This window comes from Callithrix jacchus, chromosome 1 (assembly GCF_049354715.1).
Source record: "Callithrix jacchus isolate 240 chromosome 1, calJac240_pri, whole genome shotgun sequence".
Classification (NCBI taxonomy): Eukaryota; Metazoa; Chordata; class Mammalia; order Primates; family Cebidae; genus Callithrix; species Callithrix jacchus.
The window spans coordinates 71457489-71529577 of record NC_133502.1 but is presented as its reverse complement, the minus strand read 5'-3'; the positions used below and the strand labels follow the sequence as shown (position 1 = coordinate 71529577).

The window sequence follows — 72089 nt, the reverse complement described above, 5'->3', positions numbered from 1 at the left end:
ATTTTTATTATTTGAAAATAATGCTAAGATCTTACAACACTTTAATTATCTTGATCTGATATTTAACCTTAATGAATGTTATTTATGTGCCCTTTGTATTTTAAAAAAATTACTTTATCATTGTGAAATATATCAAACAAGGGTAAGCATATGTAATGCATGAGGATGTTTCAAAGAAGAAAAATAAAAGGAACACTCAGGGGAACTTCCTCCCAGATGGCGCAATAGCAACAGCTCTGGTGTGCAGTTCCCAGCAAGAGTGCACCAGATGAGTGATCTCCGCATTTCCAACTGAGGTACCAGGTTTATCTCATTGGGACTGGTTAGACAGTGGGAACAGCCCAAGGTGGGCAAGCCAAAGCAGAGTGGGGCACTGCCTCCCTCACCCAGGAGGCGCAAGGGGCTGGAGACTCTTCGCTCTCAGCCATGGGAAGCCGTTAGGGACTTTTCCCAACATTCCAACAATCGGCTCAGATACTGCACTTTTCCCACTGTCTACACAACCCGCAGACCAGGAGATTCCCTCTGGCGCCTACAACACCAGCGCCCAGGGTTTTTAGCACAAAACTGCGTGCGTGTTTTAGGTAAGTGGCACCTGGAATGCCAGCAAGACAATACCACCCATTCCCCTGAAAAAGTGGGGCAGAAGCCAGGGAACCAAGCGAACTGGATCGGCAGGTCCCACCCTGCACGAAGATGGCAAGCTAAAACACACTGGCTTGAAATTCTGGCAGCCAGCACAGCGGTCTGAGCTCGACCAGGGATGGTCCAGCTTCGTGGGGGGAGGGGCACCTACCATTGCTGAGGCTCCAGTAGGCAGCTTCAACTTTGCCTGTGTAAAGAAAGCCATTGCCTGGGGAAGCTTACTCAGCAGCTGGGCGGAGCCGACCAACCGGAGCATTGCAGCTCAGCAAGGCCTCTGCAGGCAGACTGTCAAGTAGATTCCCTTCTTGCTGAGCAGGGTATCTCAGAACAAAAAAAGCAGCCCCTCAGGGACTTACAAAGCCCCCAGCTTCCTGGGACAGAGCACCTGGGAAAAGAAGGAAGTTGTGGATTCCTTTTCAGCAGACTTAAATGTCCCTGCCCAGCAGCCCTGAAGGGAGCAATGGAGCCCCCAAAACAGTGCTTGAGCTCTGTTAACAGACAGGCTGCCTCCTCACGTGGCTCCTGATCACTTGAGACCACTTGAGACATCCTATCCGGGAGACACGTCGTCATACAGGAGAGCTCTGGCTGACATTTGGCAGGTACCCTTTTGGGATGAAGCTACAAGATGAAGGAACAGGCAGCAATCTTTGCTGTTCTGCAACCCCGCGGGTGATTCCCAGGCAAGTAAACTCCAGCAGACTTGCAGCAGAGGGTCCTGATTATTAAAAGGAAAACTAATAAACAGAAAGAAATAGCTTCAACATCAACAGAAAGCACGCCCACTCAGAAACACCATCCAAAAGTCGCCAACTTCAAAGACAAAAAGTAGATAAATCCACAAAGATGGGAAGGAACCAGCACAAAAAGGCTGAAATCGCCAAAAGCTGGAAGAATGCCTCTTCTCCTCCTAGGGACCACAACCCCTCACCAGCAAGGGAACAAAACTGGATGGAGAATGAGTGTGACAAATTGACAGAAGCAGGCTTCAAAAAGTAGGTAACATCAAACTTCTCCAAGCTAAAGGAACATGTTCTAACCCAATGCAAGGAAACTAAGAACCTTGAAAAAAGGTTAGACAAAATGCTAACGAGAATAACCAGTGTGGAAAAGAACATAAATGACACTATGGAGCTGAAAAACACAGCACAAGAACTCTGTGAAGCATACACAAGTTTCAATAGCCGAATCGATCAAGCAGAAGAAAGAATATCAGAGATTGAAGATCGACTCAATGAAATAAAGCAAGAAGGCAAGATTAGAGAAAAAAGAGTGAAAAGAAATGAACAAAGCCTCCAAGAAATATGGGATTATGTGAAAAGACCAAATCTACATTTTATTGGTGTACCTGAAAGTGACAGGGTGAATGAAACCAAGTTGGAAAACACTCTTCCGGATATTATCCAGGAAAACTTGCCCAAACTAGCAAAGCAGGGCAACATTCAAATACAGAAAATACAGAGAACACCACAAAGATATTCCTCGAGAAGAGCAATCCCAAGGCACATATCGTCAGACTCACCAAGGATGAAATGAAGGAAAAAATGCTAAGGGCAGCCAGAGAGAAAGGTCGGATTACCCACAAAGGGAAGCCCATCAAATTCACAGCAGATCTCTCTGCAGAAACCCTACAAGCCAGAAGAGAGTGGGGGCCAATATTCAACATTCTAAAAGAAAAGAATTTTCAACCTAGAATTTCATATCCAGCCAAACTAAGCTTCATAAGTGAAGGAGAAATAAAATCCTTTACAGACAAGCAACTGCTGAGAGATTTTGTCACCATCAGGCCTGCCCTACAAGAGCTCCTGAAGGAAGCACTTAAAAAGGAAAGGAACAACCAGTACCAGACACCACAAAAACATATCAAACTGTAAAGACCATCAACACTGTGAAGAAACTTCATCAACTAACAGGCAAAACAACCAGCTAGCATCAAAATGGCAGGATCAAATTTCACACACAACAATATTAACCTTAAATGTAAATGTGCTAAATGCCCCAATCAAAAGACACAGACTAGCAAATTAGATAAAAAGTCAAGATCCATCGCGGTGTGCTGTATTCAGGAAACCCATCTCACATGCAAAGACACACATAGGCTCAAAATAAAGGGATAAAGGAAGATTTACCAAGCAAATGGAGAGCAAAAAAAAGCAGGGGTTGCAATCCTAGTTTCTGATGAAACAGACTTTAAACGAACAAAGATCAAGAGAGACAAGAGCATTACATAATGGTAAGGGGATTAATGTAACAAGAAGAGCTAACGATCCTAAATATATATGCATGCAATACAGGAGCACCCAGATACATAAAGCAAGTTCTTAATGACCTGCAAAGAGACTTAGACTCCCACATAATAATAGTGGGAGACTTTAACACCCCACTGTTAATACTAGACAGATCAATGAGACAGAAAATTAACAAGGATATCCAGGACTTGAATTCAGATCTGGACCAAGCAAACCTAATAGACATTTATAGAACTCTCTACCCCAAATCCACAGAATATACATTCTTCTCAGCACCACATCACACTTATTCTAAAATTGACCACATAATTGGAAGTAAAACACTCCTCAGCAAATGCAAAAGAACAGAAATCATAATAACCAGTCTCTCAGACCACAGTGCAATCAAATTAGAACTCAGCATTAAGAAACTCACTCAAAACCGCACAACTACATGGAAACTAAACAACCTACTCCTGATTGACTACTGGATAAATAATGAAATGAAGGCAGAAATAAAGACGTTGGTCAAAACCAATGAGAACAAAGACACAATGTATCAGAATCTCTGGGACACATTTAAAGCAGTATCTAGAGGGAAATTTATAGCACTAAATGTCCACATGAGAAGTGAGGAAAGATCTAAAATCAACACCCTAACATCACATTAAAATAACTAGAGAAGCAAGATCAAATAAATTTAAAAGCTACCAGAAGACAAAAAATAACTAAGATTAGAGCAGAACCGAAGGAGATAGAGACACACACAAAAAAAGATCAACAAAATAGATAGACCACTAGCCAGACTAATAAAAAAGAAAAGAGAGAAGATTCAAATAGATGCAATAAAAAGTGATAAAAGGGATATCACCACTGATCCCACAGAAATACAAACTATCACGCATGAAAAGTGATAAAGGGGATATCGCCACTGATCCCACAAAAATACAAACTACCATCAGAAATTACCACAAACACCTCTATGCAGATAAACCAGTAAATCTAGAAGAAATGGGTAAATTCCCAGACACTTACACCTTCCCAAGACTAAACCAGGAAGAAGTTGAATTTCTGAATAGACCAATAACAAGGTCTGAAGTTGAGGCAGCAATTAATAGCCTACCAACCAAAAAACGTCCAGGACCAGACGGGTTCACAGCCAAATTCTACCAGACATACAAAGAGGAGCTGGTACCATGCCTTCTGAAACTATTCCAAACAATACAAAAAGAGGGAATCCTCCCTAACTCATTTTATGAGACCAACATCATCCTGATACCAAAACCTGGCAGAGACACAACTAAAAAAAAAATTTCAGGCCAACATCTATGATGAACATTGATGCAAAAATCTTCAATAAAATACTGGAAAACCAAATCCAACAGCACATCAAAAAGCTTATCCATCACCATCAAGTTGGCTTCATCCCAGGGATGCAAGGCTGGTTCAACATCCACAAATCTATAAACGTAATCCATTACATAAACAGAACAAAAGACAAAAACCACATGATTATCTCAATAGATGCAGAGAAGGCCTTTGACAAAATTCAACAGTCCTTTATGCTAAAAACTCTCAATAAACTAGGCATCGATGGATCATATCTCAAAATAATAAGAGCTATATATGACAAACCCACAGCCAAAATGAGCAAAAACTGGAAGCATTCCCTTTGAAAACTGGCACAAGACAAAGATGCCCTCTCTCACCACTCCTATTCAACATAGTATTAGAAGTACTAGCTAAGGCCATCAAGCAAGAGAAAGAAAGGTCAAATAGGAAGAGAGGACATCAGGAGAACGATCCAAGATGGCCGATCGCTAACATCCCGGGATTGCAGCTCTCAGTGAAGGCTCAGAGAACTAGAGGACGCCACACTTTCAGACAAATTCTGGTTGCTCACGGAGCAGAAGATCCCCAGTGGAGGAAACACACGGGTCGCCAGCCCAGCGTGACTCTCGTGGCTGGCGCAGCGGTTCCGCCGGCACCTCGGTGCGGCAGCTCTCGGAGCAGAGTAAACAGGTTTGGAGGACCCACATGGGTCCCCAACACAACACCAGAGCCCCGCACAGCGGCTGTGACGGCACCTTGGTGCGGCAGTGCTCGGCGCAGAGTAAATGGGACCGGTTCCCCTTCTGACCGAGGTTTGGAGCCCCGGGAAGGCAGAGTCGCCTACTAGGGAAACAAGAAGGAAGCCCGACAGGAGAATCCTGGGAAGAAAAGCACCATCAGTTTTGACGCCGCTTCTCTGGCCCTGGGAACTAACAACCTGGACACCCACTCAAGAGACCTAATCTGAAAGTTGGTAAATTCAAAGCTGGCAGGAGGATACATTTACAATGACGGGAAGAAGCCAGCGTAAAAAAGCTGAGAATACTCAAAGTAAAAAAGCTGAGAATACTCAAAGTCAGAACGCCTCTCCTTCTAAAGATGGTCACAGTTCCACATCGACAATGGAACCAGGCTTGATGGAGAACGAGCGCATCCTGATGACAGAATCACTCTTCAAGGACTGGATAATAACAAACTTCGGTGAGTTAAAAGAACATGTTGCAGCCCAATGTAAAGAAACTAGGAACTTTGAAAAAAGGTTTGATGAAACCCTATTGAGAATAGACAACTTAGAGAGGAGTATGAGTGAATTAATGGAACTGAAGAATACAATACAGGAACTCCGAGAAGTATGCACAGGTTTAAACACTCGAATTGTTCAAGCAGAAGACGGGATATCAGAGGTCAAAGTCCAACTTAATGAAATAAAACGTGAAGAAAAGATTAGAGAAAAAAGGATAAAAAGGAATGAGCAAAGTCTCCAAGAAATGTGGGACTATGTGAAAAGACCAAATTTACATTTGATAGGTGTACCTGAATGCGACGGAGAGAATGAACCCAACCTGGAAAATACCCTTCAGGATATTATCCAGGAAAATTTTCCTAAACTAGCAAAGCAGGTCAATATTCAACCCCAGGTAATACAGAGAACACCACAAAGATATTCCTCAAGAAGAGCAACCCCAAGGCACATAATCGTTAGATTCACCAGGGTTGAAACGAAGGAGAAAATATTAAGGGCAGCCAGAGAGAAAGGTCAGGTTACCCACAAAGGCAAGCCTATCAGACTTACAGCAGATCTCTCAGCAGAAACTCTACAAGCCAGAAGAGAGTGGGGGCCAATATTCAACATCCTCAAAGAACAGAACCTTCAGCCCAGAATTTCATATCCAGCCAAACTAAACTTCACAACTGAAGGAAAAATAAAATCTTTTATGAACAAGCAAGAACTCAGAGATTTTATTACCACCAGGCCTGCTTTACAAGAGCTTCTGAAAGAAGCATTACACACAGAAAGAAACAACCAGTATTAGCCTTTCTAAAAATATACCAAAAAGTAAGGAGCACCAACATAAAGAAGAATTTACACCAACAAATGGATCAAACAGCCAGTTAACATCAAATGGCAGTAACCCTAAGTTTAAATCGACTAAATCCCCCAATCAAAAGACACAGCCAAAACCCAATGGCATGTTACATCCAGACCTGTTTCACATGCAAGGATACACAAAGACTCAAAACAAAGGGATGGAGAAAGACTTACCAACCAAATGGAGAGCAAAAATAAATAATAAATAAATAAAAAGCAGGAGTTGCAAATCTCGTATCTGATAAAATAGATTTTAAAGCAACAAAATACAGTGGTAAAAGGATCAATGCAACAACAAGAGCTAACGATCCCAACACCCAGATACATAAAGACTTAGACTCAATGAGACAGAAAATTAATAAGGATATCAAGGACTCGAACTCAGATCCGGAACAAGTAAACTTAATAAATATTTATAGAGCTCCCCACTTCAAATACACAAAATATACATTCTTGTCAATACTACATCACACCTACTCATAAGTTTAAATGAAACATTCATTGGCCATTATTAATACCCAATTTTTTTCAGAATAAAGCAATATTTCCATTTACTCTCCCTCTTTCTCTTCCTCTTTCTTCCTCTCCTTTACTTATTATTATTTTTTTTTTCTTTCCTTCTCTCAAAAAAAGAAATCAACTTGTAAACCTCTAGATCTAGGTCGGCAATGTCTCTCTCATTGCTTGATTTCCTTCCTTCCCTTCCCTCCCTCCCTCCCTCCCTCCCCCTTCTTCCCTTCCTTCCTTCATCCCTTCCTTAAAAAAAAAAAAAAAGGAAGAGAGGACATCAAATTGTTGCTGTTTGCAGATGACATGATTGTATATTTAGAAAACCCCATTGTCTCAGCCCAAAATCTCCTTAGGCTGATAAGCAACTTCAGCAAAGTCTCAGGATACAAAGTCAATGTGCAAAAATCACAAGCATTCCTATACACCAGTAAGAGACAAACAGAGAATCAAATCATGAGTAAACTCTGATTCACAATGGCTGCAAAGAGAATAAAATATCTAGGAATACAACTAACAAGGGATGTGAAGGACCTCTTCAAGGAGAACTACAAACCACTGCTCAAGGAAATAAGAGAGGACACAAACAAATGGAAAAACATCCCATGTTCATGGTTAGGAAGAATCAATATCATGAAAATAGCCATGCCCAAAGTAATTTATACATTCAATGCTATCCTCATCTAGCTACCACTGACTTTCTTTTCAGAATTGGAAAAAAACACCTTAAACTTCATATGGAACCAAAAAAGAGCCCACATAGCCAAGACAATCTGAAGGGGGAAGAAAAAACACAAAAAAAGCTGGAGGCATCATGCTACTTCACTTCAAACTATCATACAAGGCTACAGTAATCAAAACAGTATGGTACTGGTACCAAAATAGAGATATAGGCCAATGGAACAGAACAGAGGCCTCAGAAAGAACATCACACAACTACAACCAACTGCTCTTTGACAAACGTGACAAAAACAAGCAATGGGGAAAGGATTCCCTATTTGATAAATGGTGCTGGAAAAACTGGCTAGTCATATGCAGAAAGCTGAAACTGGATCTCTTCCTTATACCTTATACAAAAATTAACTCCAGATGTATTAAAGATTTAAACATGAGGCCTAATGCCATAAAAATTCTAGAAAAAACCTAGGTAATACCATTCAGGACATAGGCATGGGCAAGGACTTCATGACTAAAACACCAAAAGCAATGGCAACAAAAACCACAATAGACAAATGGGATCTAATTAAACTAAAAAGCTTCTGCACAACAAAAGAAACTCTCATTAGAGTGCACTGGCAACCAACAGAATGGGAAAAAATTTTTGCACTCTACCCATCTGACAAAGGGCTAATATCCAGAATCTGTAGAGAACTTAAATTTACAAGAAAAACATACAAACCCCCATCAAAAAGTGGGCAAAGGATATAAACAGACACTTCTCAAAAGAAGACATTTATGCAGCCAACAAACATATGAAGAAAAGCTCATCATCACTGGTCATTAGAGAAATGCAAATCAAAACCACAATGAGATACTGTCTCATGCCAGTTAGAATGGTGATCATTAAAAAATCAGGAAACAACAGATGCTGGAGAGGGTGTGGAGAAATAGGAACACTTTTACACTGTTGGTGGGAGTGTAAATTAATTCAACCATTGTGGAAGACAGTGTGGCAATTCCTCAAGGATCTAGAACTAGAAATACCATTTGACCTGGCAATCCCATTACTGGGTATATACCCAAAGGATTATAAATCATTCTGTTATAAAGACACATGCATATGTATGTTTATTGAGGCACTATTCACAATAGCAAAGACTTGGAACCAACCCAAATGTTCATCAATTATAGACTGGATAAAGAAAATGTGGCACATAGACACCATGGAATACTATACAGCCATAAAGAAGGATGAGTTCATGTCCATTTCAGGGACATGGATGAAGCTGGAAACCATCATTCTCAGCAAAGTGACAGAACAGAAAACCAAACACTGCATGTTCTCACCCATAAGTGAGTATTGAACAATGAGAACACTTGGACACAGGGAGGGGAACAACACACACTGAGGCCTGGGTGTGGGGGGCTAGTAAAGGAATAGCAGGGGGAGGGGGTATTAGAGAGAGACAGCATTAGGAGAAATGTCTAATGTAGATGCCGGAGCAATGGATGCAGCAAACCACCACCATGGTACTTGTATACCTATGTAACAGTCCTGCAAGATTTGCACATGTACCCCAGAACTTAAGTATAATAAAAACTAAATAAATAAAGGAACACTCAAACATCCCTAAGCCCACAAAATACAGCTTTAAAAACCTGACAAACCCACCCTCACCATGACATGAGGGGTACAGATTCAGGATCAGAGGTTTAGGAGGTCGGAGAGCGCATGGGAGATGCTCCTGGGAAGTGACCTTTAGAAGGCAGGAGTGAGGCCACAGGACTCCCCCGCCCTGCCCCATCCCAGTGCCCACTGGGCACGGGTGGGGGGCTCAAGGGAGCTTCCAGAGAGGAGCATGGAACTTCTGCTAACACTCCCCCGGAGGGCTGGGTTCTGGGCTGGGGCCGTCAGAAAATCTCTTTCAGGCTCACGAAAGTGAATGCTGAAGGAAACTGGCCTTTTACATTACTTTGCTGGAATTTTCAATGTTCTTGTTATTTGAGTAACAGGAGAGCCTGCTGAGGCCTGTGGATCCATTCCTGGGGCACCTCTGGGGCCTGGTGCCAACAGGTGAGGCCAGGGGCCCATGAGGGTTTTGCTCTCTGAATCTCAGAACCCAGCAAGTGGAGAGTGTCTCCTTGGAAGGGCATGGGCACCTCAGGGACAGGAGTGTCCCTTGGAAGGGCCTGGGCCCCCACGGCTGCACTGTGTCCCTGCACCCTGCAGCTCCCCTGTCTGCATTCCCTCCCATTCCCACCCAGTGTTAGGTTCTCAGCTCAGGGACACTGTCCCACCAGAGCAGGGCAGGGCAGGTAAAACCCAACCCTAGGAGCCCGGTCAGGTGGGGGTGGAGAGTGACTCAAGAAAATAAGCAAAGTATTTGCAGTGAAGCAAAACTGCAGGGCCCTGGACCCACATGAGGCCCCTCTAAGAAGGTTACATTCAGCTGTGAGGAAGGGGTCGGAGGTAGGGTCTTGGGGATGTTGTGGGGCTGGTTTCTCTCTGAGATGGCCATGGAGGGTCTAATCCGAGGAGGGATGTCAGGCTTGGGTGGCCACTGTGGGGACAAGCTGTGTGGGTGAGGAGAGCCAGGCCCTGGGAGGTGGCGGCTGTCACTGTCCAGGATGAGGCTGAGGGCTTGACTGGTAGAACTGCAGAGTCTGAGGCCAGGTGGGCAATGGTGAGTAGGGAAGGGACCAGATACCCGAGGCCTGTGGCCTGGAAGGGTGGGGCTGACATGCCTGAGATGGACCAGACAGGTTTCTGGGGAAGATGGACTTTTAACACAGTCCTCTAACACTTCCCCTCCCCAGAAAGCCTTCCACTTTCTGGAAGCCTTCTGTCTGTCCACCTGTAGTCCCTGCAGAGATGCCTGGGGATAGGAAGCCCACCAGCAGCCTCAGCAAGGAAGGCCCAGATCCGGGCAGGTGAGATGGCTGGGTCCTGCCATCGCCTGCTCACGGCCTGCCTCTAGCAGTGTTGCCCTTTCTGCGCCTTGCCCTCCTCTTGGCCTAGCAGATCACGGCATTCACTCCTCTGTGGCGTGAGGGCCATGCAGACAGCGAGAGGGTTTCCTTCCCTCTGCCTGTGTGTGCATGATTCCTCTGCGTGGAATGCTGTTCTCACCACCTCCATGTGGCCAGTTCCTATCGCTCCTCCCAGAATTTGCTCAAATGTCACCACCTCCACACAGCCTGCCCTGACTTCTCCCACCCCCACCTAAAGACCATGAGTCTTCTTGTGAGTCCTCCAAAGGCTCTGTTCATCCTCCAGTGCTGCAATCCCCCACCCCTAGGTGAATACCCCCTGAGTCCCTAGAGCAGAAAAGGAGGAAGGAGGTGGAGGCAGACTCTTTGCAGGGCATGTGTAAGAGGTGGTTGGAGAGACAGATGAGAGAGAGATGAAGAGACAGAGAGAATCAGTCAGACAAGGAGAGACAGAGAATCGCACAGGAAGGGAAATACAGAGAAAATCAGAGAGCAGCACACACACCAGCAACTGAGGCCAAGATGGCAAAGTAAAAGAATCACAAGCAGGTCCAGAGAGTGAAAGACAAAGAAAAAAGAGGGAAAGAAGAGATGCAGGGTGAGACAAAGGGAGACGGAGCAGAAGAAAGGGGTAGGGAGAGGGGAGAGAGGGAGAGAAGCGGGTGAGAAGGTGGAGGAGGGGGAGGGGCGAGGGGAGGAGGAGGAGTGGGGGAAGGGGCCCTGCCGGGCTGGGTGTCTCCTGGGGACGCTGACCCCACCGCAGGCGGCCCAGCCCACTCACCTCCCAGCTGAGCTCAGATTTCAGGGCTTGGAGCCCACGCAGATTCAGTAACAAATGCATGTGTAACGCATTATGAAGAAAGCCTTAAAAAGCCCTCGTTTATCGCTGTTTACGTTATGTGATTGAGGGGAGAATTTGCCAAGACCAAAGGTTACTGCTGGTGTTTCTGTGACGAGTATTACCTCAAACTAAAGCAATTAGCTTCAAGGAACCGCGCATTGTCTTCGGGAGGGTTTTCAAGAGCGAACCCCATAATGTGCCCTGATGGATTTCAACGCTACCAATGTCTCCACGCGGCGCACAACCTACACAATGCACAATCTGCTGTTTTGCTCACAGACTTTCCGTGGGAGCTGGGCCGGGCCACGTGGCCTCCATGCGCCTCAGCTTCCCTTTCTATAGAACAGGGAGGGGTCCAGACTGGACCCAGCCGCTCCGGGCTCCCCGTGGCCTGTGTGGTCTGTTTCCAGTGGTTTCTGCTCACTCTGCATGCCTTTGGCTTTCCTCCCCGAGGCTGTTTCTGGTCACAGCTTGGCCGACCAAATTTTTTTTTGAGATAATTATGGAAATTGCCTGAATGGTAATTAGTGAATGGTAATTAGTGAATGTTCTCCTTTCTTCCAAAGACAGGCCTAAGAAATCTGTCCCTGGGCCCCTCTTCTCCCTAGCTTCCCAGGCTAAGAGGCAGGGCCTTATGCACTCTCAAACCTGACTGGGTGCCCGCCTTCTTATCTGTAAGTACAATGATGATGGCGCCTACATTTCGGGGAGCTGTGACAGAGGGTGCCAAGAGTTTCTAGCAGTTCCCAGGACACAGGTGAGTCATTGCTACCTCAGCCAGACTTCCCAGGGATAGGGGATCTGAGAAGGCCAATGAACCCCTCTGCTCCCTGGGCCCAGCACCTGCTGCCTGCTCCTTACTTCCTAACCCAGGCACTTTGCAAACCAATCAGCTAAAGTCACGAAGGTGTGGCATCACACCACACCCCTTTCTCCCCCCATTGCAGGCACATCTTTCGCCTCGCAGGAAGCTGAGTCTCTGGCATGGCGTGGGTTGGAGATACCAGGCCCCAGGCATGCTAAGAGCTAGACTAGCTTCAGAGGGTAGCCAGGCAGGAGTCCACCCCTGCAACTCCTCTTACTTTCTGCTGGCACTGAGCAGGTCTCTTTGCTCTCTGGGCTCCTCATTGGAAAACAGAAGCAACAGTATCCCTCCCTCATAAGGTTATGGAAAGGGGTGGTGGATTTTACAGCAGGACATCCAGAAACAGGCACAGAGCAGGCTGTGCACGGCGAGGCCCATGAGTACTCCCTAAACCCCAGGGCCTGGGGGATCAGGATAGGCCCAGAGGACCCTACAGGAAGGACAAAGCCACCAGGGGATGCATCCTGGTTGGGGGAAAGCCCACTCAAAGGAATGGCACTATTACTGCAAGATCTGGAAACAGCCTTAGATACCAGGGTCCAGGCCTCTGGATTTGGGGAGAGGTCTGGCTGCCTGCCCTCCTACCTCCAGGAGGGGCTGGTGGGCTCCTCCCTGCAGAGGCCCCAGGACAGCCTCACAGCCACATTCCTTCTTTAAACCTCTTCTGAGCCAACTGCAGAGCCTGGAGCTTCAGTTTGTCCCCAAAGGAAGAGGCAAGACAGTTTTCAGGTAACACAGTGGGCCCAAATCACAGCTAGGAGCAAGGGACAGAAGCCACTCAGGAAAGGGGCCCTGAAAAGGCTCTGTCCCCTCTGTGCCCTTCATAGGAAACTATCTGTCCGGCAGGTGGTAGAGGGAGGAGCCGAACATGCCGGGATGGCCAAGTTCTGCAGCCAGTAATGGGCAGATGCCACAGGTCCTGGGCAAGACAGGAGACATTACAGATCCCCAACCCCATATCCTTCACTTCCTCTCCCGCAATTACCCCATTTTATAGATGGGGAAACCAAGGCTCAGGGTGGATGTAACCATGCATTCAAGGCTCCAATAGACTTTGGCCAAGTTGCTGAGTGTTTGTCTTACTTGTTTGGGTTCAGAGTCCCCAGCACCAAGTGCACAGCTGGGCAGCTCCTGGAAGCCCAGTGAACACCTTCTTGGCATCTCCACCTCTGGGTCTCAAAGGCACCTCAAGCTCCTTCAGTCCCAAGCCAGTGCAGGGCTCACTCCCTGTTGGCACACCCTAACCTCTCCTCTGGGACATTTTCTGATCCTGGATGGCAGCCTCCGGAGCCAGTCCCCAGGCTGCCCGCAGTCTCTTGAGAGCCCCACGGTGCCCCAGGAACTTTCTGAGGTCCCACCCAGCACTAGCGAGCCTATCCAAGCCCTCAGCCCCCTCAGCCGTCACCCCCTGGTAGCCCCTGCCCCCTGGCAGCCCCTGTGCCCTCCCTTACCTTCCTCCTCGGGGCAGCCAAAGGGGTCTTTTTGTAGCACACTGCAGACGTGTCCTTCCGGATGGACTCTCCCTCACTCTCCTTGCCCGAGGGTCCCGACTGTGCCCTCTCGGGCCTCAGGCCTGGATGCCCTGGCCCCTTCCTACCTTTCCAGTAACTTGGCTCCGGACTCACCATGCTGCCCCCTGCCCTCTGTGCCACCCCAGCTCCTGCCTCAGGGCCTAGGCACAGACACCCCTCCTGGTTCCTGCTTCTGCCAGTGGCCCTGCCCCACCCTCCTCTAGGCTCCAAGCCCCAACCCACATGGGTTGATCACCCCCGCCGTCACACCCCCTCCCCCTGTTTGCATGCTAGCAGCGCTGCATGATCCGATTTGTGCAATCCTTTGCTGCCCTGTGGCACTCCCCACCACCCCAGGCTGCATGCTCAGCACACCAGGGTGCCCACCCAAGAGGGACAGCCTGGGCTTCATGGCTAATGGCCAGAAAGGTGCTGGGCTCCAGGAGTATGCACACTGGTCCTCAGGCCCCAGCCCAGGGTTGGCCTCAGCATCGCCAGCCCCTCCTGGGTCAGTGACCACAAAGCCTGCAACCGGAGGACACTTGGAGGGACCCGGCAAGCAGTCACAACTCCACTTCCCCTCCAGATGAAGGCAGCTAATTCCTCAAGGTCGCCTGTTCACCTCAACATAAAGCACCCATTCTTCCTCAGCAAGGGGCTTGGGTGGGAAAATATTTTCCAAAGGTCAGTTTTCCAATTATACTTAAAATTTGAAAGTTCATTTTTTTTTGCCTCCCCTCGGTGTAGCTGCGTTCTGCTAATTTCATAAAGATACCATTTAGCTGAGGTAGGTGGGATTCTGGGCATCAGAACAGCTTCCCAATGTCAACAGCCAGCCATAACCGTAACTACTGACTTCCCATCATTTGTGGGGAAAAAAACGTTTTTCTCCCCAAAAATTATGGCCTGTAGGAACCAGACAACATCCCCATTGCCCAGCGGGAAATTACAGAGATTTTCTTATGTACTTAACATTAAGCCCAAGTTTATAAAGTCTACTCGGTTTTAATGACCTGCTCATGGGCTGCCCTGGCCGCTGGGAATGAGGGGCTGTTTGAGGCCATCACTTTGGTGTGGGGTGATGTGCCTGAGTCCCCGAGTCACAGGTTGGTAGCCCTCGGTGTCTGGGGGCTGGGTTCATAAACAGAGCCATGCAGCTCTGAAGGCACATGCAGGAGGCTGGGACCCTCAAGCTGGGATTGCCCTACATGCAGCAGCCTCACTCAGTGACTGAGGTATGAGTCCCAGTGGGGACACAGAGGCCAGAGAGAACTGTCCCTCAAAGGGCTTCCTTCCTTCAGCTCTAAGATGAGGACACCAAAGCACTGATTCCTGGGTTGCCATGAGGATGAAATGAGAGAATGCAATGGAGAGAGCATCAGAGGCTATGGGTGCCAGTCAGGAGGGGGGCCCAGGTAGGCTGGGTCCAACCAGGAAGGGAAGCCAAGCTTTGAGGTCAGGATGGACCCCCTGCTTCCAGGGCTCGCTCACTACCTTTGCCCAGGCTGTGCCAGGGCCCCTCCAAGAGTGAATTGGGCTTTAGGTGGCCCCATCTAGGGCTCTGGGAGGCACCCAGCACAGCTGAGCTGAGCAGAGGACCAGGAGAAGCAGCAGGCAAGAAGTCAGAAGGGGGGGCCCTGTTAGAAACCAGGCCGGAGTCTGCAGCTGGAGGATGGGGTGCGGGGGGGTGAAGGGCCTCTCTCCTGTGGGGGCCAGGGAAGGCTTGGTGCAGGTGTGTGTGAGGTGCAGGGGACAGGCAAAGTCCATGGAGAGTCCCCAAGGGCGTGGATGCCAATGCCCAGCCTGGGTGCATACGTCTCGCCCCCAGCTACAGGGCTGGGGTGCCCACCAAGACTAGCAGGGGCGGAAGCGAGCCTCATGCCCAGTTTACAGGCTCAGAGATGCCAGCAACACCAGTGTTTAGATGAAGATGGGAACCTGGCTTTTGATGTGAAATACCCCCATTTTTCAAGTCTAGCACCTATTTCATATATTTTTTTGGGTGCATCAGACCACATAAGGCTTTGGGCCTCTTTTGTTCTCTCATTTTCCATCCTTCCCTTGATCCCACACCCCAGCCACCGTTTTGGGTTCCCTGTTTGTGCCTCAGGGCCTTTGCATTTTCTGTTCCTTCTGCCCGGGACACCCCTGACCCATCACTGCAGGGCTGGCTCCTTCTCCGCTCGGAGGGCCCTGACCGTCATCACGATGCCACTACCTGTTTGTTTTCTTCCCAGCCCTGACCTAAATTTGACATAGTCTTATGCACGGTGCTGATTGGCTTGAGTGTTTACTGTGTTTCCTTCACAGCACAGTAAGTTCCTGAAGGCAGAGACTTAGCTGATTTATTCACCACATTACTCTCTGCCTGAACAGTAGGTGTATGATACACAGTAGGTGCTTAATAAAATCTTAGTCAATAAATAAACAAATGAGCACATGACCTTCCCACTACCTCCCCCCATGGCTGGTAACACCCTCTGCCCCTCATCATTCCACACTCCTCCTGGGACCCTGGGCACCGCTACCACTGGGTCCTGAGCTGAGTCCTGCAGGAAGGGCTTCCTGCTCCAGAGGGAGAAAGGGGTGATGTTGCTGGAAGTCCTTCCTGCTCTACCCTGTCTTATTTTGCTTGCAGGACTGTTCACCATCTGAAATGTTTGGGTTTACCATCATGTCTGTTCAGAAGTCCAGAAGCAGAACCCACCTTACCATGTCCGAGGGATGGTCAGGATGTCAGTCTGTACATCTGGGCACTGGTGTGAGGGCTCTGGTGGAAGTAGCAAGGTCACTGGGGCTGTGGGCACAGTGAGGAGCTCAGATTTTATTCTAGGGAGCCATTGATGGTTCTATATCAGACATGGGGAAATACAGAGAGGAGTAGTACAGACAGATTCTGACAGACCAGACCTGTGTCCCCAAAGAGCTTCCAGGTGGTGAACGTGTGCAAGTAAAACAGATACATTTCTTGGCAATGGTTGTGGTTGTCCAAATACAAACACACAAGATACGGGCCTGTCTTCAAAGACCTAAGACTCTAAAGAGGAAGACAGATAGGCAAATAGAATAAACATTAATTAACTCCCACCCATCCATCATCCACCCACCCATCCATCATCCACCTATCCATCCACCCACTCATCTATTCATCCACCCATCATCCACCCACCCATCCACCTACCCACTATCCATCATGCTCTGATCAGCTCTCCTACCCTTCCAGGTCAGGGTTCCCAGCTGAACACTTGAAAATGTTTCCATTCAAATATAATATTGGGCCCTGTTCTCAATGGGTTCATAGTAGAGGGAAAGATTGAAAAATAACCTTACAGTTCCCTTTCAGCAGGATTGCTATGACGATCATGAGGAGGAAGGCCCAAGGGTGGCAAAGAAGAGGAATGACTCACTTTGCCTGGCATATCAGAGAGGGCAGAATGGAACATGGTATATCAGAACAGGGTTATGAAGGATGAATAGGAGTTTGTCACATGGACATTGGAGGGATTTTTTCTATGTGGTAAAACATATTGTGCAAGGGTGAGAAGGCAGGAAACAACCGGAAGTGTTCACACAGAATGTTTAGCTTTGGAAGGATGGGAGCAGAGGCACATGAGACCGGGGTAGGGAAAAGTCACTGGAGATGGAGTGGGACCGGCTTATGGAGAATGCTGTGTCCTGGGTGAGGAGCTTGGACCTTGTCCTGTCAGTAGTGGGGAGCTGGGTGGGGGCACGGCCAGGGAATGAGCGGGCTTACATATTATAAGGGTCATGCTGGGGGCTAACAGGGAGAGACCAGAAACAACGAAACAACAGAAAATCATCCTTCCCAAGCATGTTCATAAATGACTTCTCATTTTTATTTTCAAGGAACACATTTCCCCATTCTGTGATAAGAAAACAGTTTTAACAGGAATGAGAGCCCTAAAGTAGTAAAGGAGTAGAAGCAGCACTGAGATCGGAAGCCAGATTCTGTGAGTCCAAATGCACCCAGCATGGCAACTCCTAACAGCTTCCTGGAGGCTCCTAGGCTGTCCTGAAGGACTTGGCTCCATTGGCTTCCTGGCTGCCGGGACAATCCACTGTGCTCACTCTTCCAGGATGGGAACTCCAGTGAGCAAAAGGCAACATCCCAGGTTCTGGACCAAAGGTTCCGTCATTCTAACACTGAGTGGGAAGGACAAAAAGAAGAAAACCTTTTCCAGCACCTGCATGATAGTACGGACTTGTAGAAAGTACTCCAGAGGAGCAATTTCATCCAATTCTCAAAGCTGTCCTATGAGGGAAGGATTATCCTCTTTATTTTGCCTGTAAGAAACTGGAGATCAGAGAGATTAAGTCAGCTTACCCAAAGTCACAGAACTACTAAGTGGCTGAGCCCCAGTGAGCAATCCAAAGGTTAGTCCATTTCAAACTCCCAGACCCCTGGTGAGAGGGAGAGTTAGAGGGAGAGTGGTTGGCAGGCTGTGAGATGGTAGTGTATAGGCAAGGCAGAGTCTAAGCTGAACAGGCGAGTCATGCACTGCCTGCACTGCGGATGTTTACAACAACATTCGAAGAGGTTAATATAAAAATAACATATATACAAGGTGAAACATTTAAATATAAAATTTGAACAATAAAGAGGGAGTCTGTACTTCCAGCTATGGTCATGATGGAGTACAGAGTATCAGATTTACCCTACCCATAAGCAGCTATAAAACTAGACCAAATATATATAAAGCAACTGCTTTCAAGCATTGGGCAGCAGACAAAGCAGAGCAGTGATTTTTGGGAGAAGGGAAACACACAGGCGAGCTCCGCATTTGCTCTGGCTTTTTGCCTGGGAGCATTTTTCAAACTGTGGCACAGGGATATAAGCCTACAAAGCGAGCTCCACGGGCAGAGGAAAGATTAGAGTTTGGGACTTCTGAGGCAGATGGAGTTTGCAAGGCAGGGTACTGGGAAGGAGGAAGCTATGCAGAGAAGTAGAATTCTGTACAGAAGAACTTTGAGTCTCCAGCAGAATGCTAAGCTGCAAATCCATTAGGGTTAGATTCTGCAAGATTTAGCAGAGAACCACTGCTAGATGGTTGAGAGGTAAATGAAGATTCTAGAAGCTGGACAATTCTTGGAGACATTGGAACTCTGACCAGCCAGTGTGAGGAGCCACTCTAGGCCTACCATTAAAAGCCTAAAACCAACTATCAGTCATTTTCCAGTAAACAAAGTGCATGTCAGAAAAGTAGTCAACACTCTTCAAAACAAAACAAAACGAAAAAACACCCAGGCTCTCAGTAGCATAGCATCCACAATGTTTAAAATGCAACAAAAAATTACTAGATATGCAAAACCAAAATCAAAAAGCAGGGAAAGGGGGACCCATAACCAGCAGGGAAAAAGTCAACATAAAGAGGTAGAAATAAATCGTTTGTTGGATTGGCAGATAAAAACGTTGCATCATCAGTTACACTATGCTCAAGAATTTAAAGAGAATGAACATAATGAGTGAACAAAAGGGAAATGTCAGCAGAGAAACTGAAATGGATCAAGTGAAAATTTAAGAACTGATAAACAACATATTTGCAAAGTGAAACTGGACACTGCAGAAGAAAAGACCAGGCTTGAACTTGAAGACAAAGCAATAGAAGCTATCCCAAATGAAGCATACAGCAGGGTAAAGACCAGAAAAAAACAATCCAGAGCCTCGGAGATATGTGGGACAATGTCAGTCAGTCTAACATGCATGCAGCTGAGGTCCCAAAAGAAGAAGCAAGAGATCGGGACAGGAAAAAATATTGGAAGAAACATTGGAGAAAATGTATGAAATTGGATAAAAACTATAAACCCAATAGATGCAAGAAGCTCAATTAAATCCAAGCACAATAAATAGAAAAACATACCAGGACTTATTATATTCAGAGAGCTAAAAAACAAAGTTAAAGAGAAATGTTTTAGTCAGGGAAAAGATACAATTATGACATGGGGTAGCCAAAATTTTTTTTTAAACCAAAACACTGCTGAGTATCAGAAACAAGGCAAGTCAAAGACAATAGAATATGTCTGAAATTCTAAAAGAAAAAAAAACTGTCAATTTAGAATTCTACAGACTGCAACAACACCCCTTAAAAATGAGGAAAAATGAAGATATTCTTAAATGAACAAAAGGTGAGAGAATTTATAACCAGTAGATTTGACCTACTAGAAATGTTAAAAGAAGTTCTTTGGATTGAAAAGAAATGATATCCGATGAAGACAGATTTGTATGAAGAAAGAATGAGGAATGCCAGAAAGGTAACTATGTGGGTAAATGTAAGAGGCATGAAAACTAGAGAGAGAATCAATTTATAACGCTAAGAGTTAATTCTATAGAAAGACATAGTGACATTAAACACAAATACTCCTAATGCAGAGAAGCATCTTGACAGAACTAAATGACAAAACTAATGAGAAAAATCAACAAAATCAACACGTAGTTGTAGAGTTAACCTTCCTTTCTAAGTAATTGATTTTTAAAAATTCTATAAAGACATAGAACAATCGAACAACATTATGAACTAAGTTAACCAAATCGACATTTACAGAAAACTACATTGGAAAGATGCATTTCTCTCCAGTGTACTTGGAACATTCACCAAAACAACTCTCAATAAGTAAAAGAATTTAAAGCATATAGAGTATGTTTTCTAGCCTTAACAGTTAAATTAAAAATCCATAATAATAAGATATGAAGGAAGCCCTCGAATATTTAAAAGAGGCACATTTCTATAGCCTATAGATTAAAGGGGAAATCAATCACAAGGAAAATTAGAAAATGTTTTGAACTAATGAAATTAAAACAGAATATATCAAAATTTGTGGAATGCAGGTAAAGTTGTGCTTAAAGGGAAATATATAGCTTTCCATGCTTAGAAGAAAGGCCTAAAATCAATTATCTAAGTAACCACCTCAAGAATTCAGAAAAAGAAGAAATCAAATCCAAAATAGAAAGAAGGAAATAAAGATAAGAACAGAAATTAATGAAATGCTGCACAGAAAAACAATTATAATAATAGTAATAGAGTAAACGGACAACCTATAAAATGGAAGAAAGTATTGCAGATTATGCCTCCAACAAAGTTCTAATATACAGAACCTACAAGGGACTTAACGCAACAAGAAAAAAAAAACTCATTAAAAACTAGGCAAAGGACATGAATAGACATTTCTCAAAAGAAGAAATACAAGTGGCCAATTAACACATGAAAAAATACTCAACATCGCCAATCATCAGAGAAGTACAAATTAGAATCATGAGATACCATCTTAGACCAGTCAGAATGACTATTAATTAAAAAGTAAAAACAAACAACAACAAAACCCACAAACAGATGTTGGAGTAAATGCAGAGAAAAGGGAATGTTTACACACTACTGGTGGAAATGTAAATTAGTTCAACCTCTATGAAAAACAGTATGGAGATTTCTCAAAGAACTAAAAATAGGACTGCCATTTGAACCAGTAATCCCACTACTGGGTATCTACCCAAAGCAAATCATTATGTTAAAAAAGACACGTTAACTTATATGTTCATTGCTTATATATTCACAATAGCAAAGTCATAGAACCAACCTAAGTGTGAATGGTTGACTGGATAAAGAAAATGTTATAGACACACACACACACACACACACACACACTACAGAATACTCTGCAGCCACCAAAAGAATGGAATCATGTCTTTTGCAGCAACATGGATGAAGCTGGAGGCCATTATCCTAAGTGAACTAACTCAAAAAGAGAAAATCAAATACCACATGTTCTCGTTTTTAAGTGGGAGCTAAACAATGGGTACTCATGGACATAGGGGTGTAAATAATAGACACTGAGGGTTCCAAAAGTGGGGAGGATGACAGGGGGAACTAGGGTTGAAAAATTACGTATCAGGTACAATGTTCACTGTTTGGGTAATGGGTACACTAGAAGCTCAATCCCCACTAGTATGTAATATACCCATGTAACAAACATGCACATGTACCCCTGAATCTAAAATAATAAAATAATGAAATAAAAAATGAACAAAAAATAAAGAAAATTAATGAAATTGAAACTTGGTTATTTGAAAAGATCTATAAAATTGATATATCTCTCTCTATCTCAACTATTAATATATCCAGTATAATGAACTGTTACAACTCAATAAAAGTAACTAAGTAAAAATAGGTAAAAGGCTGAAAAGATACATTACAAAAAAGAAAATATACAGATAGCAAAAACATGAAAGTACTCCTCACTTTAAAAACAGCATGAGATAACACCAGAATAGCTAAAGCTAAACAGATAACGCAAAGTATAGGCAAGGGTGTAGAGCAACTGCATACGTCATATATTGCTGATAGGAATGTAAAACAGTAAAATCGTGCTGGGAAAGGTTTGGTAGTTTCTCATAAAGTTAAAAGTATATTAACCACATGATTCAGGAATAGGCTCCCAAGCACTGGCCTAGAAGAAATGAAATCACATATCCATTCAAAGCCTTGTATAAAATTTCCATGGAAACTTCATTAAGAATTCTCCAGTGTTGGAAATGGCCTAGATTCCCATCAGTAAGAGACTGAATAAAGTGGAGTGCACCCACACAGTGCACCCAGCAACAAAAAGCAGCCAACTGTTGATACATGCAGCAATGGGATGAATCTCAGAGCAATTCAGTTGAGAGAAAGAAGCCAGATACAGCAGATTCCATAATGTATGACTCCATTTATATGAAAGTGAAAAACAAGACTTTCCATGGCTTGATACAATGCAGCATGTGTTGAAGTCTATCTGTACCTGGTCTTTTCTACCTCACTGTACATCCTGGTCACTGGTCCCTATCAGGATGTTTGGATCTGCCTCTGCCTCTTCATCAGCAGCATGGTGTTCCATTGGGTAGAAGAAACATAAATTATTTACTGCTGCTATTGGAGGTCACAGATTATTTTCAATCTTTTGTTCTTAAACCACCACAGTGAAACTCATTGTAGGTTTGTCTTGTGTCTGTTGACAAGTCTAGCCAGCTGGAAGCAAACTCCTAGAATGGATGTCTAAAGTCAAATAATGCATTGACTTTTTTCTTGGAAAGCCGGAACACAGTCCCAAGCAATCTGGGGAGCAAGGGCTCTCCTGGGACATCTCAAGATTACAGCCAAGGGCCCTGCATCCAGAACTGCTAGTATGAATAGGTATTATGAGTCATTGACATCCATCCAGATCATGCTAGTAGCCTCAGGTGACCTCTGGGGGGTGCTGGTAATACCTGGTTATGGCCATATCATGTACCAGACCTTGAGTGCTCCTGCCCACCTGCAGGTGAGCAGGTAGGAAGTGGGCACAGACACATGGGACAGGATATGCCCAGGACAGAGCCTTGTATAGGCACCAAAGGGGTCTGAGAGAAGCACAGGTGTGTTACCCCAGGGAGGAGGCAGCCAGAGCCCTCTGCAGAGAGGTTAGAGAGCCCTCTGCAGAGCCCTTCCTGCCAGGTCTCTAACCACCCTGGGCCACAGGCCTAGAGCAGTGATCATGAAAGCAGAGACTTGCTTGGTCCAGGAATCATGTGTCACACCACCAACGTACCTGAGTAGGGACTTACTGATTCTCTTCTTGCCAGCCTCCACACTTGTCTCTAGGTCTGCTCCTGCTCCCTCAAACTCTAACCTTCCAGTCCACCCCCATACCTCCCCAAGGCAATCATTTTTTATAAAAATAAACATGATATTAAATTGTGAAAAGCCTTCAGATTCTAGCCAAGATGGAGTGACAGTACAGATTTACCTTCCTCCCTGAAACAACCAAAAGAATAAACAGGATGTATGAAACAATGGTTTTTCAAGACACTGGACATCAGCCATTGAAGGACAGTGATCTAGAAGGCCAGGAAATAAAGGAGGCAAACTCTACAATTACTCCAACTCACTGCCTTTGGGAGTTTCCAGGCCATGGTATAGAGAGAGGGAACTGCATGGAGTCTCATGTTCTCACTAACTTGAGAGACAGGGCTAAGAGTCTGGAGAGACTAGATGGCTAGAGTTTGTCAGACACATTACTGGAGAGTGGAGAGCTGCACAGATAGAGAACTCCAAAGAACTGCAGAGAGTCCGTCCAAAGTATTCAAGAGTCTGGATCAGCACATGCATGTAAAAAGACTACTCAAAAATGGAGAAAGAATCACCTGAAAGGATTAGCGGTAACAATACCCAGTACTCACACAAGACAGGAATAGTGCCTGTACCCACCATGCAGATTGGAAAACCTCATGATTAATAGGGCATTAGATAGAATATGCAGAAAAGTCTTTCCTCATTAGAAAGCTTAAAAATAAGACCCCAAATCATCACACTGTTTCCAAGTAACTTTACTGTGTTTCAGAACAAAGCTTAATCTTTACAGGGATAAAAAAATTCAGCATTCAACAAGGTAAAATGCACAATGACTATCATGCAGTTAAAAATTACCAGGCATGAAAAGAAGCAGGAGTATATAACCCATAAGGAGGAGAAAAGCTGATCAATCAAAACTGACCTAGAAGTGACACAAATGCTAAAATTAGCAAAAAAGATAATTAAAACAGTTATTGTAACTGTATTCTGTATGTTCAAAAGGTTAAGTAAAGGTGTGGGAAATGTAAGAAAGACATCGAAGCAAACTTCTTTCTGAAAAAGAAATAACTGGGGGACAAACACTACTGGTTACAAGACGTATCACAAAGTCGCAGTACTCAAAAACTGTGGCACTGGCACAAAGATAGAAAATACATGAGTGGAACAGAAAAAAATCCAGAAACCAATTTTCACAAATATATTTAGCTGAATTTTGACTACATATAAAGGCAATTCAGTGGAGAAAGGATAGTCTTTTCAACAAATGGTGCTGGAAAAATTAGATCAAGTAGGCAAAATACTGAAATTCAACCCAAATTTATACCCAAAATGTAGTCCTCATATAAAATATACTGCAGTGGAAACCCCAAAACTACAAAATATCTAGAAGAAAACACAGGAGGAAAACCTTGTGCCCTTTAGCTAGGCCAAGATTTATTAGCTACAACAGCAAGAGCACCATATATAAAATAACAAATGATAACTTCAGCTTCATCAGAATTAGAAACTTTGCTTTGCAATAGACACTGTCAACAGAATGAAAAGACAAGCCACAGATTGGGGGAAAAACTTTGTAAAACATCTCTCAAAACTAAATAAATAACAAAAATTCTAATTTAAAAATAGGCAAGAGCTTTGAAGAGGCAGTTCACCAATAAATATATATGAATGACAAATAGGCATGTGAAAAGATGCCCAACATCATAGTCATCAGGAGATGCAAATTAAAACCACAATGAAATACTACCACATATCTATTAGCTAAATAATATTCCATTGTGTATACATACCACATTTTCTTTATCCATGCATCTGTTGATGGACACATAGGTTGCTTTCAAATCTTCACTATTATAAACATTGCTGCAATAAACATGGGAGTCGACATCTCTTTGATACACTGATTTCCTTTCTTCTGGGTGTATACTTAGCAGTGGGATTGCTGGATCATATGATAGCTCTATTTTTAGTTTCCTGAGGAACCTCCGAACTGTTCCCCATAGTGTTTATATTCATTTACATTCCCACCAACAGTGTGTGTGGGTTCCCTTTTCTTCACATTCTTGCCAGCATTTGCTACTGTGCATTTTTTGGATGAAAGCCATTTTAACTGGGTGAGACAATACCTCATTGCATTTGATCTTCATTTCTCTGATGATCAACGATGTTGAACACCTTTTCATATACCTGTTTGCCATTTGTGTCTTCTTTTGAGAAATGTCTATTCAGATCTTTTGCCCATTTTAAATCAGATTATTCTACGTTTTCCTCTTGTTTGAGCTCTTTGTATACTTTGGTTATTAATTCCTTGTCAGATTAAATATCTATTAGAATGGCTAAAATGAAAGAGACTGACCATATGAAATGTTGGTAAGAATAAGGAGAAACTAGAACTAGTGGGAATGTAACAGGGTACAAACAGTCAGTTTATTGAGAAACTATAGAGGAATATTAGAATATGAAACTTTGCACACTCACTTCCAGTGAAAAAAGCAAAATTGGACCAGCTATGGTGCCACATGCCTGAATTCCCAGCTACTTAAGAGGCTGAGACAGGAGGATCATTTGAGCTCAGGAGTTCAGGCCTGCAGTGCACTATGATTGTACCTGTGAATAGCCACTTTACTCCAGCCTGGCAACATTGCAAGACCCCATATCAAAAAAAAGGAAGATTTTCAGCAGCTATTTTTTTTTAAAAAACATGCTTTAACAAGTCATTGAAAGTCTCTGGAAATTGTCGTAAGGCATAGAGTGAATGAATAATATTTATTCAAGAAAACTACAAATAGCAAGAATCTGTGGCATTGAGCCATGGCCTATTCCCCCCCTTCCTTCCTCTCTATTCAGCTTCACAGAAGCTCCACTCTAAGTGAGTGTGATCAAAATATGGTACTCTCTCTCCCTCGTCTTCCCAACCAAGTCTTTCCATGCCTTACTGAGAAAGGTGGACCACCAGCATTTCTAATCCCCTTCAATTCCAAGTTGAAGACTTCCTGGTGAGTGTGGCTGAGAGATACTGAGCTTCCTTCCTCTACCAATAGGACAGAAGCTCTTCCTTTGCACATCAGGCCAAGAATTCTGGCACCTAACCACCCTTGCCTCACCTTAAGGCAGAGTGAAATAGGCAAGCAATGAAGACCAGAGGCCACAGACCCGTTCAGGGCTCAGAAACTGTGCCAAGGAAGAGGCAGCAAATAGAAAAAGCTCTCCACAAAGGACCTGACATTATTTGAAAGAGACTGGAGATGTTTAAGCCTAAGGATGCTCTCAAAATCAATTGTCTCTCTTAATTAAGAGGAACAAGCTAAACCATAGGCCATCTAGGTCACCAGGGAGAATCTGGGAAAGAGATAGCCAAGACTTCACCTAGGTACAGAATAAATCTTAAAGACTAACCTCAAAATCTAGCCCTCTCCAAATTTAATTGGATTAGGCTGCTCAGAAATTAATGTTTCAAGGCATTGCCAAAAAAGACATAAAGCAACCAGTTGGAATTAGCAGCACCTAAAGGATGGAGAGTAACACCACATGAAACAGACAGCTTGACAGAGATCAGAAAGGAAACAAAATGAGTGTGCTGAAACCATTGTCATTCCAAGGTAACTGTGTGCACGTCCAACGCTGTGCCTTTTGATGAGCAACACCAGAATTCATTCTGTGAGTAAAATGGACTTCACTAAGATAGTCTAGCCAAGTCATAAAACAAACAAGCGAACAAAATTAAGCTTCAGAGAGGGAGAAGGGCAATTATTCTACAAAGTTGCCGTTACCAAAAATATTCTCATTTCCAACAAAATATTATAAGGCATGCAAAAAACAGGGACATGAACCCGTACACAGAAAATTGTAGGCAACAGAAACTGCCTGTGAGAAACCCCAGATGTCGAACTTAACAGTCTTCAAAGTGTGTGTTATGAATACGTTTGGAAAACTAAAGAAAGCCATGCTTAAAGAAGTTATAAAAGATATGAAGATCATGTTTCATTGTATGGATAATATGAATAGAGACAGGAACTAAAAAAAATAAAAATTCTGTGGTTTAAAAGTGTAATAAATAAAATAAAAAATTCATTAGAGGGGCTTTTTTAACTGGCAAAAGAAATACACAGTGAACTTAAAAATAGGTCAATAGAGATCAAGCAATCTGAAGAACAGAGTAAAAATAGGAAAAAAATGAGCAGAGCCTAGGAGTAATGTGGGACACCTTTAGACACACAAACACACATGTAAGAGAAATACTGAGAGGACAGAAGAAATGAGGAAAGATAACATTAGATGAAATAATAGCGGAGGACAGGCCCAGTGGCTCACACCTGTAATCCCAGCACTTTGGGAGGCCGAGGCAGGTGGATTACCTGAGGTCACTTCAGCCTGAGTGACAGAGTGAGACTCTTTCTCAAAGAAAAACAAAAGAAAAATGGCTGAATAGCTGCAAATTTCCAATTGCTGAAAAACATTAGTCTGCATATCCATGAAGCTCATGAAGTCTAATCAGGATGAATACAAAGACTGCCACACCCAGACACATAGTAAAAATGCTGAAAGCAAAAGCCAAAGATAAAATCTTGACATCAACCAGAAAAAATTACCTACATACAAGGGAACCCCAATAAGATGAATAGCTAGCTGACTGCTTAGTAGTATGACATATTTAAAGTACTCAAAGAAAAATATTAACCATGAATCTTATATTCAGCAAATGTATCTTTCAAAAATGAAAGTGAAATATAACCATTCCCAGATAAACAAAACTTGAGAGAATTTGTTGCTGTCAGGTTCACCTTATAAGAAATATTAAAGGAAATCAGTCAGGCTGAAAGCAAGTAAACCCAGATGAAAATTTTAGCCCACATTAAAAAAGAGCACTGTTAAAGGTAGTTATGCAGCTATTAATAAATAAATGCATATTCACGTCTTTCTTCTCTTACCTTATTTTAAAAGCAATTGTTTGAAACAGAATGTATTTATGCATCCATATATATACACATGTATACATACATACGACACTAACATATAAGTATTGTTAGGCCTATACATGTAATACGCTTGACAATCACAGCACAAAGGAGGTGGGTAGGTACTGGAGTAAGGAAATGATCTCAGACAGTAACTCAAACCCACAGGAACCAATAAAGAGAACCAGAAATGATAAATAAGACGGCATATATAACAAGCTACATAAGTATTTACTTGCTCTCTATATACAAGTGTCCATATATAAAGTAAGAATTCTAAAAGTGTATTGGTAGGTTTATGACATATGCTGATGTAATATGTATGATGATAGTAGCACAAGAAAGAAGAGAGCATAGAGCTTTCTAGATGTCATATTTCTAGAGTTCACTGAAATGAAATTAGAATAACTCTGAAGTAGATTCTGATAAATTTAAATGTATATGGCAACCCCTAGAGCAACTACCAAAGAAATAACTCAGAAAATATAGAAATTTGGAGTACTTCTGGTTCAAAAATGGTGGTGTAAAAGCAAGCTGGCTTCACCTCCTCCTACAGAAAATTAAAAACAAATAGACAGCATTGACATTATCACCAGCAATATTCCAGAACTCAAATATCGGGAGAAGAATATATGTGGTTCCCTGAGCCACAGAGAAGTGAACAAACTCTGAGCAGACAGTAAGAAAATTGGATTTTCATATCCACAATGTCCCTCTCCACAATCTATCCAGTACCTAGTGCATAGAAAATTTTCCCCAACTCACAGGTGGAAAAATATTGGAAAAAATAAAATCAAAGTGAAAAACCAACTTCCTCATCCCCTTGGGTTTACTGGCAGGAGACCCACTCCCGTTTCAACCATGGAAAATATCAGGAATGCCTGAAAGGAGAAAGATCTCTGAGGATAGCCAGAGACAAAGGAGGGAGGGCCATATATGTAATATATTTGACCATAACAGCACAAAGGAGGTGGGTAAACTACCAGCCCCAGTCCTGGAAGTTTAATCCTGTAACTTGGTCAGAGGAGACACCAAATCACAGTGGCTGTTCACCAGCACCATGTTGTATAAGGTTCATTGAACAGGTCCCCTGGGCATAAACCCATATCCAGCAATCCCACACTACTGACTCATCCCCTTTCAGACCTCACCTCTTAAGACCAATGACACTAACTGTTTATTAGAACTGAGGCAAACTTGGGCTTAAGGAACCATCTAATGCCAAGAATGAGGCAGAAATCTAGCAGGGGGGAAAAAAGAAACAAAATCAATGGGTAAACTACAAAGAACTCTGAGGAAACATATCCAATAAACAACAAAACAAGCCAGATAAGACTGAACAAATAACTAAGACTTCAATGCAAAGATATATACATACATCAACAAGAAACAATAGCCAAGAGGGATCCATGATTTCTCTAGATGTACAAAGCAAGAAACCAGAAACTGACCCTAATGAGATGGTAATATGTGAACTCTCTGATCAAAAATTCAAACTAGGCCAGGTACAGTGGCTCGTCCCTATAATCTCAGCACTTTGGGAAACCAAAGTGAGAGGATCATTTGAACCCAGGAATTTGAGACCAGCCTAGGCAACACAGTGAGAATCATCTCTACAAAAAAAGTTTTTAAAATTAGTTGAATGTGGTGACACATGCCTGTGATTCCAGCTACTCTGGAGGCTGTAGTAGGAGGATTGCTTGAGCCTGTGAAGTCAAGGATAGAGTGAGCCCAATCATGGTACTGCACCACAGCCTGGGTGACAGAGCAAGACCCAAATAAAACTACCCCAATGCATTATCAAACCCTCAAAGGTCAAGGACAAAGATAGGATCCAAAAAATAGCAAGAGAAAAGAAGCAAATGACATATAAAGAAACTCCAATTTGCCTGGTAACAGATTTCTCAACAGGAACCACACAGGCTAGAATGGAGTAATAGAACATTTTCAAAGTGCTGAAAGAAAAAAAAAAACTGTCAGCTAATAATACTGCATCCAGCAAAGCTGTCCTTCAAGTATGAAAGAGAGATAGTCTTCCCCAGACAAAACAACAGAATTTACCACCATCAGACCCAACTTCCAAGAAATGCTGATGAGAGCTATTCAATCTGAAAGAAGAAAAGCACTAATGTACAGGATGAAAACCATCAAGCTACCATTGACTTTCTTCACAGAATTGGAAAAAAACCACCTTAAACTTCATATGGAACCAAAAAAGAGCCCGCGTAGCCAAGACAATCCTAAGCAAAACAAACAAACAAACAAACAAAAAACCTGGAGGCATCACACTACCTGACTTCAAACTATACTACAAGGCTATAATAATCAAAACAGTGTGGTGAACCAAAACAGAGATATAGACTAATGGAACAGAACAGAGGCCTCAGAAATAATGCCACACATCTACAGCCATCTCATCTTTGACAAACCTGACAAAAACAAGCAATGGGGAAAGGATTTTCTATTTAATAAATGGTGTTGGGAAAACTGGCTAGCCATATGCAGAAAGCTGAAACTGGATCTCTTCCTTATACCTTATATAAAAATTAACTCCAGATGTATTAAAGATTTAAACATGAGGCCTAACACCATAAAAACTCTAGAAGAAAACCTAGGTAATACTATTCAGGACATAGGCATGGGCAAGGACTTCATGACTAAAACACCAAAAGTAATGGCAACAAAAGCCAAAATAGACAAATGGGATCTAATTAAACTAAAGAGCTTCTGCACAGCAACAGAAACTCTCATTAGAGTGCACTGGCAACCAACAGAATGGGAAAAAATTTGTGCAATCTACCCATCTGACAAAGGGCTAATATCCAGAATCTACAAAGAACTTAAACAAATTTACAAGAAAAAAACAAGCCCATCAAAAAGTGGGCAAAGGATATAAAAGGACACTTCTCAAAAGAAGACATTTGGGCTGGGCATGGTGGCTCACGCCTGTTATCCCAGCACTTTGGGAGGCTGAGGCAGATGGATCATGAGGTCAAGAGATTGAGACCATCCTGGTCAACATGGTGAAACCCCTCTACTAAAAATACAAAAAATTAGCTGGGCATGGTGGCACGTGCCTGTAATCCCAGCTACTCAGGAGGCTGAGGCAGGAGAATTGCCTGAACCCAGGAGGCAGAGGTTGCGGTGAGCCGAGATCGCACCACCATGGCACTCCAGCCTGGGTAACAAGAGCGAAACTCCGTCTCAAAAAAAAAAAAAGAAGAAGACATTTATGCAGCCAACAAACATGAAAAAATGCTCATCATCACTGGTCATTAGAGAAATGCAAAACAAAACCACATTGAGATACCATGTCATGCCAGTTAGAATGGTGATCATTAAAAAATCAGGAGACAACAGATGCTGAAGAGAATGTAGAGAAATAGGAACACTTTTACACTGATGGTGGGACTGTAAATTAGTTCAACCATTGTGGAATACGGTGTGGCAATTCCTCAAGGATCTAGAACCAGAAATACCATTTGACCCAGCAGTCCCATTACTGGCTATAAAACCAAAGGATTATAAATAATTTTATTATAAAGACACATGCACGCATATGTTTATTGTGGCACTGTTCACAATAGCAAAGACTTGGAACCAACCCAAATGCTCATCAATGATCGACTGGATAAAGAAAATGTGGCACATATATACCATGGAATACTATGCAGCCATAAAAAAGGATGAGTCCATATCCTTTGCAGGGATATGGATGAAGCTGGAAACCATCATTCTCAACAAAGTGACACAAGAACAGAAAACCAAACACCGCATGTTCTTACTCTAAGTGGGTGTTGAACAATGAGAACACATGGATACAGGAAGGGAAACATCACACACTAGGGCATGTGGGGGGTTGAAGGCTAGGGGAGGGATAGTATTAAGAGAAATTCCTAATATAGATGATGGGGTGATGGATGCAGCAAACCACCATGGCACATGTATACCTATGTAGTAAACCTGCATGTTCTGCACATGTACCCCAGCACTTAAGGTATAATAATTTTTAAAAACTCACTTGCAAAACTAAGTACACAAACAAACCCAGAAGACTCTAATACTCTAACTGTGATCTTTAGTATAAAGCCCAAAATACAAATCTATCAAAAATAACAATAGCCATAGAAACCTTTTAAGACACGGGCATTATATGTAAATTGAGGTAACAAAATGAAGGAATGGAGTTAAGTTGCAGAGTTTTAAAAAATGTTTTCTTTGTTTCTATTCTCTCTACTTTCTCTGTTCTCTCTCTCTCTCTCTCTCTTTCTCTTTGTCTGTCTCTCTCTGTCTCTCCAGGGTCTTACTCTGGCACCCAGGCTACAGTGCAGTGGTATGATAATGACTCACTGCAGCTTTAAATTCCAGTGTTCAAGTGATCCTCCTACTTCAACATCCAAAGTAGCTGGATTATAGGCAAAAACCACCATGCCTGGCTAGTTTTTTTAAAAAATCTTTTGTAGAGATAGGGTCTCACTATGTCGCCCCGATCTCCAACTTTTGGACTTAAGCAATCCTCCCACCTCAGACTTCCAGAGCATTGAGATTACAGGCATAAAAACACTGTGTACAGGAGTTTTCATCTCTTCAATGTAATTTGTTATATATATAACATTTTTTGTAAGCCTCATAGTAACCAGGATGCAAATACATACAATACATTCACCAAAAATTTTTAAAAAATGAATTAAAACATAATGCCAGAGAATATCACTTAACTACAAAGGAAGACAGCAAGAAAAGAAGAAAGGATGCGGAGCTACGAAACAACCAGAGAACAAGCAACAAAATGGCAGCAGTAAGTCCTGATTTAATCATAATAACTCTGAACGTCAATTGACTCAATTCTCCAATTTAAAGGTATAGTCTGACTGAATGGATAAAGAAATAAGACACAACTATATGCTACCTACAAGAAACTCACCTCACATATAAAAACACACATAGACTGAAAGTGAAGGAATGGAAAACTATTTTTTGTACTAAGCAAAAAAGCTACTACATGCTAATCAAAAAAGAGCAGGAGTATCTGTACTTAGTTAGATTAAATAGCCTACAAATCAAAGACTATAAAAAGAGACTAAGAAGGTCACCATGTGATGATAAAGGGGTCAATTTAATAAGAGAATACAACAATTATAAATATATATGCACCCAATTAACTGGAGCTTCCAAGTGTATAAAGCAAACATTAATAATCAAAGGGACAGATGGATTGCAATACAATAATGGTAGGGGATTTTAACACCCTACTTTTAATAATGGGTTGACTATTCAGACAGATAATTAGCAAAGAAACATCTAGGTTTAAAAAAAGCACAGAATATCAATGAAAAGTTGAGTTTTGAAAAGATAAAATCAACAAACTTTTAGCTAGACTAAAAAAGAGAGAGAGAGAGGTCCTAAATAAATAAACAAAAAGCAGTCATAACAACTGAAACCACAGAAATACAAAGACTCATTAGAGACTATTATAAACAACTCTATGCCAATAAATTAGAAAACCTAGAAGAAATGCATAAGTTCCTGTACACATGCAATATACTAAGATTGAACCATGAAGAAACAGAAAACCTCAACAAACAAAGAACAAGTAACAAGATTCAAGATGTGATAAAACGTCTCACATTAGAGAAAAGCCCAGGACCTGATGGCTTTACTGCTGAATTCTACAGAATATTTAAAGAAGAACTGATACCAATTCTACTCAAACTTGTCAAAAGATTAAACAGGAGGGAATATTTACTTCCAAACTCATTATATAAGGCCAGCATTGCCCTGATACCAAAACCAAATAATAAAACAAAAAAGAACATAACAGGTTAATATCACTGATGAATATAGATACAAAAATTCTCAACAAAATACTAGCAAACCAAATTCAACATCACATTAAAAAGATTGTTCACCATGACCAAGTGGGATTTATCCAAGGTATGCAAAGATGGTTTAACATATTCAAATCAATTTACATGCTACATCACATTAACAAAACCAAGACTAAAAATCATATGATAATTTAATGACACTGAAAAAGCATTCAATAAAATTCAGCATCCCTTTATGTTAAATTTTTATGTTAAAAATTAAGAGTTAATTTTTATGTTAAAAACTTTCAACAAGCTGTGTATTAAATGCACATATTTCAAAATAATAAAGGCCATATTATGACAAACTCACAACTAACATATGAAATGGGGAAAAGCTGAAAGCCTTTCCTCTAAGATCTGGAGCAAGGCAGAGTCCCACTTTCACCACTTTATCCAACATAATACTTGAAGTCCTGGCCAGAGCAGTTAGTCAAAAGAAATATAGAAAAGAGATCCAAATTAGAAAGTAAGACGTCAAGTTAGCCTTGTTCACAGATGACATGATCTTATACTTAAAAAAACCTAAAGCCTCCACCAAAAAACTTCTAGAACTGATAAACAAATTCAGTAAAGCTGTGGGATATAAATAAATATACACAAAATGGTAGAACTTACATATACTCACAGTGAACAATGTGAAGAGGAAATTAATAAAGCAATTCTATCTACAGTAGCTACAAAAATATAAAATACATAGGAATCAATTTAATCAAAGAAGTGAAAGATCTCTGTAAGGAAAACTATAAAACAGCGATGAAGGAAATTGGAGGGGACACACACACACATTGAAAGATATTTCATGCTCATGGACTGGAAGTATTAATACTGTTAAAATGACAATACAACTCAAAGCAATCTACAGATTCAATGCAACCCCTATAAAAATAACATTGACATGTTTCACAGAAATTTTAAAAATGATAAAAGGTACATGGAGCCACATCTATTTGATGAAGAAATTTTGAGCAAAAAGAACAAAGCTGGAGGCATCACATACTTTTGAAACATACTACAATCATAATGGTAATATATATATAGCAAAATATACTGCCAAATCAGCATGGTTCTGGCATTTAAAAAAGACGCATAGACCAATAGAACAGAATAAAGAACCCACATACACGGCTATTACTTTTAACAAAGGTACCAAGAACATAGACTGGGGAAGGGGTAGTCTTTTCCATAAATTGTTCTGGGAAACTGGATAATCATGTGCAGAAGAATGAAACTAGACTGCTATCTCTCACCATATACAAAAACCAAATCAAAATGGATTAAGGACTTAAACCTAAGACCTGAAACTAGGAAACTACAAGAAGAAAATACTGGGAAACTTCTCCACAATATTGGTCTGAGCAAAGATTTTTTTTGTGCATAAGATCTCCAAAAGATAGGCAATCAAAACAATAATTGACAAATGGGATTATATCAAGCTAAAAAGCACTGCACAGGAAAGGAAACAATCAACAAAGTGAAAAGACATCCTACGAAATGGAAGAAAATATTTGCAAACTACCCATAAAACAAGAAATTAATAACAAGAATATATAAGGAGCTCAAACAACTCAATATCAAAAAACTCCAAATAATCCAATTTTAAAATGGGCAAAATATCTGAATAGACATTTCTCAAAAGGAGTCACACAAATGACCAACAGGTATATGAAAAAAATGCTCAACTTCACTGTCAGGGAAATTCAAATCAAAATCACAGTGAGAGATCATCTCATCCCAGTTAAAATGGTTTTTATAAAGAAGACAGGGATTAATGGATGCTGGTGAGAATGTGGAGAAAGGTGAGCCCTTGTACACTGTTGGTGGGAATATAAATTAGTACAGTCACTATGAAAAACTATATAATGTTTTCTCAAAAAATTAAAACTATCATATGATCCAGCAATTTCACTACTGGGTATATATCCAAAAGAAAGGAAATTAATATATCAAAGAGATATCTGAACTCCCACACTTATTGCAGCACTGTTCACTATAGCCAAAATATGGAATCAACCTAAGTGCTCATTAGTGGATGAATGGATAAAGAAAATGTGGTATATATATATATATATATATACACAATGGAATGTTATTCAGCAATAAAAAAGAACAAAATCCAGTCATTTGCAGCAACATGGATGAAACTGGAGGTCACTATGTTAAGCAAAATAAGCCAAGCACAGAAAAACAAATGTCACATGTTCTCACTCATATGCTGGAACTAAAAAAGTGGTCACATAGAGATAAAAAGTACATTGGTGATTATCAGAGACCAGGAAGGTGGAGCAGGGAGAAAAGGTTTAATTACTGAATATAAATATACAATTTGACAGAATAAATATCTAATGTTTAACAGGTTGGTAGAGTGACTTTAGTTTCTAATAATCTATTGTATACTTCAAAGTAACTAGAAGAGAATAATTCAAATGTTTCTAGCATAATGAAAAAACAAGTATGTAAGGTGGTGAATATCCCAGTTATACTAAATTGATCTTTATAAATTATATAAATGTATTAATTTATCACATATATCCTGAAAATATGTATATCTATTATGTGTCAACAAATTTTTTCAATATAGAGAAAAATTATTAAAGTAATTAAAATGTTATACCAGAAAATAGTAAGTTCACACAAAAGAAAGAAGGAAGAACAGAGGAACAAAATAAAGGAGATGTATAGTAAACAAAAATGAAACATCAGATGTAAGTCAAACAATATCAATAATAACATTAACTTAGAATGAATTAATCCAATCAAAAAGCAGAATTGTCATACTGAATAAAAAGCATAATCCAAATATATGTTGGCTTTAGGAGATATTTGATTCAAAGATACAAATGGGTTGAAAGTAAAAGGATGGAAAAGATATATAATGCAGATAGCAACCATAAGAAATCTGGAGTGGCTATATTAATATCACATAAAATTGCTTTAATTTTTCCCGTAGAGATAAATATGGATATTTTATAATTATAAACGTGTCAATTCATCAAGAAGTTGTGGGCTGGGCGTGGTGGCTAACACCTGTAATCCCAGCACTTTGGGAGGCTGAGGCAGGTGGATCACGAGGTCAAGGGATCGAGACCATCCTGGTCAACATGGTGAAACCCCGTCTCTACTAAAACTACAAAACATTAGCTGGGCATGGTGGTGCGTGCCTGTAATCCCAGCTACTCAGGAGGCTGAGGCAGGAGAATTGCCTGAACCCAGGAGGCGGAGATTGCGGTGAGCCAAGATCGTGCCATTGCACTCCAGCCTGGGTAACAAGAGCGAAACTCTGTCTCAAAAAAAAAAAAAAAAGAAGTTGTAACAATTGTAAACATATGTGCACCTAACAATAGAGCCCTGTGATATATGAAGCAAACGCTAACAGAATTGAAGGTGGAAATAGACAATTCAACACTAAAAATCAGAAACTTCAATACTCTACTTCATATAATGGATAGAACAACTTGGCAAAAAGTTAACAAGGAAATACAAGATTGGACAGTAATATACACAAACTAGACCTAACACATATGTATAAAACACTGGGCCTAACAAGAGCAGAAGCACATTATTCTCAAGCACAAATGAAACATTATACAGGACAAACAATAGGAGAGATCAGGAAGCAAGCCTAAATAAATTTAAAAGAATTGAAATTGTATAAATTAGGACCTCCAATTACAATGGAGTGAAATTGAAAACTAATAACAGAAGGAAATTTGGGAAATTTGTAAATGAGAATTAGATAACATAATATGAAATCAAAAAAATCACAAAGGAAATTAGAAAAATACTTTGAGATAGGTAAAAATGAAGACATAACACATGAAAATTTCTGGGATGCAGCTAACATACTGCTTAGAGGGAGATTTATAGATGTAAATTACATAAAATAAAAATAAAGATCTTAAATCAACATCCTTTCACCTTAAGAACATGGAATAAGAAGTGCAAACTGAGCCCAAACTCAGTTTTTTGCAAAAAGGAAATAATAATTACAATCAAAATTAATGAACTAGAGAATGTAAAAATAATAGAGAAAACTGACTAAATCAAGCACTGGTTCTCAAAAAAAATTAACAAAATTAACTGACAACAAAATTGACACTTAGTCATGGTACAGAATCCTTTTTACACTAAGGAGTGGTGTAAACGAACTTTTACACTAAGGACTAGTATAGTATAAATCATTTTTACACTAAGGACTACATCTAAACTGACTAAGAAAAAAAGAGATGACTCAAAATACCAAAATCAGAAGTGAAATAGGAGTCATAACTACTGAAGTTACAGAAATAAAGACAATTATGAAGGAAACTGCCAACAATTATATAACTTAGATGAAATGGACAAATTCCTAGAAAAAGAGTAACTGAAGCTGACTTGAGAAGAACTAGAAAATCTGAATATACTTATATAAGTAAATAGTTTGACTTAGTAATAATAATAAAAAAATCCTGCCAAAAAAGTCCAAGACCAAATGGCTTCACTGGTTAATTCTACCAAGGACCTAAAGAAGATTTACTATTATTTTTTCACAAAATATTGCAAAAATAAAAGAAGTTGGAGCACTTACCACCTCATTCTATGAGACTAGTATTGCTCTTATTTCAAAATCAGATACACCACAAGAAAATCATGTTTTGTTCATGCCTACTTTTTATGAATAGAGACACCAAAATCCTCAACAGAACACTATCAAATAGAATCCAGCAATGTACAAAGAGAATTATACACCATGACCAAATGGGATTTATCTCAGGAATGCAAGGTTGCCTTATTAACTGAAAATCAGTTAAAGTAATACACTACATCAACAGAATGAAGGAAAATCCATATTTTCATCTCAGCTGATGAAAAAAAGGCAGTTGACAAAATCTAACACCTTTTCATGATAAAAGCACTCATCACTGGGAATAGAAGGAAACCAATGAAACATCCATGAAATTAACATATATAATAATGAAAAGCTGAATTATTTTCCCTTAAGATCAAGAACAAAACAAAGATGTCTGTTTTCACCACTTCTATTCGACTTTTACTGGAGGTTCTAACCAGGAAAATTGAGTAAGAAAAAAATAAAATGTATCTAGATTAAAAAGCAAGAAATAAAATTATCTCTATTTGCAAAAGAAATAAACTTTTGTAAATAAACTCCTAAAAAATACACTAAAAACCATTATCAGAATTAATAAACAAATTCAACAAAGTTGCAGAATATAGGATCAATATATAAAAATCAAATACATTTCTAAACAATTCTATTTACAATAACATGAACAAGAATAAAATACTTAGGAATAAGTTTAACAAAAGAATTGCAAACCTTTTACTTTGAGAACTACAAAATTGTTGAAATAAAGTAAAGAAGATCTAAATAAATGGAAAGACATCCCATATTCATGGACCAAAGACTTAATATTGTCATGAAAACAATGCTATCCAAAATGATGTGCAGATTCAATTCAATCCCTATTAAAATGTCAGATGATTGTAACTGGAAATTGACAAGCTGATCCTAAAAATTTATAAAGAAATTCAAAGGACCTGAAATTGTCATAATAATCTTGGAAAAAGAACAAAGTTGGAAGAGTCACTCTTTTCCTATTTCAAAACTTACTACAAAGTGACAGGGAACAAGAGAGTTTGGCAGTAGCATAGGAAAGATCTTTATATAAATGGAACAGAACTGTGAGTCCAGAAATGAGCTCTCACTTTTATAGTCAATTGATTAGCAAGATGATTCAATGGAGGAAGAATAACCTTCTTAGCAAATCGTGCTAGGATAACTGAGTATCTACGTGCAAAAGAATGAAGGAGTATCCCTACTTCACAGCATATACAAAATTACCTCAAAATGGGTCAAAGACCTAAATGTAAAAGCTAAAACTACATGTCATAGAAGAAAACACAGGTGCAGATCTTCACAATCTTAAATGGGAAATCATTTCTTAGATATGACATCAAAAGCACAAGCAGCAGAAAAAAATATAGACTGAACATCATCAAAATTAAAAAATTTACACTTCAAAGGTCACCATCAAGAAAGTAAAAAAAAACACACACACACTAAGTGAGATAAAATATATGCAAATCATATATCTTATAAGAGATTTGCATCCAGAATACAAAAAGAATTATTACTACTTAATAACAAAAAGACAACCCAATTTAAAGATGGGCAAAGAGTCTAAATAGACATTTTTTTAAGGAAGATATACAATAGATGCTAAGAATATAAAAATATGTTTGCCATCATTAGTCATCAGGCAAATGCCAGTCAAAATCATGAAATGACTAGAATAAAAAGACAATAGCAAGTATGTAGAGAAATTATAACCCTTATGCACAGTTGGTGGGAATGTAAAATTGTGCAATTGCTTCAGAAAACTGTTTGGCAGTTCCTCAAAATATCAGAGTTTACATATGACCCAGTAATTACATTCGTAGGTATACACCCAAGAGAAATGAAGACTTGTGTAGGAATGTTCAGAGGAACTATTTAATAAGCAGAATTAATAGCCCTAAACAGGAACCAACTCAAGTATCCTTCAACAGGTGAATGATCAAACTACTGTGTGGTGTATTCACACCATGGAATTCTACTCAGCAATAAAAAAGAATAAAGTATTGCTACATGCACGGATACATTTCCATGCAATGAGGTTAAGTGAAAAAAGCTACACATGACAAATTTTGGGGGGGTGATTTATATGTTCAGTATTTTCATTAGTGAGGGTTCCATGGATAGATGATAGATTAGATAGATAGATAGACAGACAGACACAAACATACATACATATGTAGAGAAGCATATCAACTTTATTAAGAAAGTGAAAAGACAAATTAGAGAATGGAAGAAAGTTATTTGCAAACCACATATCTGATAAGGGTTTAATATCCAGAATATATAAAAACCCTTACAGCTCAACAACAAAAAGACAATCCAATTAAATAATGGGCAAATAGCCAACAAGACATGAAAAGTTGCTTGACATCATTATTAATCATTAGAAAAATACAAATCAAGGCCGAGGCGGGTGGATCACGAGGTCAAGAGATTGAGACCATCCTGATCAACTTGGTGAAACCCCGTCTCTATTAAAAATATTTTAAAAATTAGCTGGGCATGGTGGCACGTGCCTGTAATCCCAGCTACTCAGGAGGCAGAGACAGGAGAATTGTCTGAACCCAGGAGGCAGAGGTTTCGGTGAGCCGAGATCACGCCATTGCACTCCAGCCTGGGTAACAAGAGCGAAACTCCGTCTAAAAAAAAAAGAAAAATACAAATCAAAACCAGAATGAGATACCACTTTACACTTACTGGGATGGCTATAATCAACAAACAGAAAGTAACAAGTGTTGACAAAGAGGTGAAATGGAACCCTCATACATGGTATGAATGTAAGAATGTAAAATGGTACCAACACCATGGAAAAGTTTGGAAGTTCTCAAAGAACTAAATGAAGAGTTATCATATAACCCAGCAATTTTAGTGCTAGGTATATACCTAAAAGAATTGACAATAGGAGCTTGAACAGATACTTGTTTGCCAGTGGTTACTGTAGCATTATTCACAACTAGCCAAAGTGGTTATTGTAGCATTATTCACAATTAGCCAAAGGACAATCCACTCTTTTATCAACAGAGGAATGTGGTTTATCCATACAATGGAATATTATTCCACCATAAATAGGAAGGAAATTCTGATACATACTACAACATAGATGAACTTTGAAAACAGCTTAAGTGGAATAAGCCAGATACAAAAGGTTACATACTCTGATTCCACGTACATGAAATATCTATAATAGGCAAAAGAAGACCAGCGTTTACCAGGGGCCGGTGGGTAGGGGAAGTGGAGAGTTACTGCTTCATGGGTAGTTTCTGTTTGGGGTGATGGCTGTACAACCATGTGCATGTACTTAAGTAAATTATACACTTAAACAGTTAAATGGCAAATTTTGTGTTATGTATACACTACCATAATTTAAAATAATAATATGCCAAAAATAACTGAATTTTACACTTTAAATGGGTGAATTGTATGGTATGTGAATTATATCTCAAAAAAGCTGTTTAAGAACTCACCAACTTTCACACTTCACAAGTTCGCATTTTACTACGTATCAGTTATACTTCAATAAAGCAGTTAACAAAACGCTGCACATGCATGACTTTGATAAAAATAAACATTAATTTTAAGGAAAAAACTAAATTCCAAATGCAGTCTCTTAATCATTCCAACAATACAGATTGATACAGTGCAGAAATTTACAGTCGCTCTTCATTCCCCTGCTTCCCTGAAAACTATTCATTCAAATAAGAATAAAGTGTGTGCCCCTCTCAGCACATGCCAAGCAGGCTGTGACCTCCAGCACACCGTGCCCGTGTTTATTCACACTGGGCTTAGGAGGTGAGTGCTGAAGCACTGAGATCCAAGGGACACAGATGGGACAATGGCGACTTAAGCTCAACAAGCCTTGGTTTCTTTATGCATAAAATGGGAATAATAATATCTGCTTCTAAGGATTGATGGAGGCATCTTTCCAAAAGGCTTGCTTAGTAGTGGGTGGCACACGGAAGAAGCGTTTCGAGGAAGCGGGGGTCTGAAGTCCTCGTGTGAAGGACACATGGCCCTTGCCTGGACTTCCACATCAAGGGAGGGAGGAGACAACTCAGAAGGGAAGGGCAAGGGGAGCAGACTGGCCTGGGATCCATGTGCTTCCCAGCCCCTAAGTTGTGGAACAGTGGGTGAGTGTGACTAAAGCGGGGTGCACAGCACCTGCAGGAGAGGAGGGAGCTGAATCTCAGACAATGGAGGGGCCCAAAGTGGAGACAGAGTCCCCTGGACAGTAGGCTTCTCAAAGTCCCTTCGGGACTCTGTCCTCAGGCTCACTGTTAGTATTATATTCAGTCCCATCCCTGCAGTGTGCCTCCTAGCCTCCCCTGCAAGAGGCAGTGAAGCTACCTGGAAAGGGAGTGCAGAAGAGGAATAGACTCAAGTTGCACCCCCAGCCACCCTCTTCCCAGACCACAGGCTTTGCTACTATAATACCCCCTTCCCATACATTGCCCCTTCAACCAGGGAGGCTGTGCAATGCTAGGCATCCCTGGCTTGGCAGTTGGTGGCAGAGAGGTTCTCTCTCTGTCCCTTGGTCCCCCCACCCCTGGGCTGGGATATCCCCACACCTCTCCTGGCTGGGACCTAGCCATGCCCCCTGCTACCCTCCCAGATCTGTCCGTCCCTCCAGGACTTCAGACCCCCAGGGCCTAATTCTGGACAACCAGGCTGGGCTATGAATAGCACACAGCCCTTTTCCTTTACAAATATAAAATGTTTGCTTTCAATCAGGGGTGTCTGGGGAAATGGAAATTATAGGATTGGAGAGTGTCCTTGGGTAAAGAAATACCTCAAATGCCGAAACTTCGCAGGGCCTCTGATTAGGGCTGGAATAATTCCTGCTATAATATAAACAAGCCTCACTAGGCTAATGGGGGGCAGGGAGTGGGGCCGGAAAATAGGGGCACATGCCTCGTCTTTGTTCTCTTTCCTCCTACCATGCCAGTGCAGCAGGTCAGGGGGTCCCAGGGTGTGGGGCAGCTCTGGGGGCCCCTCAGGACATCAGAAACCTCAGCTTCCTGGTGTGCGGAGTCACCACAGGCAGGTGGCTGTCCTGAGGCCTGGTGTTCCCACATGGGTGGGTTGGGACAGACGAGATATCCATCTAAAAGGCTGTCTGGTCCAGTCCTGGCTCCTTGAACCCCTCCATGCTTCTGGACCCTGGGGTGGCTCTGGGGGTTGGTGGAGTGACCAGGGCTGAAGCCAGCAAGGCAGATGGGCCAGGACCAGAGAGAAAAGAGAGGAGCCTGGGGAAGCGGTGCCAAGCAGAAGTTTCCCAAATGGTCAGTCAACAAACATTGGTTGGCATCTTCTCGAGGCACCAGGATGTAATGGGGGTGAAAATGCTGTCCCTATCCTCAAGGGGCACAGAGTTGAATAAAGAAATCAACACACAAACTGTAAGCATTAGCAGTGTGGCACAGGGTGGAGGGAAGGCCTTGTTCGCAGGGTGGGGACAGAAGGGAGCAGCTCCATCCTGCCTTGGAGGGCTTGGCCCCCTCCTCAGTACCATGCTGCCACCTCCACATGGCATTCCCTGTCAAGGGTCCACATTAGATCAACACCTCAATTTTCCAAAGCAGGGAAAGTCCTCTGAATTACCAAAGATGTTTGAGGCCACACAGAGCCAATGCTCAAACTCATTATTTGTTTTCTTTTTTGCAGCGTGAACTCTCAGGCTAACTGCTCTTGCTTGACATCCAATACTAAGGTGTGCGGCCACCTCCATGCAAAGTGTTCAGAGAAAGGAGGCAGGCCCAGGTGAGTGCAGCTCTTGAAACATAGAGATTGGGAAACTCTGGGGAGCATTCATAAAAACTGAAAGGTCTCAAAATATGTGGCCATGTAGTTTAGGAAACTCAGAGGCCAGCAGAGCACCAGGCACAGGGTGGGCTTTGCTTCAGTTCTGGCTCCCTATCTCTGTGGCCTCAGGCAGCACCTTCTCCATTCTAAACCTCAGTCTCTCATCTGTAAAATGGGTACAACTGGTAAAGAAAAAGCCATCTGAGGTGCTACTTAGGCAGAAAAATAATCAGGACATTGGGGGTGAGCAGGCTGAGAACCCTGTAGCCCCCCCTCAGTGGGCTGCCATGTCTTGGTCAACACCAGCTCTCAGAGAGGCCACCCAGCTTGGCTCAAGGTCAGGTCAGGCAGGAGGCAGACAGAGCAACTGACATCTTTGGAGAGAAGCGCAGGTGCCATCAGGGTGCACAAGTCACCTTATTTTGTCCTTGGGATAGTCTGGGGGGAGAAGCTCAGAGCCTCTAGGCCTTGGGGGTGGGGGAGGCCTTGGGAACTGTGGCCCACAGGTGAGGGAGGGGCTGGGAAAGTGCTCCAACCCCTCCTCCCGTGCCTCCAGGGGCTGAGCTCTGGGTGAGGAATGAGATCTGTCCAGAGGATCTACTCCTCCAGAAAGGAGGAGGGGAGAGGCCAGGCCCAGCGTGGGACACCTGCCCGATCTCCCCGTGGGTGGAAAAGCGCCCTGCCACGGCCTGCCAGGGGCTGCTGCCGGACTCCTGCCTAGTGACTGAAGCGGGACTCACCCTTCACGCCCCTGTCCAGCATCTTGGGTGAAAAACTTGAGAACTCTGCAGGCTGCAGCCGCAGGTCTCAGAACCAGAAGGGCCCAGCAGGAGGAAGCTGGCACCTGGAGAAGCAGGCTTGGCTTCGGATGAGGGCAAGGGGTGGGACCCCTCCCCAGGAGGTTGGGAGCGGGAACAGGCCCCAGGAATGTGATGGCAGCCTCGGCAGATGGCCCCCTGCCCGCCCTGGGCCGCCAGCGGTTCCTTATTTACACTACATTAATAATGGTTTAAACGTTCTCATAAATAGATGCTGATTAATTGGCAATCCATTTGCTGAAGCCCGGCCTGCCAGACGGTTTCCTGGAGGCCCGTTCCACATCCCTATAAACACCATCAGCGAGCAAAGCAGGCGCTAATGTACCGGGCGCCCCGCCCTCCCCCGCAGCCCCCGGCCCCCAGCCCCTGGAGCAATTCCTCAGGCCTGAAAGGGCCACCGACCCGCAGCTGCACCGGCTGCCTGGAATTCCCGGCCTCGGCCGTGGGAGGACCACTCCAAGGGCCCCTTCGGGGCAAAAGGGTTCCGCAGGGTGGCAGGGAGGGCAGAGGCACGGTGGGCCGCGGCTGGTGCAGTGGGGCGCAGCTGGCCCCCACAGGCTGTGCAGGCAGAAGCTTGCTCACTGAGCTTGTGCCGCCTGAACCAGGAGCGGCTCCTCTCTGCTGCCCCCAGTGGCCTGCAGGCCGCCATTGCACTGGTCACTCTGTATCACTGGGTCCAGGCCCCTGGGTCTCTAGGGATCCGGAGACCATTCTGCGAGAGTGGGCTGAGTCTCTCTGTGCCGGGGTGAACCAAGGGCAGAAACTGCCCGAGCTCACGGCTGCTTTAGGGAGCAGTCACTGCCCTTCCCAATGAACGAGGTTCATTGGGAACGAGGTTGCGCCTTGTGCACAGGATGTGGGAGGGAGGGTACGCATTCATGCAAAAAGCAGAGCCACTGCACCCTACCTGACCTCACGGCCCTCCTCTGCAAAGCTCCCGCCCCTTAGGGGGAGGGCTGAGGGAGGGCTCGCCCCCTACCCCTGCGGCCCCGCCTCCCTCAGCACCTCGCCAACATCAACTGTACTTTGCGTACCTCCTGCATCCATTCCGCAGATGGGAACACTGACGCTTGGCAGTCACCTGCCTAAGGTCGCCGGCTGGCAAGTGAGTGTCAGAACTGAAATCCGGCATCTGCCCCAGGGGCCCTGACCAGGGAGTCCTGCTACCCCAGGATGGGTTGTTGAAAGAATGAATGGGGGTGGTGAATGAATGAATTTTACAGACCCAGGTCCAGGGAGGAAAAAGGATGGGGGAGGGGAGAGCCGAGGCATGGGATCCCCTCCCACCCCTTCCCTGATGATTGGTTTTTAAAGCTCGGGCAGACCCAGCCCGAGTGGGGAGGTCAAAGGTGGCCGCTGATGGCTGTCACTCAAGCAAAATAGCCCCGTTTTCATTTTTCACTTGGGCTCAGACCCCTCCAAACAGACAGTGATTAGGCCCTGATTGAGCCTTTCCTCCGCCTGATGACTCCCACATGTGACCCGCTCCCAAATTACATGCAAATGTTCCGCGGACGAGCTGCTGAAAGCCCCCGCCCGCCCCCGCCTCCGCCCGCACCCCGGGAGGGGCGGCAACCCGCCCCGCGCAGACCCCCTCCCCTGCAGGTGAGCGTCCAAGTACCGGTCGGCCTGGCTTTACCTTACCTGCGTCCCCCGGGCCTGCCGCTCCCCGCGCAGGTGCGGGGCCTCGCGCTCTGCAGCGCCGCCTGCCGGTGACGTCTGGCCTCCGTTTGCTCATCTGTGAAGAGGGCACGATGACGGAGACCGAAGGGTGCGTGTGGGCTTTGGTGATGCCTGTGCGCGGTGCATTGTGTTCTCCAACCCAGAAGGGGATGGTGGTGGCGGCGGCGAAGGCTGTGGCTGTAATTGCCGTTGGAGTCAAACAGCTGAAATGCTACGAGCACCGACTGTGAAGCCAGAGTGCTGGCTCAGAGGAGGCGCAGCACTCCGTGCACGCCCGGCCTGCCTGGGGCAGGTTGCTGAATCTGGCTGCCCCTGCTTCTCGCCGATGGAATGGGGGTCACAAGAATGCCCACCTCACAGAGGTGTGGAGAAACAGAATAAACATACTCATCTATAGCGCTTAAAACAGCACCCGCCACACAGTATTACCTTTACTACTGACGCTGTGCAATTCTGGGAGTGCCGCACATACAGAAGGGACTTTGTGGGCAACAACCTGAGCAGGACAACTGAACCTGGAACAGCCCTGATGTCTCACTGCCCCATGCAGCGATCCCAGCAGCTGCCGTCCTGGAGGCTTCTGGGCCCAGTCAGTCCTGGAAGCACCTCTACGGCCAGCTCCTTTATCCTCAGGTCCATCCTATGAGGTTGGTAACACTATGATTTTCATTTTCAGAGGAGGACACTGTGGCCCAGAGAGGTTCGGCAGCTGGTCAGTGGTGGAGGTATCCTGAGGCTGACCTTACCTGCAACTTGGGAGCTGATGCCCTGGCCTGCAGAGAGGACAGCTAGAGGAGGCTGCCCTGGGGTCAGCCTAGCGGCCTCAGCTCATCCTAGGCCAGGACCTCCTTGGATTATCCCACCTAGTCCTCAAAGGGCAGGACTCCCCTCTGCAGCATCCTAGGGGTGCAGCCATACAGGCCCTGGTTACATGCCTCCTGTGATAGGGAGCTCAGTCTCATGCCTTGGAGGGCACTGTGGCCCTCAGCCAGGGGAGGGAAAGGCCTTCCTATTGCACAGAATCTCATTAGCTTCAGGAACAATGCTGTCTCACTCACCTGAATCAGACACTGTGGCAAACACACTGAAGACGCATGCACACAGATGTGGAGAGGAGGAGGGAGAGGGAGAGAAAGGAAGAGAGAGAGGAGAGAGGCCCACTTATGACCCAGGGAGAGGTACAGGTCTGGGAAGGAGATGATCAGGGTGTGTGGTAAGTCCTCAGGGCAAAGGGCTTTCAGAGAGAGATTGGGTTGGGGATGGGAGAATTTGTGCTTCAGACTGGGGAATAGGGGAGTGAGGCTGAGACAGAGAGGAAGGCAGGTCTTGGAAGCAGCAGGGTTCAAGAAGGAAGGAGCAGGCAGGTGGGGGGCACAAAGGAGGGGCCTTTGGCTTCACCCATTTGAAGTGACCGAGAGCACTTTCTGGTGACAGGCTGACTGGGCAGAGTGAGGAGGAAGGAGATGAAGACCTGAGCACAGCCAGGCTGCAGAGAGCTGTTGTGCAGGTTGTGCACTGCACATAGGAGCTCCAAGGAGTCCAGCCAGCTCCTGCTGGGCACACTCAGGGAAGTCTGTAGCCTGCAGCCGAGGGGGCATCTTCCCCTGAATCCCACAAAGGTACCCTAAGGCTAACAGGGCCTTGGGCAGGCTCACGGGGAAGGGAGGCACTTGGGAAGCCTGAACTCCTGGCTGGTGGGTCTGTCTATCTGTGAATTTTGAGGTGAAAGGGACCAGTGCCTATGCAAATGTAGGTTGGAGAGCAAGTCAGGACAGAGAAGGGACCCTGTGGTGACTCGCCCTGGGTCACATGGCCAGCAGTGACACAGGTGGGAATTGCCCCCACCCTCTAACCGTGCTGGCCACCCCTGCCCCTTGCACAGTGGCCCTCCATTCCTGGGCAGGAAGCCGACCGATCCCCTCCCTTGCCAGCAGGTGGGTGGCCCCTCATCAGCCTGATGTGGAAAGTGAAATAACTTCTCCCAATTACCCTCGAATCTGGAAACTTTTTGTGCCTCCAACATTTCCTCCAGCCTGGGAGTTAATCAGCCCCTTGGCCGTCCCCTTGCTGGGGCCGGGCGTAGGGGCACCAGGGCAGTTGTGCCCTAGAAAATTATTTCTCATCACCAATTATTGCCCATTAGAGCTAATGGTTGTGCTTAATCACCACACACTTATCTGGGGTTTTTTAAGCCACTGGAACGGCCTCCCCTCCACCTCCTCCCCCCACCCCGGTTCTCTCTTGAGCAAAGCTGAAGCCATTGCCAGAAATATATTTTTTTTTAACCAAATCACACATCTGATACCGTTTTGTTTGAAAAATGAGCTGCCCTCCCCTTTCTCGTGTCTGCTGGTCACACAGCCCGTAAAGTTGTGGGATAGCAATGGGACCTCCACGGGGTGCATTCCCAAAACCTCTGGGGGAGGTGGGACTCTTCCTCCCCAACAATTCTGCAAGGGGGAGTTGACTTAGCCCCAGTGACAGAGGAGGAAACTGAGGCTTGGAGAGATGTGCTGAAAGTCACCAAGGAGTGATGTGAGGCAGCATGAGTCAGCCCCGAGCTCTCTCTGCTTTGTTGTAGGTGCCAGAGATGGAGCAGGAAGGCCGCCCTGGGGAATTCTCACACAGTCAGAATTGGGACCCGGTGAGTCAGGTGGAATGCGGCTCACCCACAGCAGCCCTGGTAGGCGAGGACATCAAACCAAAAAAAATTTTTTAAACACTATTCATATGTCCAATTGAGAAACGGACAGGCTTAGATGTTCCACTCTGCACAGACAAAACCTTTGGCCTATGTGGGCAGTTCATGATGTTCTTGGGCAGAAATTCGCTCCAAAATCTCCTTCCAAAGAGGTGTCAGAGCCTCTTTGAGCCTTGTTTTCCTAATCTGCAAAATGGGGCTATGATTCCTGAAACGGCAGGGCTTCTGCAAGCACTCCAGATGCTGCTTTGCACCTGTAGCTAGTGTAGACATGAAAGCAGCTCTGTCCCTAGAAGGCTGGCATGAGGAGGGCTGGACACAGGTGCCAGGGACACAGGGCTGTTGCCTGCTGCTGCCACCAGCCAGAGCCCGAGACAACACCATCCAACAAGCAAAGCCTTGTGGGGCCTAGAGAAGTGTGTTCATTCATTCAGAAGTTCTTAAAGATCTCCATGCTGGGCATAGAGCAAGAGAAAAGACAGGGGGCCAATCCTTACTTCCAGGGCACTTAGGGATGGAGAGGGAGGATAAACAGGTGGCAGATTAGTCACCCAGACCATTCCAGCTTAACCTACAAAAAAGCATGCTGGACTGGGCACAGTGGCTCACACCTGTCATCCCAGCACTTTGGGAGGCCAAGGCGTGTGGATCATGAAGTCAGGAGATTGAGGCCATCCTGGCCGACATGGTGAAACCCCATCTCTATTAAAAATACAAAAATTAGGTGGGTGTGGTGGCACATGCCTGTAATCCCAGCTACTCAGCAGGCTGAGACACAAGAATCGCTTGAATCCAGGAGGTGGAAGTTGCAGTGAGCCAAGATAACACTGTTGCACTCCAGCCTGGTGACAAAGTGAGACTCCGTCTCAAAAAAAAAAAAAAAAACATGATGGAATGACATGCTATTATAGAACATGATGTGGTGTGTGTATGTAAGGTCTTGAATGCACGCACACATCTTGTGTATGTGGCTGTGTCTGCTGAGAGAGCTCTGAAGCAGACACCTCAGTGACAGTGAGCACGCCCTGTACCCGAATGTTGGTCTCTAATGCCATCCTTGGGAATGGGATCCAGGGCTCCTTGGAGAAATGCTGATTCTAAACTTGGGGCAGGATCAGTACATTATAAGCCTGGAACATGTTGTTATGCACTAAAAAAGGAAGAAATTACTAATAAAAAAAATGATGGTGGGATGAGACAAGGATTCAGGAACCAGTTGGCAGGGGCTCCTACTGGCCAGATCTAGAACCAATTGGGCATCAAAATAATTAAGCTGAGCAATGATTACAATCACTAAAAATAGGACTTCATAAACAGACACATAAATGTGGGAGGAGGGAGGCCTTTTTTACAACAGAACATAGAAAGCCAGCTGGGAAGTGTGGGGGAGGAACTTGGGTGGAAAAAATCAACGTTTTGCAGCCATTGTGGCAAAGATTGATGCAGGCAAGAGTCATCAATGGCTGATAAATCTGGTGGAAAGCTTTGACAAGGAGTAGGATGTTCGCACGCTCTTCAGATGTCTCTGGGTATTCAATGAAAGGAGAAGGTAAAAGTTATACAGTGGAGAAATCAGGACCCACCCCACCAGGGTGACAACATCAACCACTGCACCACCATGGAGGTCCAGGCGGGCACCAGGGGCCACCAGTTGTGATGCCCTAGAAGTGCACACCCCTAACGCCACTGACACCAGCTAGGAAGGAACAACCCACACACAAACAGGTGGAAATGCAGACAAACTCCAAGTGAGAAATGTTTCACTAAAAACATTGTATTCTTCAAAAATGTCAATGCCATACAAGACAATGAAAGATTATGGACACTTATTTCAGGCTGAAGGAGACCAAAGAGACAAAGCAACTGAAAACAATACCTGACCCCGGATCAGATGGGGTGATGGAGGGGAAAGGCATGCTATAAAGGGCACTGTTGCGTTAGTTGACAAAATTGGCACGTGGACGGCCGATGAAAATACTATGTCAATGTTAATGTTAATTTCAATGTTACCAAAGTCAAGAGCTAAGCTGTAGTTACATAAGAGCATAACTCAATTTTTTGGAATCCCACACCAAAGTATTTAGGGTCCAAGGGCTGTGACATTTGCAATTCACCCTCAAAATGTGTATGTTTGTGAGAGAGACAGACACAGAGGAGAGATGCAGTGATAGAGACAGAGAGAAAGAACAAGAGCAAATAACAAAGTAAATAATAAAAAAATTAACAGTAGGTGAGGAGTATGCAGGTGTTTTTGGTCCCATTCTCATCACTGCAAATTATCCATAAATTGTAAATTGTTTTCAAATAAAATGTTTTTTAAAAAGTGATGTCTGTAGGGAGCACCTTGAGATGCAAATGGTCAGGGATGAATGCTCTGAGGAAAAACATTTGGGCAGAGGCCTGCAACATGAGAAAAAAATCATCCAGTGCTCCAGAGAAAGGGAATGGCATGTGCAAAGGTCCTGGGGTGGGAGGACAGGCTACGTGTGCTCGAGACAGGGTGGTGTGAGGAGGAGGAGCAGGGAGGCAATGAGACTGAGGATGTTGGTGGGGACCAGGCAGATCCTAGTGGAAAGCTGGGGATTTAGTCTTAGTGCAATCGATGCAATAGGTGACTGTCCATAACCCCAAAGATGCCACTGGGTGAAAGAGTTCCTCCTTCATTCGCTTATTCAACAAATATGTATTGAGCCCCTCTCATGTCCTGGACTCCTTGGGAAAGGTGATGGTGCAGTGGGAGAGCTTCCAGTGCTTTGGTAGCAGCCACTAGGTAGTTGGAGAATATTCTGCTATGAAAAGGGGCAGGGATAGGCCCTGATCTCCGGGTCTATCAGTCAGGATGAGCTGGGTTCTATTGCAGTGACAGGCCGAACATCTCATGTCTGCACACAAAAAGATCCTTTTTTTCAGTCAGTTACATACTGTGTCTCCACAGGCCAGCCCATCAGTCACCCAGGGGAAGGGGATAGGGCTTCTACCGGGAAGCTGCACGTGTTCCTTCTGCTCACATTTCATTTGCCAAGCAAATCACTTGGCCACACCTAACTTCAAAAGGACTAGGGACATGCCCAGAATGAGGGAGAGAACAGGTGTTTAGGAATAGCTACAAGGACAGCCACAGGGACAGAAGGAGACTTGCAGTCTATACCGCTATTAATCCAATATTTGAGTGAAAATGTGCCATAGAGACTAGCTGACTTCAGCCTGACACGGTTCCAGACCAGCAAGGCTTTCTGCCCCCAAGTGGCCGAAGTGGGCAGTTAGGTGAGCCAAAGGAGCATTAGCAGGAAGCAGAATGGCCTGGGGCTGGGACCCTGGGGAGGGACACTAGCTTGTCCACAGCAGGCAGTTAAAGTGACAGGGGCCTGGAGCCGGAGCTGGGGCTGCTAGACGCAAGTAACAATCTAAGTAGAAAGTAGTGAAATCTACTCACTGTCCTCAAGTCCTGAGGGCTGGTACTAGGGCAGGAAGAGTTGTAGTCCGGGGGCCAGGAGAGCAGAGCTGGGTCCCCAGTGGGGCAGGGGCATGGCAGAGATCAGCACTAAGGACACAAGGATGGGGAGGGCTGCTTGACAGGTGATGAGCTCTCTGTCATGCAGGGCATGCAAGTAGAGGCAGCAGATGCCCAACATCTAGGAAAGCCATAGAGGGACTTCCTGGGATCCAAGGGCCCTTCCTTTCTCCCAGAGTCTACATTTCTAGCGAGAATGGTGGGAGAGAGCTAGGTCGGAGAGGGCGTGTGTGTTTGGAGAAAGCAGGTAGTGGGAAGGGCAGTCAAACTAGGGCCACTGGGGGAAAATAAGGAATGACCTTGGCCATCTCCGCCAGTCCCCCACTTCTCCCCAGCTTGGGGGCCACCCCTCCAACTCAGTGACTGTGAATCTCACCTCTGTCTGTGGCCAGAGCCAGGCCCTCAGAGCTTCCATCCTGGGGAATGCCCCTGAGAGATCCTGAGGCGTGTTGCAGGGATGAGCAGAAGATGGCTGCTTATTCCAGCTTCCAACACAGTAGAACGTGGCCTTAGAATGTCCCAGTCTTGTCCTGAGTGCCTTGAGCTTGTCACTGGCTCTCCATAAAGAGAGGCCACGGTGCTACCCAAGGGCTGTGATGCGTGGCCAGCAGCAAGCCACCTGTCAGACCTCAGTGGAGCTCAGTGAGTTCATTATTTATCTCTCCAGCCCTCAGCCCTGAACACAGGGGTACAACCCTGAATGCCAAGATGAGGAATTGGCCAGTTATCCGTGGTCAGATCTGGAGGTTGCAGAGAGATAACTTTGTTTGGTTTGTTCAGGGGTCCCTGGAGGAATCGGAAAGAAAACAGCCATTCTGAATCCAGTCCCTGAGTGGCCTGGCTGGCCACAGTATCACCACTTTGTCACCCCAGGGGAAGGCCTGCATTTGACTGGGCTGGTGTTCTGTCTGTGACCAGGAGAGAGACCCAAAAGCGCTACAGCCATAGGGGAGGGAGCAGGCTTTTGTGGAACTGAGGAAACTCCAGAGAGTCTACTGTACAGTGTGTCTGGGTCACCTCCAGCTGTAGAACCCAAAGTACTTAGTTTCATGGCCTCACTCTCAGCTCCAAATCCCACAGTTCAGGGCTGTAGCCACAGCGGAAGAGCTCTGCCTCCACCCAGATGTTCCTGCTAAAGCCCCCAGCATCACCCTCAGGGCGCCCTGAGCTGTGGCACCTCCACAGTGGAGACCCATCCATCACAGAGCCATCAACGGCCCAGCACCACCCGGAAGGGGCCAACACCGATGTCAACTAGGGCCACTCTGAAAGCCGCCAGGGCGCGGCCCCAAGGGCAAGATGGATGGGTGTCACCAGCCACTTTAAGGCTGTGTTTATGGGACATCCAAACAGCTGGTCAATCCCCCGGGACCATCAGTCACCAGCTACCAGGGGTCCCTGACAGGCTTGGAGATTGTGCTGCCGCCTCAACTCCAGCAGCACTTAGAGTCTTAGCCTATCAGGCTGAGGGTCCTGTCCCAGCCACTGGCGCTTGACAGATGAGGCACCTGAGCCCCAGCAAGGAGGGCACGTGGCTGCCAGGATCACCCAGGCTGTGAGCGGAAGATGGGCTTGAACCTGGTGCCCCCAGCCAGGGTTCCTAGGGCCTCCAGTCTCCTGTGTACACACCCAGGCCTTGGCTTGTCTCTGGTGTTTTGGTAACAGAAGGCTTGTCCCCCTGGATGTAAGGGGTCTCTCTAGAGACATACCTGATTTTTGGTTTAGTCACGTTCTCATGTTCTACTCAGCGGAGCCCAGAGAGAAGTTGCACTCTTACTTCCTTGAGGAAGTGACCTTCTTTCTTCCCTCTTTCCCTCCCTTCCTTCCTTCCTTCTTTCTCTTCCTTTATTCCTCTTTCCTTTCTTCCTTCCTCTTTTCCTCCCTTCCTCCCTCCCTCCTTTCCCTCTTTCCCTCCCTCTCCCCTCCTTTGTTTCTTCCTTCCTTCCCTCTTTCCCTCTCTTCCTTCCTTCCCTTTTCCCTCCCTTCCTTCCTCCTTCCTTCATTCTCTCTTTTCCTTCCTTCCCTCCTTCCTTCCTTCTTTCCTTCTCTTTTTCTTCCTTCCTTCCCTGTTTCCCTCCCTCCTTCCCTCCCTCCCTCCTTCCATTCTTCCCTCCTTTTCTTCCTTCCTTTCTTCTCTCCCTCCCACCCTTCCTCCTTCCTCCTCCCTCCTTCCTTTTGATAGATCAGGTTATTGTAGTAAACAGAGGGCATAGAAAATCTAGCCCAAAGTCACTACCCACACCTCAAACAGCCCAAAGAAGTCACTATATTGGAGTTTCTGAGGAAGAAAGAATCTGGTGAGTAAGGAGGTCACCCCACTTCAGAGCAAAGCTTGTTTTTTCCTGGGGAGGAGGGCAGGAAAGTTGAGGGAAGAACACAGGTTCACCTCACTCTGTCCCTTTGACTTGACCTCCTCCTCACAAGTCTCCATGTCCCCATCTGCGAAGTGGGTCCCTAACATGTATAGGGCTGGCTGAATGGGGAAAGAGGTGATGGGTGTGCCACTGACTTCCTGTGATGAGATGCTTCCAACACCGACGAGCGTACTTACTAGTAAAAACAACACAAGCCAGACCCCACAACTGTTTCTCATAAAGTGCCATTTTAAGGTGGCCAGCTTTAAAAAAAAGTTGTTACCAGGAACAATATACAAACCCACCGTATGCAGAAATCATCTCAAAGTGGACCAAAGACCTAAATGTGGGGGATAAAACTACAAAGCTCTTAGAAGGAAACTAGAAGTAAACCTTTGCTGCCGTGGATTCTTAGACATGACACCAGAAGCATAAGCAACAAAAGAAAAAATCTATCCATAGGACTTCAGCACAGTTGAAAACATTTGTGCTTCTAAGGACACCATCAGGAAAGCAAAAAGGGAACTCACAGAGTGGGAAAATATACTTGCAAATTATTTATCTGATAAAGGATTTTTGTCCAGAATATAAGAAGAACTCTTACAACTCAATAATAATGACAAATAACCCAATTTTTTTCAGTGGGCAAAGGATCTGAATGAATATTTATCCAAATATTGGCAATACAAATACCAATAAGCATATGAAAAGAGGCTCAATACTACTGGGCAAAGGAAGTCCACATTGAGACACCACTCACACCCCCTAGGGCGGCTGACGTCCAGAGGACAGAGGATAGCGCTGGTGAGGATGCAGGTAAGGGGAATCCTTCACATATTGCTAACAGGAGCACAAAATGGTGCTGCTGCTATGGAAAACAGTTTAGCAATTCCTCAAAATGTTAAAAAGAATTACGGTATGGCCGCAGTCCACTTCTAGGTGTCTGCCCAAGAGAATTGAAAACAACCACACAAAAATGAGTACATATGTTTATAGCAGCATAATTCACAACAGCCAACAGGTGAAAACAACCAAAGTGTTCACCAGCAGATGAATGGATAAAGAAAATGTGGCATATGCATACAGTGGAATATTATTTGCCCATGAAAAGGAATGAAGTGCTGATTTATGCTACGATGTCAACAGACCTTAAAAATGTCATGCTAAGTAAAGGAGGCCAGGCATGAGAGGACACATAGCATATGATTCATTTACATAAAATGTCCAGAATAGGCAAATCCATAGGGGCAGAAAAGAGACTGAGGGTTGCCAGGGACTTTGGAGGCACAGGGTGTGAATTAGGAGAGACTGCTAATGGGCATGGGGGATAAAATGCTCCGGAATTAGTGATGATGACTCCCCCACTCCGAATACTAAAGCCATTGAATTGTACACTTTAAAAGAGTGAATTTTATGTTATGGGAATTATATCTCAATAAAGCTGTCACGTCTATTAAAAAGTACTCATCTGAGCTGGTGGTACACAGTGCCTCAAAGCCATTTTTGAGAATTCCTTTCTTTCTCATTCTGGCCCCAAGTTGCTGTCAGGTGGGTGAGGGCTGCAGGGTTTTATAGGGGAGTGGGGATTCCTCCACCACTTTAAAGGAGGTTGGTTCCAAACCTCCTTTAAACCCCTGCAATCATTGGGAATAATTAATGACTACTTGGAATTTTTTAACAGAGAGATCAGCGCACATGTGGTTAACAAATAAAGGGAAAAATTGTCCATCAGAATCTACAGTGATAAGTGAGTTTCGCGTGCTTCAATATTTGTAAGGGAGACATTAAAAACATTGGAAGCAGCCCTCCCAAATGCTCATATCCCTTGGCAAAGTAACCCCCTCTTGAGAATATTTTTCTTAACGTAATTACTTAAGAAGCAAAAAGCTGTATGCATGTGGGTGACCTGTCTTACGGCTAGAGGAACAACGGGCCCTTCCCGTGTTACAAATCAGAGCACCAAGGTGTAGAGAGGTCGTGGCCAGCTTGGGAGCCTGCAGTGGGTGAGTGGCATGGCTGGAGATGGCCGAGGTGTCAAACCCTTTCTGAGCTGTGTCCACCTCTTTATGTCAAACAAGCCTCACAGAAATTAGAGGAAGCCCAAATCCCACAGGGTGTGGTAAGTGTGGCCCACAGATTAGGCAAAGAGCATGCAAACTCTGAAAGGGAAGGACGGGAAAGCTTCACAGCAGAGGAAAATGCCCATGGAAGACTGGAGCAGGACAGATGCTGTGAGTGTGTTGGCCTCATACAGCATACCTGAGGCCAGCAGTGGCTGGAGAATGGGGCTCAGTCCACAGAGGGAATCACAGAAAGGTCTCATGTGTTTAGAACAGAGGGCATTTAAAGCAGAGAACTAGCTGCACATTCTGAAGGGAGGTAGGCTGCACTTAGTGCCAGCAGAAAGCTGCTGCCACCAAAGCTGGAGGACAGAGAGCAGTGGCATCACTCGTCAAATCAGCCGGGGCACCTGCAGCCTGCTTGGCCATGCACAATGCTGGGCACAGATGAGAGGGACAGATGGCCTCGGCTTATCTCCTCCACCTCCATCTCCCACAGTAAAGGTTGTGAGGAAGGGCTCAAAGGGCAATTGGCCAGTGCAAAGGGGAAGTGGCTGGGCCAAGAGGAGAGGAGGGACAGGAGCGTGCCACTTCTGCTGGGCCACTGTGCAAATCAAGGCCCCAAACTGGGTTTGGATACAGGTTGTTGGAACTAGGGACCACGGTCTATGTCTCTTGTCATAAGCCCCTGCAGGCTCTGCCATGCCCTCCACTACGATTCACCCCTTTTCCCTTCCATGGATTTCTTTTTTTTCCTAGAATGAATTTACTTCAAAGGAGCTTTTTTTTACCACTGCCATAAAACCCAACAGAACCTGCCAGAAGCGTAGCCAGGAAAGTGAAGACAATAGGAAGCAGACGATGAGATGAAATCCTAGGCTGGCAGTGCTCGGAGCCTGAGAGACCAGCTGCTGCAGGCTTGCTCCCAGGGTTGGCAGGGGGTGCCACCTCCTCCCCAGGGCCCACGCTGTCAGGATGCCCTGTGTCTGTGCAATCTGAACTGATGGGCAATGCCATGGGCATGAGTTCTCTAGGAAGCACGGAGGCCAGGGCAACCAGAGAGAGAAGGAAGGGAAACACTCAGGGCCACACGCCAGGTGCTGCCAGTGCTAGCACCCAACTGGGCCCTCAGTGTCCTCTCGGGAAGGCCAAGAGGCAGAAGCATTTCTTTTGTGGGTGTGGCTGCTTGGTCTGCCCCTCTGCTTCCCTTCCTGAGAACATCCACATCCTGCTGGAGAAGGAAGAATCCGCCAGTGCTGGCAAGCAGAGCTCTTCCTGCCTCCATGCAGGGCATTTTGTTCCGAGCCATCCTTTGTGTGACTCTGCAGGTGGGGGTGGGGGCTTGAAGCAGGAGATTGTAGCCTAGTGTCACCAGGAGTCAAAAGCCTTTCCTGAAAGCATCCTGCAGCTGTCAGAGGGCCGGCCTCGGCAGGCGGCTGGTCCATTAGTGGAGGCAGGTGATTTGTATTGCTGGCTGCTGCTTGTGTAAACAGAGGGCTTAGGGAGCTGGAGCGGGGTGAGGAAGGTGGGGGCTGCACCCTGTGCACCTGAGCCAGGAGGCTTGGCCAGGCAGCTGCCCCAATCACTGGGTGTGCATCCCTTGACACATACCAGGTTCTGTCTGTGCTCTGCCCACATCAGCACTTGGGCACAGTGATGAGGCCAGGTGCCACATCAGGGTGTGGTTGCATATAGAGAGAGCCAGGTAGAAGTATATGACCAGTTCCACCTCACCTATGCTCCTGTCAGCACCTGGGATGGAGGCTCCGAGCCTGTGGGGATGCCCTGCAGGGCCCTGATGCCCCAAATCCTCTCCCACCTCCTGGCCTGGATGCCCTGTAAAGGTCTCTGCACGGAATTGGTGTCCAGTTCATTTCAGCTCAGCTGGGCTTCACATGGCAGCTTCTCTGCCCTCCCCCCATTCAAGGGAGGCTCGGATGACTCCTCCAGGTTCTCTCATCAGCCTGCACCCCCACTCCCAGCACTTATAGTGCGGCTTCATGATGGTCTGTTTACAAGTCTGTCTTCCGCACTAGACTGAGCGGTTCTTGAGGGATTTTAATGACCTCCACCTCCTCCGTCAGCACTAATCAGTGTTTCTTGAATGAATGGATAAAGGAATGAATGAATTCTTGAACATGTACCATTTGCCAGGCCCTGTGTGGAGGCTGCAAACAAGACAGGGAAGTGTATGTTGGATGGTCAGGTGGTGGTAGACGAGGTACAAGATTCTGGAAGATGTGTTGAGATGGGGTGGGGGCCTCCTGAGCAAGGACCTGACAGCAAAGACCTGAGGAGGTGAGGAAAGGAGCTAAGTGAATGGACATCTGGGGAAGAGTGCTCCAAGGAATAGCACGTGCAAAGGCCCTGGGGCAAGACCAGCCTGGGGGATTCAAAAAATAGTGCGAAGGCTAGCTAACATGACCCGAGCCCAGTGAGGGAGGGAGGAAAGCAAGGTTCAACTCCCACCCTGGAGAAGCTCCTGGCTCAGTGGGCTGACCCTGTACCATCTGTTCCATCTCATAGGAAATATGGTTTTAGTTGGTTTCACCTGTAGTTTGCTAGCCCTGGATAGGAGCCATAAGAATGATATCGAACTTAATTAATCCTACTCCATCAGATCTGTGACTGCTTTCCTTAGAGCTATGAAGTGTTTGGTTTATTCTCCAACCACAGTTATATGTGTCAGAAACAATGTCTGGAGATCTGCCAGGGCCACCTCTCCCCGGGACCTGCCCTCCCTGGGCTCCTGTGTTCCTCCCTGGGCTCCTGGGCTCCTCCCTGGGCTCCTCCCTGGGCTCCTGCACTCCTCCCTGGGCTCCTGTGTTCCTCCCTGGGCTCCTGGGCTCCTTCCTGGGCTCCTGCGCTCCTCCCTGGGCTCCTGGGTTCCTCCCTGGGCTCCTGGGCTCCTCCCTGGGCTTCTGGGTTCCTCCCTGTGCTCCTGGGTTCCTCCCTTTGCTCTTGGGCTCCTGGGCTCCTCCCTGGGCTCCTGGGTTCCTCCCTGGGCTCCTGGGTTCCTCCCTGTGCTCCTGGGTTCCTCCCTTTGCTCTTGGGCTCCTGGGCTCCTCCCTGGGCTCCTGGGTTCCTCCCTGTGCTCCTGGGTTCCTCCCTGTGCTCCTGGGTTCCTCCCTTTGCTCTTGGGCTCCTGGGCTCCTCCCTGGGCTCCTGGGTTCCTCCCTTTGCTCTTGGGCTCCTGGGCTCCTCCCTGGGCTCCTGGGTTCCTCCCTGGGCTCCTGGGTTCCTCCCTTTGCTCTTGGGCTCCTCCCTGGGCTCCTGGGCTCCTTCCTGGGCTCCTGGGTTCCTCCCTGGGCTCCTGGGCTCCTCCCTGGGCTCCTGGGCTCCTCCCTGGGCTCCTGCGCTCCGGGCCATCAGAATTCAAGTGAGCTCTTCTCTAACTTAGGCCCCAATGGGCCACGCCCCTGAGAAGAGCCAGTGGGAGGCTCCTACCACCTTCAGCAATGTTTCCTCAGGGGAGTGGTCCCCAGAATGAGGTCCCATGAGATGCTCTTGGAGAAAAAAGAGTCAGATACCTTTAGGAAATGCCTGGAGGTGAGCATCACAGGTTCTGATGGGTGCTGCCCAAATGTCTGTCCAGCCCAGCCCCACAGCCAGCCCCACATCCTCTCCCCACTCTCACTGCAAGGTCAAGAGAGCCACTTTAATTTCCAGTCATGGAAGGTGGGAGAGGGGCAGGCAGTTCTGGCCAGTGAGACATTTAGGAAAAACTCCCTGTGAAGGAGGTGTCTGAAAGAGATGATCCTCCCTAAGGAGATGAAAGAGGCTGATCCAGGTGCCACTTCCAGCCTCTGATACACACACGACATGTCCTTTCCTTCAGCTGCCGTCCTGTGTACATGTGATGTCTGGAGCTGTAGCAGCCGCCTCATGCCCATGAGTGAAAGACCTGTCTGAAGACAGAATTCCTGACCCGGCACCCTCACGGGGAGAACTGCTGCATCCCCCAGTGCTGTGTGAGTCCCAGCTCTGGCTCATGTCACAGGATTCTGACCCACATTATCTCCCCAGGAAGTCCTCCTGGGCCTCTTGAGCCCAGTTCTTGACCTCCTGGCCCATGACTTGTGTGACTTTCTTCAACTCACTGTTTAAGATGGTGCTGTTTTCCATCTGGATGTCTCCTTTTGGCTTTCCTCCTTGGAACATCGGTTCAGGGGCTCAGAGCTTGTTTTGCTCAAATGTACCTCTGCCACGTGGAGCAGGACCTGGCACAGAGCAGGTGCCGCAATGTTTGTTTAGTAAATGAGTGAGTGCTCTGTCTGCAGGAGTGTGCCCTGGGCAGGATCATCACTAGGTGGCTCTCCCACTTCCTCTGTTCCTGTTGGAGGCGGGAAGGGGGTCTTCGAGCTGAGCACAGTGACTCCCTGGGGGCTACAGCCGGCAAGTGGTGGGAGGGAAAGGGGAGAAGTTTGCGGACCCATCAGACTGCCCACCTGCCCAGTCAGAACCAGCACCCGCCTCCTGCTCAATTTTCTGACATCCTGTTACCACACGATGCCTCACCTGCGATTGAGGAAGACAAAGGAAATGAATACTACATTTTTTAAAAGGTACTTTTCAATAGGCAAGTTGTAGAAGGCGGGGAGACACTAGACGTCGTCAGGTGGCCCTTAGAGGCCTGCAGGGCGACGCAAGGAGTTAAAGGAAGTCAGAGGTGCAACCACGTCCAGCCAACACCTTCTCCAGGCACGTGCAACCTGGGAACCGCATCAGGGTGACAATAACGGCGCCTCTGTGCAGATGCTGCACAGTGCCAGGCACCGCTGCGGTTTCCCAGGAGACCGGGCAGCGCTTTAGGAAGTAGGGAGTGACTGTCCCACGTCTCCCATAGGCACTGCTTTCTTGGAAAAGTCAGAGTACATGGGAACCACGGAAAAACCATTTTATGTTTTTGTTTAAAACAGTGTATAAACGGGTGCAGGCACGGATACCGACTCTTCCCATGTGTCCTCTCCCCAACTGGGTGTATGTGGGACCCTGTCTAGGGGAGGACGCTGGGCCGACCCCGGCACTGGCAGCCCTGCACCTTCAATGTTGCAGCCCCTCTCCCCGCACTGCAACCCCCTCAAACGGCCCCCCTTGATCTCCAGCCTGCTCCTGCTCTGGACTCCCAGACCTGACTACCCTCAGCCCTTTCTTGCAGCAGCTCCGCCCGCACTAGAGGGCTGGATCCTAGTTCCCCGACCCCCAGGAGACAGGCCGGGCCTGCGGGGGCCCAAGACCAGGAGCCCCTGGTGTCAGGCTGCGCGAACCCCCCTCCCGGGGCTGGACCCTGGCCGAGCAGGCCTCTGGCGCCCCTCGAAACCGGGCCTCCCCAGGCGCACCCCACCGGCGCCCTCCCGGCACAGCAAGCTGCTCGGCAGGCGGTGATGGATGGGCGGAGGAGGCTCCATCTCGCGGGCCTCGCAGACATTCCTTCCCGCTGATAGGGCTGGCGGAGGGGCGCCCCTGAGAGGCAGGAGATGAGGGGCCTCTGTATATAATAAAGGTGAACGGGTGTCATCATCCAGACGTTTTTATGCTCCTTCTGTGGCCCCAGCTGCCGTGAGGCCGGAAGGAAGGGCCCAGGGCTCTTAGCGAATGGCTGGAAGCGGCTGCTTTGAGGAAGCAGGAGAAGGACAGGGCGCGGGAATGGGGGCACAGCTTGGGACCCCCTCTGCAACCCGAGTCAGCTCCAAGCCCTTTCTCTGCAGGAGTTCTGGAGACACCTGCAGGTGCTGTTGGTGACTTGCTGGGGTGCTCTGAGCTGGTGTCTGTGGACACTTAGCCAGCGGGACTGGGTCAGTGGAGGGTCCAGCTCAGCTCCACAGATGCGCGCCTCAGTCCGCCCCTAGCGGGGCTATGGGCCAATTGCCTGAGCCAGGTTTGAGGATCGATCACCCCAGTTTGTCACAGCGTCAGGCTGTCCCCAGGGCGCCCAGCCGAGCATCATCCCATAACACAGATGCTCAGAGGCATGGCCTGACCTGCCTGTGACTCGGCCCATTCTGGTCTGGTGTGGGGGGTCCGTGAGACCCCCTTACTCTAGGGGTGGCACTTAGTAGGTGCTCACTAACGTTTCAGTTCCCTCCCTTCATGGCCCCCTCCCTCCCTGTCTCCCAGGTCTGGTGGATGGGGAATGGAGTCTCTACCTCACACTTGAGAACCCGAGGCTCAGGCCACCTGAGGCCACAAGTAGGGAAAGGACTGCAGACCTGGGGCTGAGGATTCTCACCAGCAAAGACCCCAGCCATTGAAGTGTCCGGGGCGGGGGACTCGTTCATCTTTACAGGCCTGGTGCCCTCTCTGCAGCCAGAACCCAGGTCTGTTCAGCCCACCCAGGGCCTTGGTGTCTTGGGGTCCTCCCAGTCCATTAGCCTGTTACCCTACAGCTCTAGGGCAGCCCCCAAATGTAAGGGTGAGAGAATGTGCAACAAACCCCAGGGGCAGGGAGTGAATGGACCCATGGAAGAGAGGCACCTCAAGCCTGGAGCTGCTGGAGACAAGGGTCCTACAGGAAGATCCCAAGGCCCCATTAGAGGCTTCAGGGCCCAACATGCCCTCAAGGCAACCTCCAACACCCGCATTATCATTCCCATTTTATAGAGGAGTAAACTGAGGGACAGAAGAGAACAGCTCTGCTCAAGATGGCAAAGGGGCAAGGTTTTGAAGTCAAACCTGTGTGCATCTGCCTCTAAATCTAGAATTCTTTGTACCACCCCCCACAAAATGATCCCTCAGCCCACAGTAAGTGCCTGCTAAATGAGTGAAAAAAGAAGCTCCTCTTGGAAAAGGAAATTGGGAATGGTCTAGCATTTGACCAATAGCACAGAGCTGACCCAGTACCAGCCAAGGACCTTCATAGACCTCAGAGTTTTCCAGAAAGGGTCCAATACCCCCAGGTCCTTCCTGGTTATGGGCCACTCAGGAGTGGAAGAAACAGGATATTCTTCAGCTTTTTAGTATCATCCTAATCCTGATGGTGAGCCCTTCTCACTGGGCCAGAATCAGTATTGGGTTCCCCATCTGCAGGGGTCCCCAGCAATGGGCCCTGATCCCCTAGGGACCCCTAAGAAGCTGGTGGTTTCAGCTCCTTGCCTTCCCAAAGCAACCCAACTATGTAAGTGGGAGCAGCTGGAGTTCCTGCAGGGCTGGGGATGGGGAGTTTCTTGAGCGCCCCAATCCTCTAGAAACTGCTGCCTTCTCCTCTCCTTGTCCCCAACAGCCTGAGCTTGCAGAAGGCCTGACGAATGCAGCTGAGAGGTGGAGAGTGAGCCTTTCCTAAGGATATTGTAGCTGGAACCTGCTGCCTCCGCAACAACCCCCTCCTGACTTCCCAGCCCATGGCCAGTGACTCCCTCTGTCCTTAAACAGTGGACCGGGTTCACACCAGGCAGGTCATAAAGCCATCACTATGGTCCTTTTTTACAAAGTCCTTGCTGCTGAGAGCTCTGCTCTTTGGTGGTAACAAATAGCAGTGGATTTGTGTTAGGCAGTTTGGGTCTGTACTTGATGACACAGAGTAAGAAGCCCTGGGGAGGTTTCTCCCTAACTTTTAGAAAGTGATAGACCCATGAAATCCCATGTCTGGGAGCTCCTGGGCCCTCTGGCCCTAAGAGCCTTGAGAGGAGAGGGTCAGCAGACTGGGGCTATGTTCATGCCCTGTGTCCTCACAGTGAGGTCTTGGCCAAGTGGCTTTGGAGATAGCAGAGCCCCACTGTTCAGTAAGATTCCTGTACCTCAAAGCAGGTGTCTTTGACAGTCAAGAGCCATCCAAGCCACAGCTGAAGAGGCACTGTCTTGTTTATTTTAAATTTTGGATTGATAATGCAATAGCTGGTTCAAAATTTGAAAAATACCAAATGGCAAAGAGTGAACAATCTCCCTCCCATCCCCTGGTCCAGCCACCTTCTGCGGCCATGGGGCATTCGCTGTCCCTCTGGGCTTCGGTTTGTGAGTCTCTGAGGTGAGGTGGGTCCTTCCCTCACACGTGGTCGAGGGGAGCCCATGGACACCGCACTGAAGCCCCCAGCCCTGGAGCCTCCAGCACAGGCCAGCAGGGCCTCTACCAGCTTTGGGGACGGGATACTCGGCTCCAAGCAGCCATCACCGTTCACCCGCCCGCGGCCACGGGTCAGGTTTCCATCCGCCGTCATTAGGCAGATGTCAAACTGGAAGGGGCAGCAGTAATTTGGACAATTACGGCTGCTATTATTGCTTCCTCTTCTTAAACGGGGGCCAAATTACTCACTTAAACGCAACCACCAGTTGCTCCCCACAGGCGGAGGGGACAATGGATGGGGGAGGGGACAAATGGGAGGAGAGGGGACGGCTGGCAGGGAAGGGTTCAGAAACTCCAGCAGCCCATCTGTTGGTGACTGTCCTGTTTGAGTGCCTACTGTGTGACATCAGCATATCTCTCCACCCTGCCTGGGATGTGGTGGTACAATTGGCAGGGGAGGTGTAGACTGGTGCCCTGGGGGAGGAGGTGGCCACACTTGCCCTGCTGGTCACTGCAGGACCAGGCTGGAAGCAGGGGGTGTTAGGGCTCCAGGTCTAGAGTGGTGTTGCCCCCTCTGAAACCTCTACATGATGTGAGCTGAGCATTTGCCCAGGGCAGGCTTAGGAGGGGTCCGGAAGCCTCAGGCTGGCCCAGGATGCCCACTGCCCAGGAGGAGATAAATCTGCAGCCAAGGCTCTTTATTCAGGGGCCAGGCAGGCCAAGGTGGCTCTTCTGTGGATGTAAGCAGGCACACCTGGGCACCCAGCTCCCTGGCTGAGTGACAAACTGGGAAAAGGGCCCTAATGGGCACCATGCAGAGAGGGAAGGTGAGTCCAGGCCTATGCCACTTCTCAGAGCTAATCATAGCCACAACCGAAAGTACAGATAAAAGTCGCTCTAATGACGGGAAGCACTTATGTAGCACCTGCTATGTGTCCAGCACTCTGTTTACATATAATAGCGAATTGAATCTTCAGAACAACACTTTGAGGTACGCATTCTATTTTTTTATTGCATTTTAGGTTTTGGGGTACATGTGAAGAACATGCAAGATAGTTGCATAGGTACACACGTGGCTGTGTGATTTGCTGTCTTCCTCCCCTTCACTCACATCTGGCATTTCTCCCCATGCTACCCCTCCCCAGCTCCCCCCCGGCTGTCCCTCCCCTATTCCCCCCAATAGACCCCAGTGTGTAGTGCTCCCCTCCCTTGTCCATGTGTTCTCATTGTTCATCACCCACCTATGAGTGAGAATATGCGGTATTTCATTTTCTGTTCTTGTGTCAGTTTGCTGAGAATGATATTCTCCAGATTCATCCATGTTCCTACAAAGGACATGAACTCATCGTTTTTTATGGCTGCATAATATTTCATGGTGTATATGTGCCACATTTTCTCAGTCCAGTCTATCATCGGTGGGCATTTGGGTTGGTTCCAGGTCTTTGCTATTGTAAACAGTGCTGCAATGCATTCTTACCACCCTCATTTACAGAGGAGACTGAGGCACAAAGAGCCTAATTAACTTACCAGGGGTCACACAGTGCCTCAGCAGAGAGTTCACCCCCTTCCCATAGCCATAGGACTGAGCACCTTCCCTTGCTGAGTTGCAGGCTGCTGTGAAGCAGAATGAAACCTAGCAAGGTCTTTTCTTTTCTTTTTTTAAATTTTTAATATTTTTCTTTATATCTTCTAAAAAAACCCAATGGGATATATGTGCAGAATATGCAGGTTTGTTACCCAAGTATACATGTGACATGGGGGTTTGCTGTACCTATTGACCCATCATCTAAGTTTTCTCCCCTCACCTCCCTCCCCTGACAGGCCCTGGTGTGTGATGTTCTCCTCCCTGTGTCCAGGTGTTCTCGATGTTCAACTCCCACTTATGGGTGAGAACACACAGTGTTTGGTTTTCTGTCCCTGTGTTAATTTGCTGAGGATAATGGCTTCCAGCTTCATCCATGTCCCTAAAAAGGACGTTATCTCATTCCTTTTTATGGCTGCCTAGTATTCCATGGTCTATATGTACCACATTTTCTTTATCCAGTCTATTACTGATGGGCATTTGGGTTGGTTCCATGTCTTTGATATTGTATATAGTGGTACAGTAAACATATGTGTGCATGTGTCTTTATAGTAGAATGGTTTATATTCCTTTGGGTATATACTCAGTCATAGGATTGCTGGGTCAAATGGTATTTCTGGTTCTGGATCCTTGAGGAATTGTCACACTGTCTTCCACAATGGTTGAACTAATTTATATTCCCACCAACAACATAGAAGCATTCCTATTTCTCTGCATCCTCTCCAACATCTGTTGTTTTCTGACTTTTTAATGATCGTCATTCTAACAGGCGTGAGATGATATCTCATTGTGGTTTTGATTGGCATTTTTCTGATGATCAGTGATGTTGAGATGTTTTCCATGTTTGTTAGCTGCATAAATGTCTTCTTTTGAGAAGTGGCTGTTCATATCTTTTGCCCACTTTTTGATGGGGTTGGTTTTTTTTCTTGTAAATATGTTTAAGTTCTTATAAATTTTGGATATTACACCTTTGTCAGATGTGTAGATTGTAAAACTTTTCTCTCATTCTGTGGGTTGCCTGTTCACTCTGATGATAAGCTCTTTAGTTTAGTTCAATCCCATGTGTAAATTTTGACTTTTGTTGCAATTATTTGTGGCGTTTTTGTCATGAAGTCTTTCCACATGCCTATTTCCTGTATTGCCTAGGCTTTCTTCTGGATTGTTTATGGTTTTGGGTTGAACATTTAAATCTTTAATCCATCTTGAGTTAATTTTTGTATAAGGTTTAAGAAAGGGATCTGGTTTCAGTATTCTGCAAATGACTATCCAGTTTTCCCAGCACCATTTACTAAACAGGAGATTTCTTTCCCCATTGCTTGTTTTTGTCAGGTTTGTCAAAGATCAGATGGTTGTAAATGTGTGGTGTTATTTCTGAGGTCTCTGTCTTGCTCCATTGGTCTATATGTCTGTTTCGGTACCAGTACCATACTCTTTTGGTTACCATAGCCTGGTAGTATACTTTGAAGTCAGGTAGCATGATGCCTCCAGCTTCGTTCTTTTTGCTTAGGATTGTCTTGGCTATACGGGGTCTTCTTTGATTCCATATGAAATTTAAAATAGATTTTTCTAATTCTGTGAAGAATGTCAATGGTAGTTTGATGGGCAATATGATCATTTTCACAGTATTGATTATTTCTATCCATTGAGGATGGAATGTTTTTCTATTTGTGCCATCTTATTTCCTTGAGCCGTGGTTTGTAGTTCTTGAAGAAGTCCTTCACATCCCTTGTCAGCTGTATTACTAGGTATTATATTCACTTTGTAGCAATTGTGAATGAGAGTTCATTCATGATTTGACTCTCTGCTTGCCTATTGTTGGTGTAAAGGAATGCTCATAATTTTTGCATATTAATTTTGTATCCTGAGACTTAAGCAAGGTCTTTTCAATGTCACCACTGGTGTACAGCTGGGACCTGCAGGCTCAGGGATGGTGGTGCTGCCCAGGGTCACATGGCACAGGATGTGATGGGCAGAGGCTGCTGGCCCTGCCAGCCCCAGGCATGGGAAGGGGTGAACCAGTGGTTTGGTGAGGAGCTCAAAGGAGCTGGGGAGCTGGATGGTAGTGACAGGTCAGGGAGGGGCCAGGGTGGCGACGGTCAAATTTCAGGCCAGGGGAGGGCCAGGAGAGCAGGTAGAGGGTGGGGACTGCCTAGATTGCATTAGGGACATCCCTGGGACCCAGGACTCTAGAAGGGTGGAAATAAGATGACCTTCAATTCCAGTAAGTCACCAATTATGGTGCAATGATCTCAGACTTTCCCCAGTAAGCAGGGTCACACCACGAACTCAGAGCTGGTCCCATCACAGGGAGACAGTGCAGGACCTCTTCCCTGGAGGATGTATGAGCTCCAAGAAAGGCTGGAGAGAAACCTGAGAGGCTCCAGGTCAGTGGCTGGGCCAGCACCCAGCGGGACCACTCGTCCCTGGAGTCCACAGAATGAATGAGCTTTAGGCTCAGTTCTTGGCCCAGCCTCTTCTGTCTTCTCTCTGCCTGGGGAGAGGTCGTTCAGCTTTTTCAAGCCTTGCTTTCTTTGTCTGAATCTTCAAGCCCAACACTGACTGGACTAAGTGATGGAGACCAGTGCACCTCCCAGGCTTAAAGGTGGCAGCTATGGGACCCCGGGGAGAGACTTCATCTCCCTGAACTCTTCCAAAAATGCAGTAATTTTGTGCTTCTGCTTCATGGGATTTTGTGTTGATTCAATAATATAGTGAAGTGCTTCAAAGCATGACCAGGAGCATAGCATTCACTGTGTGAGGCTGGTGGGCTATCACTACCACTATGATCACTGTGTGCAGAGTGGAGGCAAAGTGGAGGTCCCTGAGCTCCACCATACAGCAAACTCCCATGTGAGGCCTGTGAGGTCGGCATATGTGCAGCTGAGGGCCTCAAGGCTCAGGCTGATCATGGCCAAGGTGGCAGAGCCAACATTAGAGCTGGGATTGTCCCCCTCCACACACACCCTGGGCAGATGCCATTGTCTCAGGGACACCTGGACTTCCAGTACCAGAGAGAGCAGAGCTGTCTTCATCCTGCAGTGGAGCTGGTGTCATTCCCTGTACCTTTCCCCAGAGAGTTGCTCTTATGCCATCCAGACTAGGGATAAAGCTGGGCCACCCAGCCTGGCCACAAGTGTTAAAGTGCCTGACAAAGTGCAGGCCTCAGGACACTTGTTCTGAGCACGTAAACACTCGCTGCTTCGAGAGCCTGCAAGGGGCAGCTTTGGAAGTGAGGCCCAGATGGCTCTGCCATTTATTGGCTCTTCATTAACTACAGGTCTGGAGGGTAGGCCTGGGACCATTGCCCCATATCCCCCAAGGGCCCACAGGAGAGGCCAGGCACCTCTCACCCTGGGAGGCAGATGATGACAACTGCAATGATGGCTGATGGTGATTAAGTCCTTCTTGTGCCCTGAACACTTCCAGTGCATGCTCTCGTGTCATTAGGACCCTGTTCTGCAGGTAGGGAGACTAAGGTCAGAGTGGGGGTGTCACATGATCAAGAGAGGGCTGATCAGGGTTTGGCTGGTGCATCTCCCTGACTCAGAAGAGGTGTCACCTGGAAGAAGAGGCAGCTGCTGATTGCTGGGTGTCCAGCCCTTGAGCAGCCTCCACTGTGGCTTGGCTGGCCTGGCTCCATGGGAAGCAGGATAGCTTCCAGCCATCTCAGCCTCCTGCACCATGGGAGAATGAGCCCCCTCAGCCCCTGGCTGAGGCATGGCTTTCATGGAGCTCCCAGCCTCATCCAGGAGAGAGTTAGACCTACAAACAGATAGACCCAAACCCTGGGGTGTGCAAAAGGCTTTCAGGACCAGAGAAGACAGTCAGTAAAGCCTTCCCCCAAAGGTGACCTCAAAGCCAGAGATGAGGGTCCTCAGATGTGCCCACTCAGAACAAAATGACATTTGTTCCCTGGAACCCCTGAGCAAGTAGGAAGAAGAGTGGGGCTCATAGAAGTGGATTATATGGCCAAGTGTACACAGTAGGACTCACACCCCACTGCCTCCGAACAGTGTCTTCAAGCACTGAAAATCCATAGCCACTACCCTCTGGGGGCTTCTGGTGCTGCCAGGCTGCTTCTGCCTTTAGTTGTCTTCTCTGAATCACGATTTTCCATCAGGCTGCAGCACTTTGCAGACCTCTAACTTACAGCTACTGGTAAATATCTGTAGATTGTTGACCAGCTTCCCACAGATGATGTCCAGAATAAGAAAAATTTTCTGAGTTACGTAAATGAACTTGAGCTGAAGTGTTTGGACCATTAGTATTTTTAAATTAAGACCATTGTGTCTGTGGGAAATGTCTCTTCCATTTATAAAATTTCCTCAAGGCAGTCATGCCATTTGGACAGCAGAATATCACAGCACTGTAAGCCAAATAGTGAGATCTAGCCTCATTTCAATGCACAGATAAGGAACCAAATGATACTACTCTCAACCAAGAATATGATGAGGACCCAAGTTATACTATGACCATCTGAATATAAAAATGAAGAAAAGGGTGCTAAAATAATCCACCAACTATACAAATGAGGAGTCTAGGAGCCCTACTATCAGCCCATTGTACAGACTGAGTAATCCTACTGATAGCCATAGGCACAGATAAGGAACTGATAATACTCCTACCATTCCAAACACAGATGAGGAGTTTAGTGATGCTATCACCCTGTGGAAGGCCCAAGCAACTTCATCTCAGAAGCTAATCTGCCATGTTGTCTTCTGATTATCCCCAGTTCTGGGAAGGTCTCTGAGGTTTTGGGTTTACTATTCCTTGTGTAAGAGCAAGCATTTACCATAAATTCTGCCCTTAGGTCAAACAACCTTGATGTGATTAAACTTCAATTGTTCTACACATTCCTGTTGAACCACCCTTCCTTTATG

General features: G+C 45.6%; 1 long non-coding RNA gene across 1 annotated transcript; it reads right to left on the bottom strand.

Annotated features, from left to right (window-relative positions):
- Window positions 1-17502: 17502 nt before the first annotated feature.
- On the bottom strand, window positions 17503-47013 carry LOC128931667 (uncharacterized). Its single transcript, XR_008480390.2, has 2 exons — window positions 46967-47013; window positions 17503-17984 (listed from the first exon to the last, which is right to left on the bottom strand). It is a non-coding gene; the product is annotated as an uncharacterized LOC128931667 (long non-coding RNA).
- Window positions 47014-72089: the final 25076 nt, after the last annotated feature.